This window comes from Wolffia australiana, chromosome 9 (assembly GCF_029677425.1).
Source record: "Wolffia australiana isolate 7733 chromosome 9, ASM2967742v1".
Lineage (NCBI taxonomy): Eukaryota > Viridiplantae > Streptophyta > Magnoliopsida > Alismatales > Araceae > Wolffia > Wolffia australiana.
Window position 1 is genome coordinate 3,352,067 of NC_135843.1, and position 70,434 is coordinate 3,422,500.

Genomic DNA, 70,434 nt, shown 5'->3' on the forward strand with positions numbered 1-70,434 from the left:
TGCAGACTTTATTTGATGATTCATAGAAATTAGATTTTTTTTCGGGTTGCCAGTCATTTGTGTAGAGCAAACTTTGTTAATTGGGGTAAATGGCGAAGTCAATATTGTTGTTCTGCAAGGATTTCTGTAGCTCACGAATACCCATTATTTCCCTTATTATTATTAAGAAGCAAACTTTTCAATGGTAAATTTTTTGTCTGAATAATCTCAAATACTTAACCCTGTGAAATCATAAAATGATAGGTATTCAGTAACCTTCGGCTGAGATATTTTTTAGAAGTTATTTTTTCAAAAGTTTATCTTCAAAAATATATATTTTTTAAAAGTTATTAGCTCTTTTGACAACTGGTTGAATACTCCTTATTTTTCTGTTTAGTATATTGCACATATTTCATCTCATGTGAAGCTTTAGGCCATCGTGCTGCATCATTTTAAAAGAAAACGATAAATTTTATCCGTCCAATATTTTATCATTTGGCAGTACACTACAGAGCATGGGCTGAGAGCAGTTCACACAAGTTTGAAGACACCTGGCAAGAGCAACGGCCTTTGGAGCTTGTCCTGGGAAGAGGTATTTATGATTCTGCCCCAGAATTCCCATTCCAAAGAAAAATTGACCTTCACCCGGTTGGGTATTATCCACGAGCAAGAATGTTAACTCCCACAAAAGTAAATACTCAGAGAAATAAGTTCTTTGGTTTTAAGTTGCATCGCACTTTGTAAGAACAGAGTGGAGACAGAGAAGGCAGGGCGACACGGGAAGCCCGCCACCCTGTGATCAAAGGAATATAACCTAGAACAGTTGACTTGCTCATCTTTTTTTTCACTTAAGTGCGTTAAGTTGGCAGATAGAGGTATACCCTTTTACATAAACCCAGATAACTAAGTAGGGAATGCCGTGTGTTTCTGTTAGGGAAAGAGAGGGAGAGGGAGGGATGGAGGGAGGGTGAGAGGGGGGCAGAGGTAGGGTGGGAGAGAGAGAGGGGGAGGGAGAAAGGGAGAGGGAGGGAGAGAGAGATATCATGGGAATTGAGTAGTAAGGAGAAAACTGAAACTCAGGAAGTCCCATGGCAAATTATTAAGAAATCATTTAGCAGTGCTTGATTTTCCCTTTTCGTCTACTGACGAGTGGATGATATTTTATTGATCTGCAGAGAAAAAAGAAATGGCAGGCTTGGCCATCGGAATCTCTAACATGAAAAGTGGCGAGCGGGCCTTATTGCACGTTGGCTGGGAACTTGGTTATGGCAAAGAAGGGAACTTCTCCTTTCCAAACGTGCCTCCAATGGCAAATCTCGTGTATGAGGTCGAGCTCATCGGGTTTGATGAAATAATAGAAGTATGTTCTTCCCATTTCTTCAAAGAAGGATACACAGCCTTTCGCCATGTCGTTCTATTGCCATGATGTCATGTCTTAACTTAGTTCACCATCCTTTGTTGTGCTAGTTATGATCTTTATGAATTATTTTACCCCTCTGATGATGAAAGTGACCATTGAAAGGGACCTTGGGTAGGCCTCCATTGGGGAATGATCTTGGAAGGGTAGAGATGGATAGATTGATTGGTAGATCTCTCTTTCTCTCTCTATATATGTCGAGAGAGAGAGAGAGATGTACAGAAGGTTACAGGCATAGAGCAGTGCCTGAAACCTCCTCTGGGAGGGTATCCCATCCAATTCAACGGGAACTTCCTGTCTGCCCTCTTAAGGAGATGGCCGCAAGTATTCAAAAGGAAACTACCATAAAACCAGAATGATTAAAATACCCCATAGGATGGTAATCCTAACAGATGCATGCCTCAATGGCGTTGGATCCAACAGTTTTGAACTGGAAATTACTTCCGTGAGTTTTATCGGAGTGAAAATTTGTCTATTTCTTGGAACCCATTTTCGTGTTATTTAAAAAATGAGAAACTTCTTGTTTCCGATGGACAGGAAGAAGAAGGTTCTTTCTCGATTATCTTGGTTGATCCGTTTTGTACATTTTGTAGGGAAAAGCGCGTATTGACATGACTGTGGAGGAGAGAATCGAAGCTGCTGATAGACGTAAACAAAAAGGAAACACACTCTTCAAGGAAGAAAAGTTTGAGGAAGCAATGCAACAATATGAAATGGTTATTATCTTTCAGTTGAATTTGATTTATGTTTTATTGTCGTCTCAGTTCATCGGTGTGCTTAAAAATTGCAATTTAATGGATATTTCATTTCTTAAGTGCTAATGTACTGTGTATTTCTTTTGTTTTAAACGTTGATTTTAGAGTTTCTGGTTCATACAACCATCCATAGTTAGAGCTCAAAAAGTTCATAAAATGACAAAGTGTGACAGCCTCTTCCTTTCGGCTGAATTGAATTTGTTTTCAATACTTAAAATTCTTAATGACCTAAAAATATGCAGTTCAATGAGAGGATAATATGATTTCTTTAAGGAAGAATTTTCTTATCACAAACCTTTGCAGTAGAAGTTTGTAGATTTTATGTTTACTTGAGAAACAAACTTTCAGAGACGGGCTCCACACAATAAGATGGTTACCACCTCTCAGCTGAATAATAATAATGATAATGATTAAATTCCCAGTTCTGTTAGTAGCTTTGAGCTTAAACCCAACACTTGTACGTAATCAATACAGATTTACGTAATGGCATTCAAAGTTTATGATTGAAGACTTGTATCTTTTGTTTCAGGCTGTAGCCTACATGGGAGATGATTTCATGTTCCAGCTATTCGGGAAGTACCGAGACATGGCTTTGGCTGTGAAGAACCCTTGCCATTTGAACACAGCCGCTTGCTTAATAAAGCTGAAGCGTTACGGGGATGCAATTGGGCAATGCAGTATTGTATGAAATCTTCATTATTTATCTATATTCATTATTACATTCCAATTTGCGATTTCTGGGGATAGATAAAAATAAGAATGGTTCAAAATGTTCTATAAAGAATCTTCATCTCAGCTCTCTTCATGTCGTTTTGTGTTCTCAACCTCATAATTTTAAAAATAGCGTTTTTATACCCTTTAATATATAGTTGATTCCAAGCTCTAGCAAAGGATGAAACCAACGTGAAATAAAAGGGTTTATGAACGCAATTTCTAAAGATTATGAGGTTGAGCGTACAGTGCAGTTGAAGCCTTTTTATACGTCGAATTACTTTTTATTAATGAAAAGGGTTCAGATGAAAAACATTTTATAAAGAAGCTTCAACTTTGTATACATATCTTTTTTGTTTTGTATACTCTCAATCTATCTTGCGTTAACATATCCTCTTTTTTTTGAAAAACAAGAGAAAAGGTCACCCAAGATGGGTGATCCTCCCCATATGATTAATGTGTATTGACACACCCTTTGATATCTCGTCGTTTCCAGGTTCTAGCGGAGGATGAAAACAACGTGAAAGCTCTGTTTAGGAGAGGAAAAGCAAGAGCAGAGCTAGGCCAAACGGATTCCGCCAAAGAAGATTTTCAGAAAGCCAAGAAACTATCTCCAGAAGACAAAACTATCATAAAGGAGTTGCGGCTTCTTGCTGAGCAGGAGAGGGCTCTTTACCAGAAGCAGAAAGAGATTTATAAGGGGATATTTGGGCCGAGGCCAGAGCCCAAAGCCCAAGAGAAAAACTGGGTGATGGTCTTCTGGCATTGGCTTGTTGCTCTCTTGACTGGGCTCTTCTTCAAGCTGAGGCGGCAGAAATCCGACTGAATTAATTCTCTAACAGTAAGTTGTTTGCTCCATTCTATTATTGGGTCATCACACTATGTTTTCATTTTGAAGTATCTTCTGGATTTTGGTCCTTTCGTTAATTCCCTTAATATCTTGCCCTTTAATGGCTTCCATGTCATTTTGTGTTTGGCATGACATGGGTTTTTTTTTCGGTGTTAATTTACCCTTTAGTGGCTTCCCTGGCACTGGACTCTTCTTTTTCCTTTTTTGTTGATGCTGACAATTGATAAGCATAGCTGTGGCACTGGACTCTTGTATTATTTAGTTCACCACTTTTAATTTCAATGTACTTGTCTATTCCTTGAGAATGATGCTGGTCTAATACCTTATCATGGTACTTAAACCAGATTTTACTGTCTAGTTTCTTTTTATCTATTATAATATTCAAAATACAACTTTGATTAAATGCTGATTTTGTTAGCTGATTTTCAGAATTATTTTCTTAGAATCTTATATCAATGGCATTGTATTTTATTCCAGGTTAAAGGAGCCACCCGCGCCGGCAGAATGTCGCAGAAAAAAATTACAAAATATCTGTTCTACGTGATCACTGCTAAGCCAGGAAAAGAAGCCGGCCACGGCCATATTTCACTAATTGGTACGATGACATCAACGTAGAAGAGACATTAATATCTGGATGCCGAAGAAACATTGATCCTCTATCAGTCTTGGAAAACTGTGTAATAATCTATTGTAGGGCGGTGTCCCATCGTTCTTTGGGAGTCTCAACTTGAAATCTTTTTAACATATGACGTCACATAAAGGTATTGCTTTGCCAGCATGGTGGGACCTAATTTTCAGTAAAAGAACCCATGTCCTTGCTCATTTTGAAGGCTAAAACTTTCTCCATACCATGAAGGCTAAATTCTCTGTTAATAAAAAATCTCACGGTTTTCCTTTCGCAGATTTTTACAAGAAAAAAACTTGCAGGGTCCAATTGAATATATGAATGATTACTGCTTAATAAAGTCAATTTCAGCCCCTGTTGAATTGCTATCTTTCCTTCTTTTTTTCATCCTAACCTTCCTTCTATTTGGATGCCTACATCAGTCTCCTTGTTTTTTCCCTCTCACTCTTATTCTTCTCCTTGGTTCATTATACTCCTTTCCATCACCACTTACCTTATGGAATTCAATTAGATAAGTCATAGAAGAGTCTAACTTTATTAAATAACTGTTTAGGAAGCGGAGTCCCCATAAAACCTCAGTATATCTTCGGTAGCTTGAAAATTCTCCCATCTCCTAGCATAATTATAATATTTTTCTTCCTAAGTTTGTAGCTTTTTCCTTTATCTGACATTAGAGGTATGGTTATCCATGAGGGTCACAGTCTAAGGTTCTCTCCATTAGCATCTTGTTCATTTTGTGCAACAGAAAGTAACTAGGGTTTACTAAAAACACCCGTCCAATCCTTGTGGCATTATTCTAATCAACATGAAAAAATCCTTGGGTCTGCGGAACCCAAAAATCTTGTGCCATTCTATTGATTATATATACCCCAAAATATGTTTGTTTTCTCCACCCCTTTCCTTGTTCTAGAAAGAAACATTTAGTGAAAACCGTATCTAACCCCCACATTTTGTGTCAAATTTTTTCTTACGTAAGTCGAGTGTAGTTTAAAATTTTAATTCAATATTTACAAGTGTCCATATAAAATAAATAATTTAAGCATGCTAGTGAATTATTGACTCTCACTTCTGTCCACCTTGGAATCCTTCATTTTACATTCCATTATTTAGGGTGGAGTTGAAAGCAGTCTAGCTCTCCTTTAAATTAAATGTGGCATCAATATTAAAAAATTAAGTTCCAAATGGTGCATTTGTTTTCCTTATTCATCCTTAGATATATACATAATAGCTTGTCAACTCACTTTTCAATATCTTGACAAAGGGAACAAGAAACATAGAATAGATAAAAGAAGGAGAAGATTACACGTGTTTATATAGAAAGGAGGAGAAGAGAGAGGGAGAGAAAAGAGTGGAGGTGGTGGAGTAAGAAAATGAATGTGGGGAAAGCAAGTCCACAATGAGCCAGATGGAGCCAGCAAGCCTACTTAAACACTCCCCCTTAAGCTAGTACATATTAATGGATATTATTTGGCCGTGAAGCCAAATTACACCACCATGTTTTATTTAAGTTCATTGAATAAAATATTATGTTCATTATTATTCCAGTGTAATGTTTATAATGAAGTCCATGAATTCGTGCAATGACATAGTGAATTATGATGAGGTCATTATACAATGATCAGTAGTCTTTAAACATGTATTCTAAATATTTATATTCAATGGATAATCGAGATGGACATCCAATTATCTGGATTATCTGGAAAGAATAACACTAAAAAATCCTTCTTATACGATAAGTATAGTTGATCCTACGGTTATTGTTGTAGCTACAGTAAGGACAAATAGTGGGTGCTCTTTGGAGAAAGAGTTCACCGAATTGATTCGACGAATCCCTGAATGGTATTATAGTTAAACATCAATCAGGTTGATTCACATCACAGTAGTACAAGTGATCCATTGACTTGAGACACCAAGGAAATCTTGTGTATGGATGACTTTATTTTGACTACAACTTATGAGCCTCTAATCATGGGATTCAAACAAGTCATAGTTCAGATGTAGTAAGAAGCTCACATAGATGATTGAGTAGTCAAGATGGGATCATCCACACTCGATATAAGAGGAGATTGACTCAACGGAGATGACGCAGCAAATCCCTCGCCAGGGTAGTGGGGATATTGTAGAATGTGTTCTCCAATAATCCCCGTTACACATTAGTACTAATCGAATGATGGATTAGGGTTTGATGATCAACCATACCCTAAGTTGTTTGAGAGTCTCGCGTGGATAATGGATTATACATATACGATAACCAATGATGGTAAAGGTTCCATGAGAGATCTCAAACACTACTCAATATCTTCTAGAGTGTCCAATCTTCTTAAGGAAGATCAGATGGCGATATCTTCCTATTCTTATTATTTCTTTCTTTCTTTTTCATTTCCAGCTTTCTGATTGGCTACGATCGATGATGAGGATAGTGGAGCCCTTCAATAAACCAATCATGAAGGAGAAAAGCACTAACAGGGCAGCTGACGAAGTGCTGCCAAGGCAAGGATAGGGATACACCGTAATAAGGGGTGCACGATTGTAATTTAATCACAGATGTCGGACAAATCATAGCGGACATTGAATGGCCAAGGGCAGATCTGTCCATCTTCACCCCTAGCCGTCAACTCCGTCATCTGACGGTGGTGTTCAGTCGGTAGAGGGGACCACCGAGGCCATCTGAGGGCCAGGAAGGACCCCCGAGGCCTGCCTAGTGCATTGACGACTATGGGAGATCCTTCCTACGCCATTAAAGGAACTCCATATCTCTAATTAACACCATCTTATGATCCATAAAAGAGACAGCAATGGAGGACCCTTTTAGAGGCGATAAGAGTAATAAGGAAAGAGTGATGCTGCTGTGATGACTCCGACCATTCAGAAAAGCACTATAGAGAGTTCAGAGACAAGGTTTCGTGCCAGCACGGAGGAGAAGAGCCAGGGAGACTAGACACCGAAGTATTGTGGCGACGACCAGCGCCACTATCCCTGCTAACCGAATCAAGGAAAATCAGGTCGGATCTCTGCTCACTTCTGGTAGAAAATCATTTTAATCATACTATTGAGTTGATTAATTTCAGTTTTAAGTGAACAAAAAATTTGATGTCATTGGTTTTTTGTGAATCGTTTTCGTGTTGGCATTTCATCGAGCACCGAGGGTGCATTCAAAGATAAAAATCCATTTATCTAAGTCCATTTTGAGTCTACCTTATATCAATATATATATATATATAAATATAATAGCAAACTTGTTCCTCATTCGCAGCCTCGTAGAGGCATTCTGTCAAACCCCTTAAGGTGTTGACAAAAATACCCGAGTTACTTCTGATTTCTTTTCATTAAAAATATTTAAAATATTTCTGAAAGATATTATCCTATCTAACCCTTATTACTTTCTAATTAAGATAATTATAGGCATAAAAATAATAAATACACCTTAAGATTTATCTATTTAGTATTCTCAACCCCTCTATCCTTTATTTTATTTTCTCTAGGCTTCAACTAATTCCTTAGTTCTCTTTTGAATTATAGATCGCATTTTCCCCTTAAAATCCAAAATATCTAGATCTATATAGATATAGATATACATCTGCATCAATCTCTCTCTTCTCTCATTGCTAACCCTTTCACTTAGGCGTTTCCAAACTAAAAACACAAAAAAATTCCTCTATCTATCTGGTTAGCTACACTACCTTAGAGATTCTTGTGACCTATTATTAGTTCTCTTACTAATTACGTAATCTCCATTCTTTCACTTATCTTCTCTACTCTTGAAATTTTTGCATACATACATATATTCTCATATATTCTAATCCATCATTCAACTCACAATACTCACTTCCCCCTATCCTCCACATACTTATTCTATTTCTTCTTCTTCCGTACTCTTACTAAACTAATACCTCTATAAAATAACTGCTTACCTCTTTAACTATAATATCTTATTAACTACGTAACTAAAATCTTAATATCATTATCCTTGTATCCATGTTCTAACTTCCATATAACTTACAACTAATGAAACAAGTATCCTCCTAGTTCATATTCCTAGAATTTTACTATTCTTTATATCTTATTAGTCTTCTCTACTTCTTTCACTCCTTACACTAACATTGTCCTTAACTATCACTCTATTAATTTCTTTCAGTTTCCAACTCTCTTATTATCTTTAATATCTATAAAAAGCTAAAAAAAATTCCTGTATTTTATCTCTCTGTCTTGTTCTCTTTCTTATCACTTACTATTCATTATTATTTAATAGTATCTTAACTTGTCTAATCCATTAGATACTAATCCCTAATCACTAACTAATTATCCCATCTTACATTCACTATCTTAAGTATCTTTATTACTACTTGGTAACTATAACTCGGTTATTAAACACACCTCTAAAGGCCAGTCCTCGTGGAGACGACCTTGCCCCTATTATACATTCGAGTGAGTTTCTATATTTTATGAAATTTATTTAGTTTAGCCAAATTAAAATTACAACGACATTAAAAATTAATACACAATTGGCCTACATCAGGAAGGGGCACTCATTTTATGCACCCAGGCCAATAAGAATTGAGTGACCCTTTTTCTCTACCCTGCTCTCTTCTCTACTCAACCAGGGTGAGGGTCTTCATGGTGAGAAGATCTTAAAGATTTTCAAGGAGGGTTGAAGAAGAAGAGGTGGAGATTCAAGAGCAACGTGATTGTATGGATACTTCTAGAGGTGGGGGACGTGAACAGCTTCAGAACAAACTCAAAGTGTGCAGGTCAATGGTGGAACAAGTTCCCGATAAGGTACATGTGATGTATGATTTCATAGATTGATTTTGAATCGATTATTGCTTCCACATCCATGGGAAAACTTCTTTTCCATGATTAAACAAGGCACAAAACCCAACACATACAAGTCAAATAGGCCCAACTTCTTGCCTGTTGCATCGTAGGATGTTTCTATCAGACTCTTAGTGAAGACAAACATGAGCTGATGAGATGAGACAACATGCGATGCAGAGATAACATATGACATTTCATAATCTCGGATGTAATAGTAGTGAATCTTTATGTGCTTCGTCCAAAATGTAACGTCGGATTTCGATAATTAAGATGATGGTTTGATTATATTTCCTAGGATTCATCACAAACATAGGATTGTAAACAGTGGAGTAAGCGATGAGACACCATCTTTTGTGTCGTATATGTCATAGTGTTATACTCAAACACAATACTGGAGCAAGCTACCACTTTATGTTTCCTATTGTGAAATGTGAAAAGTGACTTTCAATCCTATATGTTCAATGACTAGTGATTGAATTACGATCGCCCTTGCACCAACATATCATGCAACGGAGTAGGCTTCAATAAAAAAATACATGTTGTTGATGGATAAGCTCTCCCCTATATCTCTTTTGTTGTGTGATAGAGCTTATAAAACTCCCTCCTAGTGAACTTGTTGAGGTCCATGTATAGAGTAGGAAAGGACACTAACTGTGTACACAATGTCAGGGTGAGTAACACTAAGGTAGTTCAGCTTTCCCAGAAAGCATTTGTACCAATTAGCATCCTTTAAGAGAAGAAACAACGTATCACAGAAGTTAATACATGCCTCCATAGGTGATGACTTTGGCTTGCGCCCAAGTAGCCCAATCTGTGAAAGCATATCAAGAGTATACTTCCGGTTAGAGACAGTGAGCTTGCCATCTTGATAGTTGAACTCAATCCCAAGGAAGTATCAGGGAACCTCTAAATCTCATACACTGAAGTGTTGTTGTAGGAATGATTTAGTAGCTTGAATGCTTGCATAATAATATCATCCACACGAATAGCTTGGAAGAAAACAGCACATTTATTAGTCGTTGTAAGTAATATGAGATCTAAAAGGCATGGTAATTATCTGAATTACGCCAGAAGACTATTAAACTTGGTGAACCATGTACATAGACTTGTGTAATACTGTAAATGATACAGTACAAAAGACACAGCTTTGATCAATCCCCCTAATAAATATATCAAGGAGGTTCATCCATGAAGAACTCCCATCAACATTAGGAAATATGTTAGAAACATCTAACATATGTAGAGATGATACAAAATTCACTACTAGAGGTAGGATGACATGAATGGAGTTTAATGTGTCCACTAGAGAGAATGTCTCTGTGTGGTCGATGACATAGGCCTACGCGAACCCATGATCAACCAAGTAGGCCTGATGTTGTGCACAAGAACCAGCCGGTTTATACATGAGTGTGAAGACGGACTTGCTTGTGATGATCTTGGAATTACATGGACGCGATACAAGTTCCTAAGTTTTCCAAGACATCATGGCATCCACCTCCAAGTCCATAGCCATATTCTGCTCAGGTACATGTGTAGATCCAACATATGATTGTGGAATATATTCAAAGGTCATGGGAATAGAAAATATACAAAAGGAAGGAGAAAGGTGGTAAAAGGAAACAATGTGAGAAATGAGATGTTTGGTGCACACATACATTCCTTTTTGAACGGTAAGAAGAATATGAAGATCATCCACTTGAGTATCAAAAGTGGCAACTATAGGAAACTTGTGAACATATAATGAAGACAAATCTGATCCTGGGGTAGAGGTGTTGGATGGAAACAAAGTCTGAGTTGTTTGTGAAGGAGAAGATGATGAGTAACTAGAGAAGTAAAAAAACTAGGAAAGGCTTCCATAATGAACACCAAAGGTGAAGTAACACAATGGACGCTGGGAACAAACGGCTCATGTTACACCACAGGGAGGGTGGGGCAGTCATCTCATTTAGCACAGATGAATAATGCAGGTGAAATGCAAGTGATAACACAATGATAAAAATCATTGAGAAGCATAAAACCTGATGTTGACGGACACCAACGACCATTAAATCATGATAAGGTGGACCTGAAAATGCCACTAGGCTCCCGATGACCCAGACAACGAGTTGAAGGCCGACAGTATGAGCATGGCTACTGCCGCTAGTGCGCCCACCTTCGACGAGCAAACAAAGGTCCTACCGATAGAAATCTATCCCACTATACATTACCCCTATCTATCACTACCCTAACCCCGCCGGTGGAAAATCTTTAGAGGCGGTGAAAGAAGTAATGTAATGATGAATGGGAGATTATGAGTGTACGTGTAGAGGCGACACGCAGTTGTCGTGTGACTAGGTGGTGGTAGTATTTGTGCGGCGCAGATACGCGCGACTTTAGCGGGAGTAGGGGCGGTGGCATTGGTAGGTGCGGTGACACGAGTAGGCATGGCAGAGCTGGTGGGCATGGTAGCGCGGGTTGGCACGACGGCATCCTGGTAGCGCTAACGAGCAATGGCAGCAGACACTGACGAGTGGCGTCGGCAGGTGCTGTCTAAGCGGCGGCATCGGGAGTTGATGAGGGGGCAAGCGCAGGTTGGTGGCTAGGTGGGTGGCCTAGTGGTTGGGTAACCGGACGGGCGGCCAGGCGGGTGGCCTACCAGGGTAGGTGGCTTGGCAGCCAAGAAAGCAGCCTGGCGGCCAGACTAGCTGCCAGCGAGCAGCCTGGAGGTCGAGCGAGGCAGCGTGGTGGTCGGGAAACGAAGCGACGACACGGTCAGGCGACGACACGCGCAGGTTGGCCGAGTGGCTGCCTCATGGCCAGGTGACGACATGGTTGGTGCACGCGATGGGCAAGCCCGAGCAGGCAGTCGTGATTGGCGGCCTTGAGTGGGCACCTGCGATCGGCGGCTGTGAGCAAGCACCCGCGATTGGCAGTTGCGAGTGGGTGGCCGCAGGCGCGCAGCTGTGATCGGCGGCTGTGAGCGAGCAGCCACGAGCGGGCAGCCGCGAGCGACGGTGCCCGCGGGCTGGACGACCGCGTTAGTGGTAGCTGCTGGTGGCATTGGGTGAGGTGGTGCCGGCGACGACGGGGATGAATGGCAGCGATGGCGGATTAGGGTTTCAGAGATTTTTTTTTCAAACTCAAAAATTGTAGTGGCATTTTCAGAAATATTCAGAAAACCTAAAAATAACTAAGAAAACCTAAATAATGAAAACACAAAAGGGGATCACATTTTTCTCTCAGTTTCTTTTCTCCCTTCTGATGGGTGGCCCTCCTCTTATAGGGGGTAAATATGGGCCTTCCTCCTTAGAAATAAAGGGGAAAAGACCCAAATAAAGGATTCTTGGGAACCCCTATTAGGAGAGAGGCCCACAAACATGCTAACAAACCGGTTCACACGTGCACAAACATGTAGGTCAGTACAATGGCCCAAGTACATGCAAACAAATGAACACAAACACATACACAGCCCACATACAAGGCCTACAAAGCAAGGAAAATAAGTCATAGATAATGTCAAACCTCCGGGGACCGTTGACGAGACTGAGTACTTTGAAGGTCAGATCTCGCACATCAGCCCTCGCTCGACGAACTGGTTCAAAGTGGGCCTTAGAAGCTGGATGGTCCCCCATCAAAAGGGGGAAAGAAAGGTAGTGATGATGCAACAGGTCAAGGAAGAGTCAATGTTGGAGAAAAAGAGACTCATCATGAAAAGTGATATCAGCTGATGTCACGCAGCAATGAGTATTTGGAAAACAAAGGCTAGTTTTAGGAGAGGGAGAGTGGTCTTGGATAATTAAAAAAAGAAGAATCAGGTGAAAGATGTGAGATTTATGTGGTTTTAAAAAAGAAATCAGCGCATAAATAATGAGGAACATTCACCTTAATGACTAGTGAGCAAGTAATGTCAAAAAGTTGGGGAAGTTTTTGTTTGGTAACACCATTTTGATAGGATGTATGGACATGTGGTTTGATGAAGAATGCCACAATAAGCACAAAGGGTGCAAGGCAAGTCTTAAACCAGATCAAAAGGGTGATCAAAAGCATTGTTAGTATGAAAAATCTTGGGTGTAGTAAAGTATTGAGTGACGATCTAACTAATAAAGTTAACTATGGTGTAAATTTAGGTACTATCTTTGAGATTATAGACCCAAATCACCTGAATGTAGTCGTCAACAAATGTAGTACTGATGGCCTGATACATACAAAGTACTAGAGGGGGCCTAAACATTATAGTAAATGAGTTCAAAATGGTGATAAAATGGATTCCTATCTCAACTCGAGTATGAAGAATGATGGTGTTTACCTGATTGATACAACTTAAACATAAAATTATTAAGAGAAAGATAAGGCGAGGCTTTCTAAAGAGTTTCAAAACAAAGATGTGCTAAAAAAATGTGCCACAACAAAAATGAAGAGGAAATATAGGGAACAAAAAGAGCCTGAAGACCAAAATAAGGTTCATAAAAAATTAGATGATAGATGCCTTGTCCATTCTCATGCCCCAAGCTAATAATCTGCTGGTATAGAGATCTTGGAAGATATAGTGAAAAGAGAAAACGTAACTCAAAAAAGGATGCTCGGATAATAATGTCAATAGATAGTAAGTTAGCAGGAACTTTGGGAACTGCAAGAACGTGGATGCAAGGAATACTCACGGTAACAACATTATTAACATGTCTTCTTAATAAGTTTGACCATCGACAACAGTAACATGACAATGATTAGGAGTAGGCTGGTATGGTGAAAAAAGGGTGGGTGTGCTGGCCATATAAGTGGAGGCCCCTAAGTCAATAATTCATGGTGAAGATGAAGATGCAATGAGAGTGTGTGTACCTAACATGGAAGAAGTTGGAAGTAAGGCAATATTTTCCGATGAAGGAGCCGTGGCACCACATGGCTGGCGTTGTGCTTCATATTCAACGCAGGTCAACAGGATGAGGAGAGTCATACAAGACACTGGAGGGCTGTGAAGAAGTTGGTGAAGGCGGTAGGAAAGCTGGTTGTGTAATGTTGGGCTTACTGAACTGTTTCCAATAATTGCTAAACGAATGATTTTTATTGTGACAATAGATGTATGGAGAAAATGATTTGTGACTCTTCCCTAGCAGTGAATGAGCACAATTAGATCTTGAAGCAGGAGGGTCATGTGACACTCGATGAGTGGATACAGCCATTGTAGAAGGAATGGATGTATTTCCTTAGGTAGGATGGCATGAGCTAGCATGTGGGTGCATGTAGTTGAAGAGAAACTGAAAAAGTGATGCAGGACAACTATGGGAGATGGGAATGAGGATGACGGGTTGAAGATGCAGGACGACTAGGGGAGAGACGACTAGGGAGACGGGTATGACAATGATGGTGGAGAATGCAGGACGGGTTTGGGTAGAGGGATAAAACAGACCGCAAAATTCACACGATCGGATTCGAAAACCTAAAACCGATAAAATAATGGTGGTGCAGCCCCGTTCCTCATCGAGGGCGGGAGTACTGTCTTCAACCACCGCGACGATGCCAAGCACCGAATCCAATACTCGAATTCACCTTTGCGGGAAATCTCACGTAAGGAAGAATTTTGATGAAGGAAAGAGATATTCAAATCAAATCTGACGGCGGTGGAAGAATTCCTCGTGGAACACTAGATGAAGAACACACGACACTAAAGGAGTTCAAGCATACCTCAGCACTGTAGTGCATGATGAGGCTGCGGGAAATTCAAATCGTGACGCGATTGGGTGATCCGGGCGTTGTATGGCCGACTGGCGAAATATTTGGGTGTTCCGCGCGTTGATCGGCCCTGGTAATGAGTCGAATGAGCAGGCCGGGTAGCTTGGCGTGTGTGGGCACTTGGACGAAGAGACGAGCAGGCAGATGCAGTCGTGCGTGGGTGTTGGCGAACACAGACGTGCACGGGAGCCTGCGTGGGTGGTTGGCGCGGGGTGGCCGGCTCTGGGCGTCGGACGCGGGCGACCCTGAGAGGGGCAGCCTGCGCTGGGGCTTTCGGTATGGTCAGCCCTGAGCGGGGCGGCCTGCGCTAGGCGTCGGGCGTGGGCAGCCCTTAGCAGGGTGGCCGGAGCCGGCGTCTGGCGCGGGCGATCTGCGCAGGGCATTCGGCCCGGGCGGCCCTTGGCAGGGGCGGCCGGCGCTAGGCGTTCGGCGCGGGCGGCCCTGAGAGGGGGCGGCCTACGCTGGGCGTTCGGCGCGGGCAGCCTTGAGAGGGGCAGCCTGCGCTGGGCCTTAGGCGTGGGCAGCCTAGAGAGGGGCGGCCTGTGCAGGGCGTTCGACGCGGGCGGCCCTGAGAGGGGCGTTCTGCGTTGGGCGTTTGGCGCGGGCAGCCCTGGGAGGGGCGGCCTGCGTTGGGCGTTCGGCACAGGCAGCCCTGAGGGCGGCCGGCCTACGCAGGGCGTTTGGCGTGGGCGGCCCTAAGCGGGGAAGCCTGCGCAGGGCGTTTGGCGCGAGCGGCCCTGAGCGGGGCGGCCTGTGCTGGGCGTCGGGTGCGGGCGGCCTGCGCTGGAGGTCCTGGTGCAGGTGGTGAGAGGGAGAAGGAAAGAAAGAGAGAAGGGAAAGGAGAGGGAGAGGAAAGAAAGAAGAAAGGGAGGGGGGAGAGAGGAACGGAGACGGTTGCGGGCGAGACATGGCGGTGTCGACGGCGACGGTGGTGGCGAACTAGAAGAGGGAGGGAGAGGGAGGCTAGGGCAAGTCCTCCAAGAAGAGTTAAAAGAAAACTCAATTCTTGAATTATGACTTGCCTAACTGTTTCTTGGAACATTGACCTATACATATAGGCCTAGGAGGAAAGAGAAAATTCAGTTAATAAAAATAAAAATAAAGACGAGCGACGTGGTTTTGTGTCACGTCAGGGGGAAGTTCTGGATCTGCCTTTGGCGACGTGTTAGGACGTGTGAAGGGTCGTACGTGGGTGGAGACGTGTCTGATGCTGGCGTGTGGACTTGGTTCGGTGACGATGGCGGCGCGTCCTTAGCAGTGGCGTTGACTTCGGTTGACGGTGGTGGCGCTTCTGGTGTCGATGCGTTGACGTTGTTGCCACCAAAAAGGGTGAAATATATTAGGAGTGTATTCACTAGAGAGAAATGTGTTGTGAATCTAAGAGACTACTGATGGATGGCGTCCACTATGATAGATTTTGTAAAAGAACTCTTTGCGATAGCACTTGCATATGCAAAGATCGATGGTTGGTGGTTGATGTATGGCCCAAACATAAATCGTGGCCCAAAGACATCTAAAATGGGTTGGATGTGATGAATCCTCCTGATTGCATGCAATGAAGGATGCAAATATCTCCACAAATATTTGTCTGATTAGCGTATGTGTTCACTAGTGTTGTCTATGGTTGTTGGAAATGACAAATACTAGCGAGAGGCTTAGCGATGGGCTGCATGATGTGTTAAAGCATGTGAGTGATGGTAATCGAGTTGAGCTGAGACTAGGAGGAAAATGTGGGCATATTTAGTAATAAATAATGGAGTATATCATGGGATGTCAAGAAGTGCTCGAATCTAGATGTGCACAACGCATAAGTATATTCCCTAAATACATATGGTGGTCAAGAGAATTGTGTCATGATGGAGTGTCATGCAGTAGTCTACCTAATTGGAGGAAGAGTGACACTCTACTAAAGAGCTAGGGGAGGAGACACTTGAGACATTGAGGATTTTCCCATCAGATCCATAGATTGGGATTAGTGGGAGATGATACCACTTTGGGAGGGGGGAGTGTTCGTGGGCATTGTGTAGGGCGCACGAGAGAGCATGGGGCCAGGAAGGGCCACACAAGGCGCTGGAAGGTGACTCGCGGTGCTCTGTGAGGGTGCAAGAGTGTCAGCACATGGGGATGGTTGGGGGGACCTTTGTGCTGGGGCACATAAGAAGCATGCACACATTGGCGAGTGGAGGTGACAGCATGTGGAGGCACGTGCTGGTGGTTACGCACGATGAGGGGGTGGCCGCAACAAGTGGAGACATCAGAGAAGGTGTTGAAGGTGACACTATAGACGAGATATATGTTGCGTTATGGGGCTATGGTTTAGTGCATGAAAAGCAAATTCAATATAGTGGAAGCTAAAGATCAATTCACGTTTGATCTCTTAAACATATCACAAATAGAGCACTTTGTGGGGTATTTTTTACACCCTTGACCTACTTTGTGGGAGAGTTTCTTCAAGTTTTTGACTTGCCCTACATCTAGAAGTATCCACATACCTAGAAGATTGTTAGATCTCCCTCACCAACTATTCTTATAGACCTCATAAAACTTCTCACCATCAAGGAGTTCTTGAGTAATGATTGGATAAAATAGAGAAATAAAAAGGGAGGATGCCCATATTTGACTGGCATGGGCACCGGAATGAGTTCCCTTTATTTATACGTATTAATATTGTTTTACAAAAATCCTTATTATAAGTATAAGCATATCTTTATTTAGTCTTATGTGTGTGAACCTCTACGCCCATTTATCAATCAAATAAATAAATTCAAAGGCCTAATAATATTTATTGACCAAACTTATTATTTAACTATATCATAATATAGATTAATTAATCAAAGATTAGTTTAACCCAATAAATAGGTTAAGTTTCAAACCCGTGTGGTGCCAAACAAGACCTTGTGCTCTATAGAGTATTATTTGAAGTATCTTATGGAACCTGGTCCGTCATTGGTTACTGTATATGAATTGGTGCATTATTCATGAAACATAGGATATGGTTAATCATGAAACTCTAATTCATCATTTAGTTAGTATTGATGCGTAACAGAGATCTTGGAGAACACCTTCTCCAAGATCCTCAATAACTCGGCCACAGATTCCTCGAGTTTTCCTAGAGTCAATCTCTCCTATATTGTGGACGGACCACTCAATCATCTTCTTGTAGTTCTGATTATATCAGAGCTAATAATTTTTTGAATCCCATGGTTAGAGACTTACACTCTATATCAAAACATAGTCCTCTATCGATGAGATGTCATTGGTGTCTTAGGTCAACATATCCCTTATACAACAACGACATGAATTGAGTTAATTGACATTTAGGTAAAATATCATTGAAGGTTCATATGGATCAATTCAGTGAAGTCTTTTTTGAAAGAGCACCCACTATCTGTCCTTGATGTTTCTACACTACACACGATCACCCATACTTATCATGTAAGTATGATCATTAGTGTTGTTATATCCGTAACTTCAATCTCCATCTCAACTATCCATCAAATAGGAATATTTAAAATATGTGTATAAAGACTCGTGATTATTATGTTATAATCTCATCAAAATCTAGTAGGTCATCACATGTATTTATGAATTTCATTATAAAAATCACACGAGAACAATAATGATTAAATATTTCATTCAATATACTTAAATAAAATATGGAAGTTTGATTGGCTTGATGGCCACATAATATCCATCAATTACAAATGAAGGAAAAGAAAGCAAGCTGCCGTCGAACAGGGGATTGGCCAACGATGAAGGAGGCGGTACACAAGAGGAGAAAACATAATTCTTAGATGCCATGTTGAAAAAGGGAACATATGTTTATATAAAATGGAAGGGAAGATATTGAGGGAGAATAATGTGGAAATAGTGGAACAAGAATTGGGATTTGGGTAGAAAAAGTCCACAATGGGCTGGATGGGCCTAGCGAGCATACTCTAACATAATATGATTCCCTATCTACCAAATATCTAGGTATCATGACCACAAACTGTATTCCCTAATATTATTATGTATAAAGCTTAGATCCTATTTGACCATAATTAATTGGAAATGATCATTGAAAGATAGAAGGAAAAATGAGTATTCAAAAGTTTTTATCTCCCACGGTCATGGAAAAATGAGTATTCATAAGTTTTTATCAAAAGATAGAAGGAATTGTTTTACAATGATTGCATACACATTAATTTGATGTAGTAATTGTAGTTTGTGATATTTTGGTCAAAAGTGAGAACTGATGAAGTATGACCACTGGACACAATCTGATTTCACAGGTTGATATGCAAGGTTGGATGAATATGTTATCCAAACAAATTGACAAATCACATGAGAACTTAAGGTATCTCAAGTAATATGGATAATGGTGAAACAAGCTCAATGTATTTCCAAGAAAGTAGTGTGGCCCAGGAGGCTGTGAAATCATACCTTTGTGCATTCTCTCCAAAAGTCAGCCAGAAGCAAGGAAGCATTCCTCTTGGACTGGATAACATACACTCCAAACTAGAATAACTCCACTGTGACATTCATTATCTTTGACCTCCCTCAGGTATAGTCAGTGTCCTTAGAACCTTACCTAATTGTAATTTATCTTGCTTTACAGGTTTTCTGATCACTTCTAAATATGAGTTCTTCATAGGACCAAACTTATGCAATCCCTTTAAGGTAAGTTGACCACCCCACATACTTACAGCCAATGCATTTTAATTCAATTAAGTCTCTAGTCTCTGAGTCCTGGTAAAATGTAAAGAAAACAATTTCCAGCAATAGACAAACATATCAGCTTGACTCAACATACTGCATGCTCAGAAATGTATTAATTAATGGTAACATCATTAAACATACATTCTCTATCCAGGCTAAGTCAATGAAGGGTGAAATATTAGAGTCAATGAGTAAAATTAAATCACATGAGGTAAATTTTGTTTTTTCTTCCATACACCTTGCATTCTACTGATAGACACTGTCTACATAAAAAAAAAGATGAATTTAGCGCAACTCAAGTTGCACAAGTTCAACTGATATACCACCTCTGGTAGACACTGTAAGTAAACATGTTTTTCTACATGTTCGGGCTCTAATGTAATAAATATTTTAAATGAATTATATGACAGCCGACATAAAATCAAAATTTATTACAAAATTATGTGCATTATTAGCAGGAGATCATTATCTAATAAATAGGATATCCCCTTGGTGCTTAATCATTGTTTCTCATCCAGGAAGCCCACTAAGCATTTCTCTAGCATGAACTCTGCATTCACCCAAGCATGATACTTATCTTTAACATGGTTAAGGTTTCTAATTTGATTCTGGAGGAAAAAATTTGATCTGTTAAAGCAGTTTACGGAGTTTGGTAAATGCAGTTTAAGTATTTCAAGGATACTAAACAGGGCAGTGCAATCTCTTCCAGCAGCCTTCATAAGCAAATCAACCCCTGTCCACAGAAAAATTAAGTAAGAGTCATGGGCTTCTTCTTCTTTGTTAAAAGAACAATCTATCCATAAAAAATCTTAAGCTGGACATGGTTATGCCAGAAGGGGGACACCAATTATTCTTGAAGAGTATCTAGGGAAAAATTGTTCGACGAAGAGCAACTGGTAAGGGATTGGCACAATTCTGATAGATAAGTTATATATTCAATCAATTTTGATCCATCCACCCTCGAACGATTTGATTGATGCAAATTAAAAATAAAATGATGTGGAAAAAAGTCATCTTAATCCCCTGCCTTGATCAAATTTAAGATATTGTCATCTTAATCTATCTAGGATCAATTATGATCAATTACATTAATCTAAGATATGATCAAAAGATAGATATGTCGAATTGGTCTGATTTCTTCTAAGAGAGAAGAAAAAATAGACGATAATTCTACTCAGTCCAGTCGAGATATTTGAATATACAAGTCATTTAGGGGGGAAACTAAGAAGCCTTGAAAATTCCCCAATCTTCCTTCAATCACTATACGAGCCACCTTATATAAAGTATAAAAATCAAGAAAAAAAAGATATCAACTCCATTAAATAAATAAAAGGGTATACCTCCAGGATGGAATTTCATGTAGGGAGAGATATTATAGACTCGGCCTTTTAGAACAGTCCAAATAGAGCTCCCCGACTTGTGCTGCTTAACTTCATCCATAGAGATGAGTCGTCTGTTTGTTCTTCCCTTCAGTCCTAAATTAAATAGAATATGATTTAAAGTCAATCACAAAAAATAACAATCCATTTTCAGACAGCCTAAATAAGAATACTGCAGAAAGAAAACAATGTTGGGAAGAACCATAATTTTGATCCAGTTTGACGAAGACTGCAAGGATTGAAGTGCTTGTTCCAGTATATTCTCACACTAATTATTAACAATTATTCCTTAAACTATTTTAACTATTGTTTACTTCTACTTATTTATTTTTTTCATAGAGATCTTAGACTTATTCTTATTCCGATAACTACATTACCCTCTCATTATTATTATACCTTTTCATTGTTACTACCCTAGTACATATCTCATATCTTACCGTTTCATTTTCTACTTCAAATTAATTATTTTTCTATTTACATGATTACGTAGATTATCTGGAAATTGCATCTGACGTTATAGATTTTCTTAATACTAACCTAGAAAATATTCATTCCGGAAAGTACTCAATCCTGATCATCAGCAGCACATATGGATTGCCATCACAGCAGGTGAAGATGAGACAATGATGCGTCATAATCGTCCTCTTCATTACTCTTTGTCGAGATGATGACGAGTTCACCACCATCCTTTGCCAGAAAATTGTTGATGATGACGATCACGACTCCTCATCGTCCTCATCACTTTCTCTCGTTTTACTCTTTCAGATGACGATGATGAGTGACAAGTCGTCGTCATCATCATCCTCATCGTTTATCGCTGCCTACGATGATGATGACGATGATGATTTCATCCCGGTCGTTCTGGCCACAGCCGAGGATGATGACAAGGGAGACTAGTCATCGTCCCTCATAGATGACGAACTCGTCATCGTCAGCAAAAACTAATAGTATGGTCATAGATAAAGACATAGTGAAGAGATAGAATAATACCTGCCAGATCAGGATGTGTGCGTGTGAGCTTTAACCAGTCCATCTGGCTGTATCCTTTCTCAAATGGGACTTTAGATCTCTTGATTGGCTGTCTAGCAGCTGTAATCGGATCTTCGGTTGCCGGTTTTTCGAGAGGGGTAGTTGAGCCAGCATTATCTAATTTATCCTTATCAGATAAATCATCTGGGTAATTGATCTTGATACTACTTCTGCCCTCCGAATCATCCGTTCCAGAAAGGGTCACATTTGATGCGTCACCAACCTAGAACGCAAGATAATAAAGAATTAGTTTATACTGAAATTAATGAAATTCTAGTCATCATAGCATTGTTGGCAGCATAAAATGAGATAGTTTATTCGTGAAGGCAAATTACGTTACAGGGAGAGTTAATTTGAAACAACACCCCCTAGCTATTGGATAAAATTAAACAAAAATGATTTCAATCGCAGAGAATTGTAAGGGATTTCGTTTTCATTCCGAGAGGGACGTTTTTGGTGAGAGAAGAACCCATTACCCTAATAATTTGAAATTTCCGAGGGAGGGAAAACACATTTGCAAGAATTTTTGGATGTAACGATAAAAGATCAGGTGAAAAGCACGGATGATAATGTATATTAAAAGCTTGCCTGGTAAAATGTGAAGTCGATTGAATCTCCCATTTTCCACCGCAGAAAAAGATGAACTCGAGTTGATTTTAAAGCCTGCAGATATGAAGATCCCAAATATTCATAACTAATATAATCATAAAAAAGCCATATTTAACTCGCCGGCTAATTCATCGGAACGCGCTAAAAACGATCAAATCATCAGTTATATTGCAAAATCAAGGAAACGCGCTGCGTCGAAAGCTTCCGTCGTTCTCTATAATGAAAGATTACCCAGAGCAGCGTTCTATCAACCTAGGGGAGAACCAAATAAAGAGGGAAAGAACGCGAAATTTTTTAAACAATCACGCAAACCTGTATCACCGACGACGTATTAAGCTCAATATCGTCGAAAATCGGTTAGCAACACTTCAGATATGAGAATCGATCGACGAACTCGCCTTGTTCCCTTCGCTCCCGCGCTCAACCTCGCTTCCCCAAATTTTACTTGCACCTCACGGAAAACGATACAAATAAGAAAAAAAAGAAGATTATTGGCTATTAAAGGCCCATTAGAAAGCCTATCTCTATTAATTTTTTTATATATAATTAATTTCATGAAGCTCCATGAGTAGAATAAACAGGAAATTTTCATATTTTACCAGTTGAGATGAACTGTGAAACTACTTTTCGATAATCTATCTAACAAATAATAAATAAAAATATTTACGGGGATTTCTATAATTGATTGGGTGGAACCAACAAGGCTTTGTTTTTTTTTCATTTGAATGACCTAATATAATATGTAATAAGGCATATATTAACATAATATTAGAGAAATTAGCCTACCAATAAATATTCAGATGTAAGTTTGTAATCAATGACAAGGGGTAATTACATCATGTGCTAAATAGCTATGGTGGCATAGCATTAGCACATCCCGGAGGATGATATCTGACAATGATATTGGTTACTAAAGTACCAATATCTGATATTGATATCTGTCTCAAATATTTGTTCGCACAGTACTAATATCCGGTATCAAATTCTGTCTGAATATTTGTTCCTACACAGATATCAGATATCGATATACATCTCAAATATTGGTTCATACAGCACCAATATTCAATTTTGATATTAGTCCCAAATTTCTGTTCCAATAGAATCAATATCCACTAACGATGTCCTTCTCGATATGGGACATATTTTGGAATTCAGCCCAAAATTGGATACCGGGATAATTATCACAGGGTCTGGGACATGACAGAAAATAGTCGTAGATATCGGAATCTGATATCTGGATATCGGATATCAAAATCTATTAATCGGGTATTCCAACATATATATCGGATACCAATATAAAATCTAAAGACCCATTGTCCCAATTTTAAAATTATAAGATAACAGTATAAATTATTTCTAAATGGGTCTGAAGATCACAGAATCAAACCCATTTTTTGGCTGGGACACAATAATAAACATCCGGCACGAATTCTGATATTCCTCTTACAATTTCAACCTGTTTACCTCATTAATATTACTAACACAGAGAAGATGAATACAAGTCCTCGGACTTGATTACACATATCTATTAGTATGCGGAAGAATTATCAAAATAATATAAATTTTATACATCTGACATGAAAAACCAATAACAGAAACCAAATATTCAATATCATCATCCAACTCCTGAGACGAAGACATCTGATGTCAAATATCAGACATCAGTATTTTAGCAATAGATATAGGATTTTCTATTTCTGGTATGTGATACAATATTTGCCCCTTGGACCACCGGTTTCCGGGTGGTCTGCCGCACTTTATTAAAAAAAAATAAAATATTTGCACCTATCTCGTCATCCCATATCAGGGTTGGGTCGGGCAAACACTAACTGTAATTCGCTACCGCCTTGAGGTTTGGATGCCGATTTCGGATGTCAGACACGAGCATCAGATTATTTTTAAATATTAATTACACGATTAAAAAGAAGTTACATAATTATCATTTTGTTATCATTTGAAGGAATGTAAAGTAGATTTCATGAGAAACTATACTAAAAAAATACTGAAAACTTGGGAAATTAAGAGATTTCTGGTTGCGATAGATACGAGAAATAATTAATGTGCGAGCGGAGCTGAGGTGGCGGGAAGACAACCGAGAGATTCAGGTTTGATGACGTGGCGGGCTCTGAGCCGGTCGATCAAGAGGCGGGAAAAATACACTATAAATACCAGATATTCCACTCCTTTTAACTTTTTTCCAGAGATCGCCCGATTTCGGAGAGGGGGACGATCGCGAGATCGTCGATCGGAGGAAAAAAGAGCGGAAACTTCGTTGCAAGATCGTCGATGGCGTTTTTCATCGAGTAATTACTACGATCCTTGCAATTTGATTCGATTGTTCGTTGAATTGTTCGGATTAGCGGTTCTGCGATGAGGAAGAGGGAGAGGGAGAATCCGTGCGGCGTCTGCGGGCATTATCACGACGAAGCGGAGGTTTGCGGTATCTGCGGCCACCGGCCGACGGTTTCTGCGGAGAGGACGGCGGTCACGGCGGTGAGCAGCGCGTTTCCCAGCGAGATCTGGAAAGACTTTCTTTATCTTGGGAGCTACGACAACGCTTGTAGAGGAGAGCTGCTGAGAACTCAGGGCATCTCTCGCGTTCTCAATGTGAGTTAATTTCTTTGGAAGTTTGAATTTTCCTTCATTTATATCCTCATTTTAGCTCCTTGTGAAAATTTCATCTTTTATTAGAAAGAAGCTGAAGGTTTCAAAAAAAATTTAGAAAGAAGCTCAAGCAGGCATTTGGTTATGGTTTTTTCGATTTGATCGGCATCGTTTTCGTCTCTGAACACAGAGCGTACTTCATGCGAGTTAGGTTATCTTGCAACTTGAATTTCCCTTCATTTTTATCCGCATTTTAGCTCGATTGGTGAACCGAAACGTTTTAATTAGACAGTTTCGATTACTTCTTTTTTTTATTGGCTTGATCGATACGCTATCCTTTTTGACTTCAAACTCGGGGCATCTCCCGCGTACTCAATGCGTCAATTTCCCTGGAAATTTGTTTTATCCTTTATTTTAATCAGCATTTTTTTCCCGTCAGGAGGATTTTCTGCATTTTTCCTTGATTGGTGAATCGAAACATGGTTATTAGACTTTGGATTATTCTTTATTTTTTCGATCGATTCGGTGTCATTTTTAAATGATGAATCTAGACAGAAAGCCTTGGTTTAATCTCTGAATGAACAGATCTTTGCAAAGCTCTGTGAGTTCTCGCAGATACGAAGAACAGTTCACGGATCCAACATTGTCCAATGAAGGAATCATTTAGTATCTACCTTTCGTGGTCACAAAATTTTGTCAACTTTTGGTATTAAGATTACTTATACTTTTGTGTTTAAAGTATGATTAAGATTCATGATCAGGGATGAATTGTATCACTTTATTGAATCCGCAATGAAATGGTATCTTGAATCATGAAAAATAAGATCCAATAAAGGAGACTTATTGTTTCTGACTAAGAATCAGTATTCGGAATGGAATATGAGAATGAGTCTAAGAAAGAGAAGTGATGAAGGTTTCTTGAATAATGAAAAATAGGATAAAAGGGGAGGTTTCTTGATTTCTTACTAAGATTCAGGCTTCGGAATGAAATATCAGGGTAAATCTAATAACGGAAACTAGTGATGATTTCCATCGTTGTAGCTAACTTTAAACTAAATCCACTATCCTCTGCCTTCTGGCATAAACGCAGAAAGAAAGAATCAGAGCATTTTTTTTGGAATTTGGTTTAGCACAAAATAAGCCGTATCAGCTGGGGCTATCAAATTTTTTGTCTATAATTCTCGAAAATCGTCACTAAAATGTCCAGTTGAAGTTTTCTAAAAGAAAAAAGACAAAAAAATGTCCTGTTGAATATTTTGAGGTTATTAGATGACATTTGTTGTGCTCTTGGATCTTGTCCAGCTTTTACTCGAGATCATCTTGATGCCCTTTCAGACGTACTTTTAACGACTTTATTCTTCCACTTTATCTTAAAAGTTAATAGTATCTAGAGAACGAGGGAAAATGGTATTACCGCACATTGAAAGTAAATTAATTTCGCATCTCTGATGTTATATCTTCAGCTGAACACCTTCCATATCATTCTTCAAAATAAAACCTTCCATATCATTTCAATTTCATCATTCAATTATTTGGCACACTATCAATGGTAGATGGATCCAAAAATTTAAAACCTTAAATTTTTAGTACAAACAATTAGAAGTAGTGAATAATATCAGACTTTGGATTCTATGCATTTCACTTTCCCGCTATTATTTTTTGTTGTCAAGTTTCTTATTATGTTCAGTTAAATCCATGCAGACAGTCCCTGCATGCCAGAACTTATACAAGAACTCCTTCACATACCACTGCCTCCAAGATGACAAGGTCTTGCCATTTGATGATGCCTTCCTTTTTCTTGGTATCGATCCTTCTTATAACTAACTTTTTTCATTACCATACATTTTGTACTCATTATTATCCCATTAGTAGTCATTAATTCGTTATTAAATTATCATTCATTAATTTCCTGCAGAGCAATGTGAGAGGGACAAGGCCCGCGTTCTTGTTCACTGTATGTCCGGAAGAAGCAGGTGAATCTTTATCTGATTAAACACGAATTTAGAATAGTTTACTGCTAGAATGTTGTCGTTTGATGATTCTGAAATGTGCAAAAACTCTATTTGCCTCTTCCATATTACAAGCCTCTTCCTTTTTACGTATAGCGTCTTTATGAACAAGAGAAAATAAAATCTCAATCGTAAAGAAGGGAGACTACAAGTGTTTATATAGGAAGCCCTAATGGGCTAATTAGAGAAAGGATAGAATAAAGAGAGGGGCCATAATGTCAACAGTCTTCACTCCCTTTTGCAGCATCTACTCGTTCGCCATCAGTGCCTTTCTTATGAACTAACCTAATCTACGATAAATACAGGTCGCCTGCTATTGTAATCGCATACTTGATGAGGAGCAAGGGATGGAGACTTGACTACAGTCTAAATTGGGTGAAGGAGAGGAGACCTTCCGTTGACTTGTTTCCAGGTATGTTATTTTTTTTTCAAAATCAAACTATGCTGCTTGAATCATCAACAATCTTAAAAAAAAGCATTAGTCCACACCATTTTTCTGTGATCGTAAACCCCCTAAGTTATAAATCTTAACTTGAATCCCGCAGCTATAAATTTCTCATCGATTCATTTCCTTTTTCTGTGACCCGCCGCCAACCCTAATCCAGTCGCATTGTCTGACTTTCCTTGATGTTAAACCCTAAACCGTAAACCCTAACAAGAAAACTAGACTTAAATGCACCGGAGAGGTTCTTGAAACTCTGCATGGTAACCAAATCCAAGTTGACCTTCTGCAGCTGTTTATCAGCAATTGCTGGACTATGAGCAGAAGTTGTTCAGTCCACACCAGACCTTCGGCTTCGGAGTCCCTAGACTAATAAATCCCGCTTCCGCTGTTGTCGCCTCCGTCACCGTGCCACCGTCCCCGTCCTTCCAGACACAGTCAACGTCCATCTTTGACCGTGCTTCTGCTAAGGGAAACCCTGGGGAGTTTGTCTTCAGGGCTGGCCTGATAGGCCAGCAGAGGGTCAACGCCACAGGTGGAGCTGAAGCCCCAATGGACAGTTGCTAGCTTGCAGCTTTGTTCTTCCCGACAGTATCAGGTGGCTGTTTTTCTCTCCTCCCTTTGCCTTTCTTTTTTCCTAGGGATGAAAACTGCCCATTTTGATGTTTGTGTTAAATATTTACGTAATCTATGATTTTTTCCTGGTAATGATATCTTATTTCTTTTTGAATACCTCCCAGGGTGAAAGAATAAGCTCCAGTCCTTATTTCCTTTATCCCCATTTATTAGTGGGTCCACCTTGGCTGTTGGCTCAAGGTTTGTCTTTCTTTGTACTGCTGTTGATCATCTTATGCTGCTGATCGTCATCAGCTGAGTCAGCTGTCAAATCCCGTCAAATCCCGCCGTCAATTTCCACGGTGGAGCAAAATACTACCCTCCAAGTTTTGGATTAACTTAAGATGGACAGGATTATGAGGATTTTACATCTTTTGCCCCTGGTAAGAGTATCTATCAATGGCTGCTTGTGTGTCTTGTTGACGCTCAAGGCTACGTGCTCGAGTAGAACATCTCGTGAACTGGAATGAGACGCCGAGGAAGCCTTCCTTCCTCTACTTGGGTACTACGAAGCAAATGTGGGATAAGATTCACACAAATTGTTTCGAGAAGGACGACGTCTGGAGAGTTTATACTCTCATTGACAGAGGTCAGAAAATGGCTCAAGGAAATCGTGCTATTATGGAACGTGTGTGTGAGTCCGATGCTCCCTCGTGGGAATCGGACCACTACTGGCCAGTCCCGAATCCAGATGGTCTGGATAGACGATAAACGGCTCGTGTTTATGGTGGGGTTGAACCCACCAGAATGCCAGCTTTTATTAAGAATCTTTCGAATCTTGAAGAAAGAAAAGAGAGATAGAAGAAGGAAAGAAGGAGAAAGAAAGAAGAAAGTAGAGGAACAAGAAGAATGGTTGAGAGATCTTTGTGTTCCCACAAATTTAAATCTTACATTGGTTGTGTATTTATAATAACATATAGATAGTTATAAATAGAAACTTTATGTTTTATTTATATATCCATTGTAACGGTTTACAACGGGTATATACATTTGAAATTATGATTTAATCTTGACCGTTATAACGGTGGGAGTGCACCGATCTCAGCCGTTGATATGCTCAGTAGACCCATCTGTTATAATGTATATATCTAAGTTAATCTCAGCCGTTCCTATCTAATATTTAATCCTGACCCAATATCTTTAATCCTATTCTATCTTTGAACCCATATTGAATCCTATTTGCTAAATCTCTTACGAGTATATAATATTTATTGTTTATTTCTAACTAATCTTGATTAAGTTCCAAACGAGAGACCGAGTTGGCTGACTCCTCAATGTTACCAAGGTCCTATTGAAAAATGCATATGTGTTGGGGTCAGTTGGATTTTTTTTCAAACTTGACAGATATTTTTCAAGCTTCTGCTAAAAAGAAGAGAACGTTTTACTAAATACCCCAACCTGGGGGGAAAATTAGATATTTACTTTTGTTGGGCACTTAAACGAGGTGCAAGTGAAAAATACGTCATATGCATTTTTTCAAATAATTATGTATTTTGGGTCAGTTGGATATTTTTTTCAAACTTGATTGATATTGCAATTTTTAATTAAAACTCATGTTATGTATAATAGGCAGCCATAGGGTTTGGAAAATACACACCGCTTATTATTTTAACTCTTATAAAGTTAAATTGTTGGGGTCAGTTAAAGTAAAAAATACATATATGTTGGGGTCAGTTGGATTTTTTTTCAAACTTGACAGATATTTTTCAAGCTTTTGCTATGAAAAAGACAACGTTTAAGTAAACACCCCAAACGATGTACAAGTTTTTAATTTTTTTTCAAACTTGACTGGTATTTTGCAAGCTTATGCTAAGAAAAAGAGAACGTTTAAATAAATACCCCAAACTGGTGGACGAATTAACTATTTACTTTTGTTAGGCACTTTCACAAGGTGAGAGTGAAAAATACATATATGTTGGGGTCAGTTGGATTTTTTTCATACTTGAATGATATTGCAGTTTTCAATTAACAGCTCATACTATGTACAATAAGCAGCAATAGGTTTTGCCATAAAGTCCCTCTATTGATTATTTTAACTTCACTAAATTAAATTGAAGAGCCTTTTAGATGGAGAAGTTATAGTGTTCATTAGTTTCGTTCTTATACTGGGGGAATAATCTAATTATAGATTGCTTCTTTAAGTTTTTACTCTGTAAATAAAGCATAAAATGATAGAATATCTATGTAGCATGAGCTGGAAAGTAAAGAGAAAAATCGTTTGACTTTAACATAAAAATAAATGTTACTTGTTTTTTTGGCCAAAAGTTATCATGTGGTATAAAACATTAAATTCCTCCATCTTTTACCATCATAAAAAGTTTACGGCACATTTTTCGCAATAAACATCATAAAAATGTTCTTAACAGCATAATTCCAAGTCATTTTGTGAAATTTTTTCCACTACAATATTTAATTATTATCAGTTGAAGTAAAAATTATTATTTTCCTTTAATTTTAACTCAAACTTTACTCCTAACATTTGTATACATTATACGAAACGGTAGGCACAAGTATGACAGGACATTGATAGCCTGTACGTTAATTATTGTAAAATTTATATCTCATGACAAATAAGATTAATAATGGGTTTAAATGGGTAGGTAAACGTGTCTCCCAATTTTAATGTAATGAAAAAGTTCTACCACTCAAACCAACATAAAATTTTTATAGATGTTATTTGATACCCACAATTGCTTTCCATCTCATTTTAATGCACAATTATCCGATGTTATTATATAAGCAATTAATGAATTTAAATGGACTAGTGCCCAACGAGTGCATGAATGGATCCAAGCAAAAAAAAACATAAACACAATTGGAAGGAAATTCAGAAAACTGAAAAAATAACTTAACCCTATTTTTGAACCTAAAATTTCAACAAAATTTCCATAAAGAGTAGGTAGGGCATTACACAACATAGCTGTCTTTTGGCCTGACATATAATTTTGTTGAAAATATTTGAAAGCTTGGCAATAAAGTAAGAAATCTTAAAATTATTAGTTCAACCATGACAGCCAACCCCAGCAGAGTCAAAGTCCAAGGAAAAAGTAAACAGAAGTCAATGATCAACGGTCAACGATTAACTGCGGGGAATTATCCCTGTTGTGGTCAAATGCTCCACAAATTCGTCGATCAGGTACGGCCACGCCCCTTCAGGATCGTAGTTTGTCAACGTTGGGTCAACTGTCTGTAAAAGAGGAAAACACGGCGGCAAAGTCAGCTTTAAGTTTCTCTTTCTGGGTTTTCTCTAATTCTCTCTCTGAGGTTTCTTTCCCTCTCAGGGTTTTCTCTTTCTCTCTCTAGTCTATCTATGCCCCTGGGTTTATCTGTCTCTTTCTAAGTCATCTTTCTCCATCTGAGCTCTCTCTTCTCTCAGAGTTCTCTCTTTTTCTCTCTGGGTCATCTTTCTCCATCTGAGATCTCTGTGTTCTCTCTTTCTCTCTCTAGGTCATCTTTTTCCATCTCAATTGTCTCCATCTCTCTCTGAATTCTCCCTATCTCCCTCTCTGGGTTATCTTGCTCTCTACAAAAGGAAAAAAAACATACCACTAAGCTTTCTGCTTCTCTCTCTGGGTTCCCTCGGAGAAGATACCAAAAGGAAAAAGATCCCAGGGAACAGAGGAAGGCCATAGAGAGAGAGAAAAAGAGGAAACCTCAGAGCGAAGAGTTCTCCAAATCATTCTCTACGTCTCTCTCTCTCTGGGTTCTATCCTTCTCTCTCTAAAAGGATTTCTCTTCTCTCTATCTGATCTCTTCATACCTTGGAGAACTCCAGGAGCTGAGACCAAGTATCCCTTGAGATGGCCTTATTGTGCCGGACCTGATTCACAAGCATTAAAAAACAAAACCATAGGAAATGAGAGAAATAATGAGAGTTTGATAAAATTAAAAATATATGATTCTTATACCTGCAAGAACTGACACCATTCGTCGACCAAAGGCCAGTTTTTCTCTGCAAAGAGCAGCTGCCACATGCCGATAGCGGTGTCCAATGCCAAGGACTTTTGGCCCTGAAGTATTTAGAGAGAGAAATAATATTTGGTTTAAGTTAGACAGATATAGACAGGCAGACAGACAGAGACAGACAGAGAGAGAGAGAAACACTTGTGAATGTGAAAGAGATGGTAATTATCGCGCTCTTTAATGGCAGTTTCTGGGAGAAAGTTGAATTTAGAAAAAGCCTAAATTTAGAAACTTGGACCAAAATTTTCTTTTCTGCATGAAATGATTCTGGGATAAAAAAGTAATATCACCTTAAGAATCCAGTCCATAAATTAATTCTCCGGTTTCTTATTTTTGCCATCAAATGAAACTCCAGGAGCTCATCAGGAGAAAAAAGGCTGAAACTAGAGATGAATAGCATACCTTCTCCTTTGCCCACGCGAAGGCAAAATTGTAAATTTCACGAAATTTATCTGAAAAGTAGGAATAGAAACGTGATGAGTCAGAAAAATGTTACAGTAAAAAGATGAGTTAATCAGAAAATTCAGCTTCTTTGATCATCGTTATTTGATGAATACGCACTCTCATCCTTCAGCTCCATTCTAAGAGCCGGAATTTTCTCGCGCAACTTCTCAATTGAGTCAATACTGCCACAAAAAATTTCGCAAGTTAGAAAATATTTAAACCTTTATTTTTCATTGGTGAGCCGTCCTTGTAGAGAGAGAAATTAAAAACGCAATGAAATTGGAATCATCACCCAAGGGACTGGAGACCGCTGATGAACTCCTCCCGGGAGTATTCACACATGGTGGCAGCCTTCATGTGCCAAGACAGAACGAGCTGTTTCAATTGAATTGAATTCAATAGCTCAGAGAGTGAGAGAGGGAAACATTAATGGACAGAAAGACAGATTCCGATTGAAAAGAATCATTTAAAATTATTTTTCTCTGGGTTCCTTTGGCCTGTTCCATTTATGGTTTGACATCAACAATGAAAATGATAAGTAGATGACGATGATAAGTTGATGATGAGACAGAGATTGTTATCAGCGCTTCATTGTCATCCATAGGTTGATGATAAATCATCATCGTGATGTGTGATGTTGATGTTGACAGAGGTTGACGGTTCACTGATAACATTGTATCTTACCGGTTGTTTACGTCGTCATAATCGTCTGCCGTCTATAGTGTAGAAAAATGTCATCATCATCAATAGGGATGGAGGACAGATGAACAAAGAATGTTATTGATGGATGGGGCTGAACGGCCGTCCATTCAGTCATCTGTTCATCTTTCTACATTTTGACTCAGCATCATCAGTCTGCATTTCCTAATTGTCGCCACTCCATCATTCCCATTCACTCCTTTGCCCATGATGAATGAAACAGATGATGGAAATGACTCCCTCCCTCTTTCTAGCTTTCTCCCTCACACTCCCAGTCAGTGACTTGTCTGTTGCTGCTATCTCCACTGCCACACCTCCTCAAGTATCCATCAGATCGCCTGACCAACTCACTCTCTCCCCTTCTCTAAATCTATCACTCACCCTCTCCCTCTCTTGACCTCTCTCTTTCCCTCTCCCAGTTCTCTCCCTCTCTTTCCATCTCACTCTTCCCCTCTTCCGATACTCTCGCTCTCTCCACTTCCCTCTCAATCGTTCGTCCATCATTTCTGTCATCGGCCATCCGTCTTCTCGGATGGATGACTGATGACTAATGGTCGGAATGTCTTTAGCCAGTGGTGTGGAAAATGATGGTTGATGGATTGGATAAATGGATGACGATCTGTCATCTGTCCTCCAATCCTAATCATCAAGAACTAGGCTCGTTAAACTTGACAGCAACGTTGACTAGAATTTCACCAAGTTGACTAACGGTGAAAGGCAGTGCCAGCATTTTGTGCCACCCCACCATCTTCTACGTCAACCATCAATGGTAAACTCGTCAGCATTATCGCCATCCTCAAATTTGTCAATTTCAATGGCTTTCATCAATGTTGATGGGCGTTCATGAAGTTGGTGATGCGGTTAATGTTGATGTTGACATGTGGTAAACCCTTCTTGTTATACAACGTTGGTTAGTTATATGAAATGTGTTTAATATCCACATACCGTGACGATATCCTGAGGATCCACCTGCAAAAAAAATTGAAAGTAAATCATACCGCTTCGAGTGATATTAAAATATAAAATGAGCTTTAATGCTGATAAGAAAATCATTAGGAAGCTTAAAATATAATAAACAAATAAATGGTGTTTTTTCTCAGAAACCCCAAACATTATCATGAAGGAAGATTTAATTTGATACACCTTTTTTTTCCTGACCACGAGTATTTACCTGCATATCAGTGCACAGCTGCGTGATGCCATCAACCATGATCATGTCACCATAAGGGTCTGCACATACATACCTCATCATATCGTTATTAAATTTAAGATGTATATAGGATTAAGTTTCTACTCTACCAATGAAACATAGAAAATGAAATGAAAATAATGGAATTTGGAAAGAGACATACCAGTAATTACAGAAAAAATACTACCTAAGGATACGAAAAACAAAATAATAATTTTTATTTTTGTAAAAAATGTATATGATTGTAAGAAAATCGTCCCTAGAAGCCATGATTATTGAATACCAATATATATATTTATCCTGAGCATGTGTAAAACAGGAAAATCGTTTTATTAAAAATAGGAATATGAGAAGATCAATTAACAACCGGGAAACACTTACCTATATGTCTCTGATAAAGCTCTTCAAGGAGCATAGAAGTACATATACTAAATAAGTATTGAACGTAAAACCATTAAAGATAAACACAAAAATATAAAGATTTATTCACGCAAAACGGTAAAACAAGACAGTAAGAAAATCGTCCAAGAAGCGATCAATACTTTATCATAAGAGAATAAAAAGGAGAAAACTGAATAACGCTTGAATCAAATCCCAATACAACAACTGATCTTGAGAATATATAAAAGTGGAATAACTGTTTATATTACGAAATGAATAAGAAAATATCAATCAAATACCATCGAAAATACTTGCCTTTGTACCTCTGATAAAGCTCTTCAAGGCGCCTGGAGTCAGTCTGCCCCCTAATTTGTGGGTGGCTATAAAAAATATCCAAAGCACCATCCAGATGCCAATCACTAGCCTTCAACGCTTGAAGAGCTATTTTATCACTGCACCCATTATCAACATGATTTACACCCATCTTACACTTTTTTAAAACAAAAACAAATAGATGATGGAAAATGAAAAAAAACTACAATCAGGAAATTACCTGGCCCCGGTTACAAGCATGAACTGTTGGATTTTGTCGCGGTGGCCCCTGGCCAACTTGTGCTGCCACTAGAGAATCATCGTTCCGATCAGTATAGATCGCTCGAGAGGAAATCAGAAAAAAAATTGTAGAACAAAATGGAAATTAGACGGCCTAACGATCGATGAAAAAAGGGGAGAAGATTACGATCGTAATCACATCGGATCGAAAACAGTATAAATGAAGGATTTTTACAGCGTCGAAGAATGTTTCATGATTTAAGACTCACCATGTTTCACCTGAAGGAAAGAACTTCGAATTCGTAAAGAGTACGAGACGTGGATGGAAGAGGGAGATCAGCCCTCTTCGTTCCCCGCCCGATTCCTGACTGAGCGAGTTACCGACCGCTAAAAAGCAATGATCTGAGAAGAACCCATTAATTATTGTTCACAATCTCCTCGACCCATTTGCTCACTGAAGAGAGAGAGAGCGAGAGAGAGAGAGACAGAAAATAGGGAGAGTAGAGAGAGAGAGAGAGAGAGAGAGAGAGAGACAGAAAATAGGGAGAGTAGAGAGAGACAATAGAGAGAGAAATTAGAGAAAGTAGAGAGAGAAAATAGAGAAAGTAGAGAGAGAAAATAGAGAAATTAGAGAGAGAAAATAGAGAAAATAGAGAGAATAAAGAGAGTAGAGAGAATGGAGAGAGAATCTAGTAATGAGAGAATAGACATGTGTATTCTGTTCTTTTTGTGCGCGAAGTGTGCATTCTATTCGATTATCCGAACAGAACAAAAATGAATTCGCAGATAAAATCTCACAGACCCGTGTGCAGTTCGGGTTGTAGGAATTGTGCAATTTTTTTTGAAGTTTTTAAAAAACTCCACTCGATTTCCTCCCTCTCTCTCAGTCTCTCGTCGCTATCCCAGCCCCTGTCTCTGTCTCTCTAGCCTCTACTCTCTAGTCTCTACGGTGTCCGTCGCCAGTCTCGCTGCTCCGGCGCCAGATTCAGATGAGGAGCATGGTGGATGTAGAAATAGGAAGGGAAGTTTTTTGGATTTCTAAGGTTGTTGGTACGTTTTGTTTTATTTTTTTATTTCAGTTCGTGTTAGAATATTATTTGATGTGTGATGTTTTTCTTTCTTATCATTTTTCGTGACTTTAATCATTAATTTTTTTATCTCGAATTCTATGGGACTTCTCGCGTTTTCAATTTTTTGATTCGCTTCGGTCTTCGATAATAAACCTCACATATTTATATCTATTCGGACGTTAACTTCTTGGTGGTATTAATAGAAAAGAATTATTTGGGTACAGTTATATGTATATTTCCAAATTCTATTGTCTACGGTTTGATTATCTTCCCAATCAAACCCTATGTTACAGTATTGTATTCCATCTCCATGATCATGGTTTTGATTTCAGGCCGACAAGCCAAGGCTGAACTTCAAAGATGAGTACTCAAAATCTTATAGAAGCTTACACCCATCTGCGCCTGTGGTTGTCCCATGGATCTCCGGTGTCTTGGCTAAGGATTCTGTCTTCCAAGCTTATTGGCTGTGAGTAGCTTCAATTGTCAGAGATATTACTTGATTATTATTTTATCCTTATAATTTTGCGTCCAAATTTATTCCTCTGGGTTTTTGTTTTATTACCTCGCCGCCATCATTGGGGTGTCCCAGCCTAGCTACTGTTGGATTTGTTATCATTTTATATAATACGGAGATAGAAAGAAATGAAAAATTGCCTTCTTTTTATTTTACATTGTCATATACATTATCAAAGTGGGTGCTTCCTTTTATCTACTCGCCTCGTAAAATCACAGTATACTTCAAACAGGGATGGAATCACATCTTTGTGTGTTTAGCACTTACTTTAGAGGCATCGTAACCTAATCGTCAATTTTATTTTTTGTATGTTCTATATGTACCTTTGTGGGTTGTTCTTACCACTGGTTACAGATACTGAATCACGTGGCATCTACGGTTGGTGGACGATGATGAATACATTAATGTCATCGTTAAATTTCTTGTTATCCTCTCCAAATTCAAGACGAACGATAAGTCGATGATGAGTTGAGGACAATGCGATGACCGAGAAGATGACATGGCAATAGCAAATTTGTCATTGTATGATGATGTCAACTCATCATTCTCCTCATCAGCTCTAACCACCAATCTAGGAGTTTCACCCTAACTGACTTAACTATAACTTGGAAATACTTTGGGCATCTCTCATCTATGATTAGTCAAACCTAAACAACAGATTTCATAGGCATTGTTCGTACTGTCATTTTTAATGTTTATAAAACCATTTTGCTTTTCCAAAGATCAAGACTACCTCTAAATCTCGTCTTAGAAAATAACAGTACAGAAATACAGTAAATTCTATATATTTGACCTTTTGTGGCTTTTATATCTGATTGACCTGATTCATTAAATACTAAAATAAACCAAATTGTGGTCTGAACTTTTCACTATCTCGTTTTGCGATTCAAGATGATAATTATACATTTGTCTCACTGATTTTTTTCCCTCTGAAGGCTAGCTTCCACAAAGAAATATAATTTCATGTGTGATGTTTTTCTTTCTTGGCATCCTACTCGACTCCAAACGAGGTTTACTGTCATTTTTTGTGACTTCATTCATTTTTTTTAAAAATATATATTATGAATATCATATGTGTGTTAGAATGACTTTGAATGTTTAAATTCATCTGATTTTGTGGAGTGATATTCTGAATTTTACAAATATATATATATGCATTATGATTTTCATATAAGCGCGTTAGAATGACTTTGAATGCTTAAATTCATCTGATATTCTGCATTATGATTATCACGTCTTAGAGTGATATCCTGATTTTTCTAGAGTTTATGGGATTTTCTCATGCTCCAGCTGTTTTTCGAGTCACTGCATCTCGACCTATGTTGCATTCCTCCTTTCTAACCTTAATCCTTTGGTTCTCCTAATACTGGGAGCTGTTATTGTTACTTATCATTATGTTGTTGTCATTCTGTTTTTGCAGCATCCGGACTCACCACTTGGTGTATTTATTGAAAAAGCTCTCCACTTGTCGTCACCATAACGATAAGAGCAATTGGTGGCGACGACGTCGACACACCTTCTGAGGACACGCCGCCACCTTCTCTCGAGACGTCCCGCATCATGACTCATTTCTAGAATCAGCTACAGGACCTGCCTGACAACGCCCAAGTCAACGCACTGGCATCAGTCACGTCTCCACCAACACACACCCCGTCACGCATCATGACACGTCGTCAATGCCAGATCCAGAACTACCCTTTGACGTGACACGATAACACGTTGTGCACTTTTATTTTATGTCATTTCTCATATTTTCTATTTCCTCCGAGGCCTATATGTAGGCCAATGTTGCAAAAGAACAATGGGCAAATTTATTTCAAGAATTGAAGTTTCTTTCTTCTTGGAGGATTCGCCCTAGCCCTCTCTCCCTCTCGTATTGCCGTAGCCGTTGCTGTCACCGCCACCGCCGTCGGTCGTCCGCCTAGCAAGCCCGCGAAAGCCCTGCCTGCGCAAGCCTTGCCCGCGCAGGCTGCCTGCGCAGGCCGCCCACACAGGCCGCCCTCGTCGGCCACCCAAGCGGGCTGCCCATGCCGGCCGCCCGCGCAAGCCCTGTCGCACAGGCCGCCCACACAGGTCACCCGCGCCGGCCACCCTAACAGGCTGCTCGCGCAGGCAGCCCACGCAGGCCGCCCACACATGCCACCCGTGCCAGCCACCCTAGCGAGCTGCCCACGCCGGTCGCCCGTGCAGGTCTCCTGCGCTGGCCACCCTAGCGAGCTGCCCACGCTGGTCGCCCACGCAGGCCGCCCACGCAGGCCGCCCGCGCCCGCCACCGCGCGTCCGTCCGCCTGTGCCTATAGAGTCCCCGACCGCCAGCACGCGCCTGCCGTGCGCCCAGACGCCCTCGTGGCCACTGGTCGCCGTGCATATCGTTTAGGTGTCGGGGCGCAGCCCCGCACCTCGCGAGGGGGCGACTCCCCCCTTGACCCTCCGGCAACTGACCGCGCAGTTGGATCCACGACACCCTATCAAAGCGCACATCAATCGTCCCGCCAACGACGCTTTGAGAATTCCCCGCAACCTCGCCTCACACTATCTAGTGCTGAGGTACTCCTAAACTCTCTAGTGTCCCGTGTTCTTCGTCCAGTATTCCTCGAGAGTTCATCAATCGCCTTCGAGTTTGCTTTGGATTTAAGATTTCCAAGCAATTAGTTGAATCTGTTTTTGAATCTTCAAACGGACGATCATTCAAATTTATTGATTTTGGTGCTTAGCATCATCGCGGTGGTTGAAAACAGTACTCCTGCCCTCGACGAGGAAAGGGGCTGCACCACCACTATTTCTGGTGGCGTGGACACCAATGCTTCGACACCGGATGCGCTGCCGCCATCAACCAAGGTCAACATCTCCGCTACGGACAAAACGACAAAGTCAACCGAAGTCAACATCTCTGCCACGAACACGCCGCAACCGTCATCACACACGTATCCACCCGCGCACGTCCCTACGCGCTTCATGACACGTCGCCAGAGGCAGATCAACAACTGCCCTTTGGCGTGACAAGAAGCACGTCTTTAATTTATCGTCTCTAATTTCTCGTCATTTTCTCTTTCCTCCAAGGCCTGTATATAAAGGCCATTGTTTTCAAGAAACACTTAGGCAGTCATAATTTCAAGAATTGAGTTTTGTTTAACTCTTCTTGGAGGACTGCCTAGCCTCCCCTATCCCTCTTAACCCTAGCCGTCGCTGCCGTCGCCGCCCGCGTGTCGCCGGCCTATCACCTCTCTTCCATCCTCTTCGCTTCTCTCTCTCTCTCTCTCTCTCGCCTTCACAGGGTAGCAACCCCAGGCCGCCCAGGGCATCCCGCCTTAGGCCGCCCAAGGCTGCACCCCAGGCCGCCCAAGGCAGCCCGCCCCGGGCCACCCAAGGCGCTACCCCATGCCGCCCAGGGCCCCCGTGCACGCCGCATTTCTGTCACCCGCACTTCCGGACGCCCTCCAAGCCTCTTACGGCGGTGCATACCGTTTAGGTTTCGGGGAGCTGCCCCGAACCCTGCAAGGGGGCGACTCCCCCCTTAACCCCCCGCTAACTGACCGCGCAGTTGGATCCGCAACACCCTGTTGTAGCGCACTTCAGTCGTCCCGCCAACGACGTCCACGCCCAAGCACTCCAACCTTTGAGCAACCAGGCCGAGTCTCAACCAGGGTCATTCAATGCCCGGAACCTCCAGATCCCATCGTCCAGTGGGCCTCTCAATGCCCGGATTCGTCCAGCTTCGTCACGATCAGAATTTCCCGCATCATCTTCATGCACTACGGTGCCGAGGTATGCCTGAACTCTTTGGTGTCGAAGTGTTCTCTGTTCAGTATTTTCCCGAGAAGTTTCCACCGCCGTCAGAATTAGATTTGGTTTGGATTTTCTGCTTCTTCTCTCTCTTTCTCGAGTGTATCCTCGCGACGCGAATTCGGATATTGATTTCGGTGCTTAGGCATCGTCGCGGTGGGGGAAGATAGTACTCCCGCCCTCGATAAGGGTCGGAGCTGCACCATCAGATTTTCATCGGTTTTAAATTCCGAATCCGATCGTGTGATTTCTGTGGCTGTTTTATCCCTCATCGTTCCTCTACCCATAGTTTGCCCCGTCAACCCAATCATCCATTCATTCATCGTCCACTCCCTAGTCGATCACTCCGTAGTCGTCCTACGTCAATTTCATCGGATTTAATTCTCGAAAGTGATCGTGTGATTTTGTGGTCTGGTTTTATCCTACCCTTTCCTTAGTCGCCCAACATCCTATATCCGTCGTTATCCCATCCCGTTTCCTCTAGTCATCCTGCATCATTTATCCTACCATTTCCTTAGTCGCCCAACATCCTATATCCGTCGTTATCCCATCCCGTTTCCTCTAGTCATCCTGCATCATCAATTCTTGAATTTGCCTCGGAGGTATTTTATAAGGTTCATAGATATGTGAAAAATGAGACGTATGGGAGAATCGTGTTGTTACTTACTGTCATATATTTTATTTATTTTGCTTCTATATCTACCTAAGGGTGGAAAAATTTATATTCTACATTATAGTAGTCATATATTTCAATTTAAGACTCTGCTTTAACATTTCTACATTATAGTTGCACTTCTAACTTTGTCTCAAATTAGTTTGATATTGGATGAATTATCAGATAAATTTATGTTTTAATTCTTAGGATGCCTAGAGAACCTCTCTCTCATACTTCTAGTGCCTATGAAAGCTTGTCATTGTCCAAAGTGAAAAGAAGAAAAAGAGAGGATGAATGCGTTGCATGGATACACTTCACAGAGGTTGCACCAAAGGTGTTCACATGCGATCTTTGTGAGATCCGTAATAATTTTCGTGCTGTGATAGTAGAGAAAAATAAGTATAGTTGCAACACAGTCCTATGGGGTCATTTGCAAAATGTGCACCGTAAAGAGTATAATGAGTTGAAGGCACAAGAAGGCAGCTCTTCTAACCAACCATGGGCGGTGAACATCTTTGACCAAAAAGTGAATGAAAAAATGCACTTCACTGGTCGCACATCGGAGACAACAAAAGAAGAGCTTGTACGTTTCATTTGTTAGTCGGCCTCACGGTGGAACATTGTATGTAAGAAATACTTCATATGATTGCTTTGATACATCGCACAAGAGGAGATATCCATTCCATCGACAAGGGCTGTGAAGGAAAAAGCTTTCAAGCTCTATATTGTGTTGAAGAGCGGCATCTGTAACCGATTTGAGAGTGTTGATAGAGTGGCCATCACTCTAGATTGTTCGACTTATGTGAATCGAATCTCATCCATAGGTCTCACAATTCATTGGGTAGACACAGAATGGAAAATGTGTGAATGTGTCCTTGCTATACGCCAGTTGGACGGATCGTACACTGTGGAGTGCTTGAGCGAGGTTGTGTTAGAGGTTCTTATAGAATTTAAATTGAGCACAAAAATCTGCGCTATTACGACGGATAATGCATCAAACAACACAACAATGATGGCCATATTAGAATGGGAGTTGTGGCCATTGAACGCCAATTTCACTACAAAGAGATAGTTATTCAGATCGGATTCAAGGTGCTCGATGTCATCGAAGATGGGCCCAAGTCATCTTTAGTTGATGAAGTAGACCTCACAAACTTGGTGTGTGTTGGATGCATACGAGTCTGATCCTTCTTCTCCTATTTCCTTGGGGGATGTTGTTCTGCGCCTAAGAGAAGTGGTCAGCGCAATACGAGGATCTTTGAGGCAAGAGGTAAAGTATTTTTCATACTACAGACAGTTAAATATGATAAACACGAGGATCCCGTTAGATTGCCCTACTAGGTGGAGCTCTACTTCCAAAATGCTACATAGGTGCCTTGAGAAAAAAATAGTTATTGACATGATGATGTCATCTACTCTTAAAACACGTATTTTACTTGAGTGAGGTTGTGTTAGAGGTTCTTACAGAATTTAAATTGAGCACAAAATATGCGCTATTATGATCAATAATGCTTTGAACAATGCAACAATGATGGCAATATTAAAACGGGAGTTGTGGCCAGTGAACACCCATTTCACTACAAAGAGATATGTCTTGTGTATTACACATGTGATCAACTTAGTTATGTAGGCCGGATTGAAGGCGCTCCATGCCATCGAAGATGGACCTAGTAGAAAAATTTGTTGACCTACTCAAACCACTCCAGCATGGTACCTCTATTGCTATTTAGAGCAAGGCACCAACTTCAAATGTGGGTATAGTCATTTTTAAGGGATTGATGAGGTATCTTTAGCGAATTAGAGAGGGATATCAAACTCATACATGCTTCTAGTTGGACATGCTATCTCTGTTGGCAAAGGAATGGCTTAGCTAATGTATGTTCCACTATGCGGGCAAAATTGGAGAAATATATGTTCGTGCTAAAACGAAACGAGGCTTTCACTATAGGATCTCTACTTGATCCATCTATGAAGCTTCACTTGATTGATCCACAAGCTAAGAATGGTGCCCTAACTACCATCCGTACTATCATCGAGTCATATTCAGTATCCAGAAACCTGGGGAATCGGTCCACCGAACTATCTGCTCTATCAATGAGGAATGATTTCCTACAAATGGAGCTCCAAGTACTAGATCCGACCGAGCTAGCACAAAGAGTTGATCCAGTTGAAGAGCTCGATGTATACGCAACCACCAACCCCCAGTATTTGGTACAAAGGTGTTCTATTGGTTGAAGACGACGGGTATCATAGAAGGTGCATTGTTAGATTCACAATTTCTTACTTGAATTATTGAATTTCTGACTGCTTTTATCCACATAACAGGTCAGGTTTCTTACCCTGCATTAGCATTGGTGGCAAAGGAATTTCTAGCAGTTTAAGCGACGAATGCTGCGTGTGAGCATCTATTCTCAGAAGGGCATTGTGTAATCAACTACAAGCGATCGAGGCTCGCAGTAGAGAGCGTTGAAGTCCTGATGCAGTTGAATTCATGGTACACCAACGATGATTTGAGACCAGAAGAGGATGATGATGGTGATGATGATGACGAGCCATCTGCCATTCGTGTGGATGCACCCACCGGTTAGACTCTCGATTTTTTACCTTCATCTAACGACATTTACTCTGCTATTCTTCCTTTACTTGTGTATTAAACGTTATTACTTGCACATTGAGTTAAAGTATTATTACACATTGGTAAAATCTTTCATTTTTTCATGTCGTAGATTAGTTGGCGACGAAGATGGAAGAAAACTGCGGGCTAGATGCGATACTTATCTAGCATTATTGTGGAAGACTAATCGACCATTCTGTGTCAAGACTACTCTATAAATAGTGTGTCTTGGATGATTGTTCGCTCATCTTTCTCACATATTTGGATCTGTATTTTTGAAATTTAAATGAAGCGTGACCCTCATATCTCTTTTCCTTTTCTACTAGTGATTCTTGGTTAGCAATGGTGACAATCCGAACTCGATAGTTGGGGTAGTGGAAGAATAATATAATAAAAGGATGAATACGTGGAAGACCACGACGTTGATCATGAAGGTCAAACTTGATGGATATTATGTGGCCGTCAAGCCAATAAAACTCATGTTTATTTAATTTCATTGAATAAAATGTTTATAATGAAGTCCATGAGTACGTGTAATGACTTGGTGAATTATGATGAGATCATAATATAGTGATCACTAGTCTTTAAACATGTATTCTAAATATTCCTATTCGATGTATAGTCGAGACGGACATCGAATTATCCGGATAGAATGACACTAGCTGATCCTACTTATATCATAAGTATAGCTGATCCTGTAGCTATTAGTGTGATGACACTAAGGACAAATACTGGGTGCTCTTTGGAGAAAGATTTCACTGAATTGATCCGTACGAATCCCTGAATGGTATTATACCTAAACGTCAATTAGGTTGATTCAAGTCACGGTCATAAAAGTGATCCACTGACCTGAGACACCAAGGACATCTCGTAAGTGGACGACTACATTTTGACTATGACTTACGAGCCTCTAATCATGGGATTCAAATACTTTATAGATCGGATGTAGTAAGAAGCTTACAAAGATTGACTCAAGACAAGATCATCCAACCTCAGTATAAGAGGAGATTGACTCAAGGAAGACGATGCAGAAAAATCCCTAGCCAAGGTAGTGAGGATATTGGATAAGTGTTCTCCAATGATCCTCGTTACACATCAGTACTAATCGAATCATGGATTAGGGTTTGATAATAAGCCATACTCAAAGTTGTTCAAGAAACTCGCGTGGAGGATGAATTATACATATACAGTGATCGATGACGGTAAAGGTTCCATAAAAGAGTTTGAGACTACTTGGTTTATTCTAGAGCACGAAGTGTAGCTTAGCACCCCACCGGCTAGAAACTTAACCTATCGATTGGGTTAAATTAACCTATCGATTGGGTTAAATTAATCTATATGTGATCCTTATTTAATTAATCTATATGTTAATATAGTAAATTAATTTTTTATTGGCAAAATCGCGGTGCCAAGTATGTCCAACCCTACGGTTGTACTTGTAGACCAATCCATCTGTGCCCAGGACGCCACCTAGGGGGTGTTTATTGTTAAAATGTAGTGTTTTTCATCGTTTTTATGCTTGGAGTGAGTGTACATGTCCCAATTACACACGAACACTACTCACCCATGCCCATGTTGCAGGAAGGGAAAGGTACATAGGTGTTACCTAGTGAAGGCCGAGAGATGGTCACTGTGCCAGCTGGAGTTGGGGGAGCCCTCATCACGTGCAAAAGTGGAGTGCATAGTCCGCCCCGCCGTTCGCAAATTTTATGTGGAGGTGCATGACTTGATAAATTATTAGACGAGAGGGTGAGCTTTCTCGCCTCCAGCACTCCATGCTATCTGCCACTCCCGCGGGCCTTCCTTCGATAGTGTGCATCGCGTACGAAGGGCCGGCAAGCCGAGGCGTTCACACGATAACATCCACGAGCTGTCGGAGGGCGTTCCTAATAAGGAAAAGGGAAGAAGGGGTTTGTGTGTGTACTGCGCGGTTGGCAAGGGCATGTATTGTCTAATTTCCGTAGTGCAGTTGGTGACAAACATTAGTTGTGGGGGGGGCCGGGGGCGACACCTCATGATATCCTGCCATACGCATTTCAGTCGCCACTAGGAGCATTTTCCTGCATGAAGCATGTCAACTAATACTTGTGATTCTGATTCTACGATGTTATGATGAAGGTTTCATTCCTCGCATAGGAGTAAACCATCATGTATCACCATAGCCTCGGCTACTGCATTAGTTTGTATGTCATGAAAAGAGGATAAAGAAAAGATAATAATCCCTACATGATCTCGTAGGATACCACCTCCCCCTACTGGCCCTAGGTTCCCTTTGGCCGCACCATCCAAATTTAGCTACCGTAAACAACTGAAACATTTAGCTATTCTAAATAACTTTAATGTCCCATTCAATCTAGGGATTTCCCTTTAATCATGCTGCAGGAAAGGTTAACTTCATGTAGATTTCTTCCACGACTTTGCATTCATGAATTATCTAAATTATACCTTGTAATTAAAATTAAACTATTTGTTCTTGGCGCGTAATTCAGCAACAATACTCTAATTTCTCAAATGGTGGCTGGGGAACCACGATACTGAATGGTGTTGCCAAATCAAAGTTTTTGTTTCAGCTTAAATAACCATCTCTTGCGTAATCTTTCTTACTAACCATATGATTATCGAGTCGACCAAATTCAACTTTGATCCCCAAATTTATTTATTTTCCTTAATTATTTTTCTGGATAATGGCTGTCAGGCTTGGCCTCTTCTTTCTTCTTTTCCTCAGCATTAAGTATCAACGCCGATGTCGAAGGCATTGAAGAATGACTATCTCTGGTAAAATTTTGTCTCCCATCTATTTCTCACCAGAATTTCACAAGCAAGTTTCATCATTCGACGTCATATCATATTAATATTTACATTAAACAAATCTCAGTTTCTCCGGAAGGCAAAGAGGAAAACGATAATCTCTGCACACTATGCGAAGAGTTTGCATCTCAAGCATTGGACTATTTCAACTCCAACAAGACCCAAGAAGAGATCATTGAGAGGTTGTAGCGTGCTTGCTCTCAGTTGCATCATTGGAAAGAGCATGTTCTCCAATAATCTAATATTTCATGTGGTAAATCAAAACTTTGTTGATATAATTTTTTATTATTCTCTTTCAAAAGTGCATTTTACTGGTGGACTACTATGCCCTCTTCTTCATGGAAGTTGGCTCTGTCCAGCCAGAAGCATTCTGCAATATGGTAGATCTTTGTGGAGTCCAGATGGCTGTTATGGCAACTAAGGGAGAGGACACTTCTCCACTTGCCAGTGGACAGATATCATGCAAATAAGAGCTATAATATGCTAATTTTATCATATTTGTGGGCTTTTAATGTTTAGACACATCAAATTCTATTGAACTTTATCATGATTTAATGTTTAAACAACACTTTTCTTAATTTTCAAGAGAAACAATACTTTTGAGAAATAATTACGTCAATTAACTCATTTTAAATGTTTTAAAATTGAATTTTATAAGAAATTAAATGTCTTTAATTGACTTATCTCTGTAGATAAAAAGAAATCAATAATAAAACATATTTGAGAAATTGATAAAGCAATTTTTGCATTAGTAATTTTTTTTACAATCTATTGAAATTTTTAAAAAATAAAAATCATTTTTTATGAAGCTGGCCCTTATCGGGCTAGTGTAAGCTCTAGTTGGGTGTTAAGTGCGCAGGAAATACACCAAAAAGAGCGTGGGCCAATCAGGAGCGAGAAAAATACCTTTGGTGCGTGACACACACACATACACATCAGCGTACGTGTCACGCCCCACAAAGTGCATTGCGTGGACCAATCACGTGTGACTTAACTCGCTGCATGTGACTCAGCAAATTAAGCCCGTGCGCAGGAGTATATGGACCAATAAGCTGTCATATCTCATGCTGATTGTGAAGCTTTTTCTGTGCAAATCACACGTACACTGCACCATAAGAACAAAACTCGATGCGAACTAGCGCCACATGGTCCAATTGATCCGCTCCGTGTCACCTGCGTTCAAAGCAAAGAAGTCTGTGTAAGTAATAGAATCGGAAGAAATCTTCTGATTCTGCCACGATAAATTGGTTAAAATAAAAAATTAGGAGCTGTTCTTGATCTGGAAGTGAGGAGGAGAAGTCGCCTAGCTCCCTCTCTGACTCAAGAACACCCTAGAGCAAAGTAGAGCCTGTATTGGGTTGTAAGTTTGTCGATCTGATCTGAAGTTTGTTCCCATGTCAACGTGAAGATTATTGGAATACTATTGTGTTCGTTGCGCGGAATCTTCCCAATTTGACTCCAATTCCACTCCCAGTATTCCTAGGCATAGTTAGAATTCAATTTACACTCATTTTGCCTTTCAATTCAGTCAAATTTATAGATTTTTCTGACTTCTAATTTTCTTTTGAATGTCTCATTTTAATTCTTTTAATTTTTGAATTTCTCTGGATTAAATGATTGTCTTAGTCTCATCAATGGATGATTACGTGTTTCTCCGTGAGTTCAAACCCTTGTCAACCCGAATTCAGATCATGATGACCTTGATTAGCAAATATTAGTCAAGATTTGCTACGTAAGGTGCTTACCAACCATTTTTTTAAATAAATAACCAAGTTAAATTTGTGATAAACGAAATAGAGTAAATCACTGGAATGTAATCATCGTATAACTAACCATTCCAATTCATTTAGAAATCAAAAATAAAAAAAGTTATTCAATCCAAATAAATTATTTTTTTACTCAAATAAAATTCAAAATTGATTTCCTATTGCTACTGTAAATTTCATTTTTTTTAAACTGAGAATTTTTCTTTTAGAGATTATCCTCCCCAATTCGACTCAAATAAAACGGTGATTCTAGTGAATGATTAAAATTTTACAATCAGGTGATTTCAAGCGTATGTTGATAAATGACCTGGGGTAATTTGGTTGCATTTGAAATTGCAAGGGTTGACATTTCACTTGCAATTTACGAGAGTTTACTATCCCCCAAGTAGATAAAAATCTTACCATTTAATTTTTTTTGTCTCTAGCCTAGTCAATCAAAAATTGAAGTTCACGAATGCGTCCCTAGGGTTTGACACCTTACTCGAGTACTAAGGGATATAACAAATTAAATTGCTTAAGTTCAAAAACCCTTAAATTACGATACATAAAAACACGTACTTTTCAAACTTATGACGGACCATCGTAGAAGTTCTTACCAAATTAAAGGACTCTAAGACACAGGTCAGCTTTAGAATCAGAAATAATGAAGTTAAATGTTACCTAAACTTACTCAAGTCTTATTTAAATTTATTATGGGTTTAGCTGGATATAATCCAAGTGCTTTTGAAGGCATGCAAAAGGCAGAACAATACAAACAGCAGGTTTGCTTGTCTAAATTTAAGGACATTATTTATTCAGAATTTTGTTTGTTGTGAGGTTCTTATAGTTTTTTAATTATTTATTAGTGCAAGAAGCTTGTTTTCGAGTAGGGGCCGCTGATCTTGGTCAACGCTGAAAAGTTTCTGGAGACAACGGATCCCTGTGTAGCTATTCGCGCTTTCCGGTTGTCGAAGGCAGAGATTGCTTCTCAATGAGATTATGGCACGCTGATAATAAGACGCTCATGTTTATATAAATGTGTATGTCCTACTTTGGCTAGTCAGACGTGTATATGTCAAAACTGTGGCTTGATTTTTACCTTCAATCTTATCAAGATTTTTCCCCAGAGAATTTGTGTGAATTATGCAAATTCAGTGCGATGGTGTAATAGTTTATACGGATTTTATTCATTGTGCAAATTTTGACGCGTTGTGTGAATTATGTTCGCTTTGTGAGAATTTTATTCAGGTTGTGCGAATTTTTCTTATTGTGTGAATTTTTCTTATTGAGCGAATTGTTCTAATTCTGCAAATTTTGTTCGGATTGTGCGAATTTGTGTGAATTTTACACCATGTGCAATTTTTGTGCGAATTGTGTGAATTTTGTTTGGATTGTGCGAATTGTTCGAACATCTATTAAAATTTTCACACAAAAGAGAGCAGAACAACGAATAGGGCCCTGTGCGGTATTTGCGTGCAAATGTTTTGTTCATTTTAAATGAAGAGAACAGAACATCCATGTCTATGAGCGAATAGAGAGAGTAGAGAGAGAATAGAGAGTATTGAGTGAGGAGATAAAAAATAGAGAGAGTAGGGAGAGAAAATAGAGAAAGTAGAGAAAGAATAGGGAATATATAATATAATATATAGAAAGAGGATAGAGAATATAGAGAGTAGAGAGTGAGAGAGAATAGAGAATAGAGAATATAGAATATAATATATATATATATATATATATATAGAGGAGAGAGAATATAGAGAATAGAGAGAGGAGAGAGAATTGAGATTATAGAATATAATACACAGAGAGAGAAGAGAGAGAATATAGAGAGTAGAGAGCGGATAGAGAATAGAGAATATAGAGAGAGGAGAGAGAATATAAGATATAGAGAGTAGATATAGGAGAGAGAATATAGAATATATAGAGAGAGAGGACGATGGCGCACGCCATCTTGAACCGTCAACGACGTCTTCTGCGCCACCGCCACCATTGTCGATAGCGGTGTGAAGCATGCTCACTTATCGTATTTTAGTTTTCGTCTTCTTCTTTAGTCGTATTTTGTATTTTCGTACGCGTCAGTTTCATTGCACTGCGACACGTCCCGTGTCCATATTTTCGTCGTCATGGGGAGGGGTCCTTAGTCATTTGGACCCCCTCCCTTGTCTCGTTTCACCTATTTTATTTTAATTTTCCCCTTTATTTTGTAATGGGGGGCGCATTATATAAGGGCCCCTTCATGGACCCAATTTCCATCAATTGGCCCATTAGAGGCCCATTTGACCTTCCCTATATAACAGAAGCATGGGCACCTTAAAATGATCAGACTAAGAAGAAGAATCATTTGAGAGTTTATTGTTCTTTCTGGTCTCACCCCGTCCATTGAGAGAGAAGAAAGAGGGGGGAGGAGAGGTAGGAAAAGGCCTAGGGAGCGGGACAAGACACCAAGGGGAAAGGAGGGAAGCTCTCCCTCTCCATGTGTTGTCTGGGCAAGGGGGGGTGATTGCTCAATTTCAATCATCGTTTGGAAGTTCAATCACCCACTGTGAGTTATCGGAGCAGCCGTTCCCCCATCCCCCACCCCCTTTTTCCAATGATCGGTGAAGCCGAGCCCCTTCTGGCGAAAAAGAATATCTGGTGTCGTGAAATTGTTTGGAAAACAAATGGAAGCTCTCACTCGGGTGGAGATTCTACAGTCAACGAAGCCTCTGATGATCCCCGCGACATGCCATTTTCCTGCCCCGCGATAGTCAACGAAGCAAATTCCATCGCACCCTCTTCTTGTCGTGGTGCAGGAGGGCCTCGCCCTAGTCGTAGGGTTGGAGAATCAAAACTCTGGCCACCCATCTGGGATTTCTGGCTTGGTTGAGGGCGCCTGACGAGGGTGGTCATCCCTGAGATTCTTCTCGAACCCAAGAGAATCCTCACTCTGCCAGTGCCCATCCTTGCCCACGGGAATCGTGGACTGTATACTGCTGATCCTCAACAGCCCACCACTAGGACCATCCTGGATCTTGGTCTGTTGTCGAGGAGCACGCCGTCGTTGTTGCACCAAACTCGACTATGGGAATTGCTTCCCCATTTTGTCGATCGTTGACAGCATTCTGGGTCGATCTTCCCTGATCAATGCCAATTGAGTCTGGTTGCAGATCGAAAGCTCACCGGAACTGCCATCCCCGACGAGCAGCCACCTCGCGTACCACCGATCGCCAGTCGAGGTACGCAGTCAAACCAGCAGCTGATCGACCACTGCCGCTCGCCCTGCTGAGCAACCCCCCTGAGCCGACTATTGCATCGTCGCTCCACCAGTCCTAGCAGACTTGCTCAAGCCGTGCCGACTCCACTGGTCCCCTCTGCCGACTCCTCTCCTCTGCCCCTTTTCCAGTGCTCCAGCATCGCCATCGCCTGTTGAGCCGTTAGTAGCTCTCCAGAACCTTTCCGCCACACCCGCTCTGACCGCCGCCACCGTCGACGACCCCTGTGCACAACGAGCCACGCCAACGATGAGGTATACCATCCTCTCGCTCACTCGTTAATTATTCCTTGTAGTATGTTTTTCGTCTCGACTGCATTGCGCTCGGGCTAGGTGAGCGAGGCAATAGAGAAACTATGACAAATTTGAGCATCTCTACCGGTAAAGACGACTCCGTCTGTTACGTGTGAGCCCCACAGATAAATTCTGGTGGAGACGACATCAACGCATCGACACCGGACACGCCACCAACGTCATCCGACACGCCAAGCATGCAAACTCGTCATCGACATCAACCAAATAACCGCCAGACTTCAGACGTGCCACCACCGCCTCCCGAGACATCCCGCATCATGACACGTCGTCAACGACAGATCCAGAACTGCCCTTTGACGTGACATGATTACACGTCGCCCACATTTTATTTTTACGTCATTTCCCATATTTTTTCTTTCCTCCAAGGCCTATATGAAGGCCAATGTTGTAAGAAACACTTGGCAAAGTTATAATCAAGAATTGAGTTTTACTTCTTGAGGACTTGCCCTAGCCCTTCTTCCCCAGATCGCCGCCGCCACCTCCGTCGTCATTGTCACGCGTCGCTGGCTGCCCTCATCTCTCCCTCTCCCTTTCTTTCTTTCTCTCTCTCTCTCTCTTCTCTCAGCCTGTACGTCCAGCACTCTAGCACCAGGGCCGCCCGCGCCAGGCTTCTTAGCGCCGGCCGCCCCACTCAGGGCCGCCCGCGCCAGACATCCCAATGCCGGGCGCCCCACCAGGGCCGCCTGCGCAGGCATCCCAACGCCGACCGTCCGCCAGGGCTGCCCGCGCCAGGCGCCCTAAAGCCTGGCTGCCTGCCAAGGCCACCCAACGTCGGGCGCCTTAGTGCCGGCCGTCCCGCTCAGGGCCGCCAGCACCAGACATCTCGACGCCGGCCGCCCCGACCAGGGCCGTCCGCGCCAGGCCTCCCAGCGCCAAGCGCCCAACCAGGGCCGTCCGCGCCAGGCCTCCCAGCGCCAAGCGCCCAACCAGGGCCGCCCACGCCAGGCACCCTAGCACCCGGCTGCTCGCCACGGTCACCCATCACATCGGGCACCAACACCGGTCGTCGTCGACACCGTCCAAAGCTTCGAACCACGTGCACTCCGCACGCTCTATGTGCGCTGCACGCCCTCCGTGCGCTTCGTGCGCTTCGCGGACCCTACGCGCGCTCCACGCGTGTGGGAAATTGTCTATGCTTGAATCTCCGACAACGACTTCACTGCTCGTCTGCCACGCCTAAGCATCCCGGTCACCAAGCGACCAGGCTTTGTCCGGACATCCCCTTGCCAGGGCTGCTCAATGCCCGGAATCGCCAAGTTATACCACCCAAGCGGGGCCACGCAACGCCCGGATCGCCGAGCCAAGTTACGACCAGAATTCCCTGCAGCCTTAACACACACTCTGGTGCTGAGGTACGCCAGAACTCTTTGGTGTCGTGTGTTCTTCGTCCAGTATTCCACGAGAATTCTTCCACCACCGTCAAATTTGCTTTGAATTTCTTGGAATTTCAACGACTAGTGGATTAGGTCTTTTTGTGAGATTTCCCGCAAACATGAATTCGAAAGTATTGGATTTGGTAATTGAGCATCGTCGCGGTGGTTGAAGACAGTACTCCCGCCCTCGACGAGGAATGGGGCTGCACCACTATTATTTCATCAGATTTAGGTTTTCGAATTCGATCTTGTGGATTTGGTGTCTGTTTTATCCCTCCATTCCTAAACCATACCAGCATCCAACACCTATCGTCATCCTTCTCATCTCCTCAGTCGTCTGCTCCCGTTCCTCTAGTTGTCCTGCATTAAATTCCTTTCAACCGTAGACGTCCCCATCACTCCGACGAGGTTCAAGAGGCCACCGTCACCGTCACTGGGCGACCCAGAAATATTTTTCTGTTTTTCAAAAGTAAAAGCTAAGAGCTCCTTTTTATTTATGAAAAACCAAAAAATAACTTTGCATCAATAGATTGCTGATATTTCCTCAACCTCCATGTCAAAGAGGAAGAACAGAAGAAGAAGGAAAAACTCTTGCATGAAGAGGATGTGTGCGGATGAAAGGAAATATCGAGGGAACAATGGAATGCATGAAGAGAAAATGAGTTGGACTCCTTGGCGATCACCTCTTATGAGGCCTAAAGTCATAACAATCCCAAAGTCAGGGCGCCAAGTATGGATTCCCAAATCCATCTTAGAACCCATTAAGGTCTTATCACCTAAGGCGTTATGGACCCCTAAATTCATATTAGAACTATTTGTTTGAATCCCTTGATATTTCATTTTTTATATTTATTGTTATTCTTGTTAGTTTTAGTGTTTTGAGCATTTTACTTGCTTTGTTTTTTTTGTTTTGTTTCAGGAATGGGGTATTGTATCCAAAACTCTCATGGAGAGGATCCCCACATTCAACCGTAGCGTAGTCAGAATCTTTATACTTATTCTCTGAAAGGAGCCACATCATCCATCCCCTCTGTTTGCCATCCTCTTTATAACTTTCCTTTCTGTTATTTGTTCAAATATGCATCGAGGACCATGCTTTATCTAGTCGGGGATGGGTGGGAACTATCATGTTTTATATGTAAAACTATGTCGTATGTATTTTATTTTGAGGAATGTTTCATGATTTGAACCTATCCTTAACCATAATCAACATTCACAGAATTTTTCATCCATTGGTTTGGGAACGTGTAGAGAAGTTAAGCTCCTAGAGCAGATCAAGAGCATGTTGTAGGTGGAACAATGTATGATTTTGAGCAATGTGGGTTCAGTTCCAAATTGGGGAGAGTGTCTAGTAGGTGATTAGATGATGGAAGGTCAAAGGGTAGAAGCTCTATGCTCCAAAGGTAGAGTCCTGAGTGAATTTAGATCCCCCACTCCATCAGCTCAAATTAAATGATCCCCCTTATGTATCTTATCCCACCACTAGCCTACTCTTATTTCAAGATAGGAGTGAATCATTTATCTATCTCCTATCAGAAAATACGTCGTCTTCACCTACCTCATTGTTCCCACACACTTCACATCTTACCAATCATCAACTTACTTCCATTACAAAGGATATATCTATCTCCCAAGTACATCTGTCTTCCTTTCCACGACATCACTCCGACATCACCTATGCACATCTTTTTCTGTCTATGCTTCACTCTGCATTATCTAAATCTTATTCTTTTGACCCTTATCCCTTGACCAATGTGATTGTTATGAGATTCATTGCTTGTTGTGATAAGATGTTTAGAAACTATTTATAGGATGAAAGGTGTTTTTTTTTTAAAATAATAAAAATATATTAAGAAAAGAAAAAAATAAAATGGGATTTTGACATGTATGAATTTCTTATGATTAATATGTCCTTCAGGGTCATATTGATCTACTTTTATGTATCATCATATCGGTCACATCTGTTCTATCTTCCCCACTTCTTCTAAAATCTTGGAGTAGGTTATCTTAGGTAGCACCGCCTCCCTTTAACCATAAAGTCATCCAACGGTTAACACTTACCCTATCCCATTCATGAGATTTCCATATTTCCAATCAAAATCCCAAAAAATCTACCATATCTTGTCGTTATATGCCATATTCTATGCTCAAGAGGAGGAATCGATGTCTTCTTTTCTTGGGTAGGAGGAAAGCTAATGGAGAGACAAGTACTAAGTGGCCGCCACCCTGGGAGAGAGTGATCTTTCTAGCGAGAGAAGTGAGGCCAACATCAAATGAGTGAAGAGAGATTACACTAGGAGTAGCATCATACCTAGCGACAAATACACTACCTTTTCATCTACTTGGGCATTCAAACCAAGGAGAGGGGAATCCCACATTCCTGAAAAGGTCAACACTCAAATTTTCATTCACTGTTTTATCTCAACTTGTGATTGATATGTCTATGATAAGCTCAAATTTAGGTGTATTTTTACTGGTTATTTATCAGTTAAATCGTGTGAGGATTGAGCTTATGCAACAATATTTATAACCTCACAACCTTAGGGTAAGTGGGGTGTCGATCCACAGGGAGCAGCTCCATCTCCGCCCGCAATTTTTGATTTTGCTTCTCTATCATGTCTGCAATGACGGGGGTTAGTGCAGAAAAATCAGGTTGGGTTTGAGAGAGAACCTGGTACTGCTGCTAGGGTCTAGACTGAAACTGCTGTCTTTGCTGAAATTGGGGCTGAATTGCAGGCTTGTTCCCTTGGTGGAAGCTCTCTCCATTTTGGAAATTTGACTTCTTTTGCCCCCCCCATGGTTGCTGTGGTTGGTTGAAAGCCCTCACTTCCTCCTCCATAGTTTGGCAAGCACCATCTTCATGATCTCTGCTGAAACAGAGAGAGCAGATTTTTGCTTTAATAATAGGAGAATTGTTCAGAAAAAACATTCCTCAAGGTGGAGGTAAGCTCCTCCAATTTCTGATTGGTCTCCTTGAGGCCTGCTTGCAGCTCCACTTCTTTGGCATTGACTTGCAGCACTCCTGCCCTCTTGGGCTGCAGATTTCTCCCATTCTGATTGGCTCCAATTTCCTGCAAGTCAGTTTCTGCAACTCTCTCCAAAATGTCAAAAACTTCATCCTCATATGCAGTGTAAAATGTCCCACCGGTGGCTAGATTCACCTTATTCTTCATGAAATCCGAGAGAGATTCATAAAAAATTTGGGCTAATTGACAGTGTTCAATTCCATGATGAGGGCATTTCCTCAGCAGGTCATTGAATCTCTCCCATGCTTCACTAAAAGCTTCACCTTCATGGGGATGAAAATTATGGATTTCCCTTCTATAAAAATGTGTTTTAGAGAGAGGGTAAAATTTCTGCAGAAATTTCCCTGCATCTCTTCCCAAGAATTAAAAGTAATTCCTAAGTTGCGATACCAGGAGAATGCTTTATCTTTTAGCGTTAAAGGAAAATATTTCATTTTTAGCATTTCAGTAGATAGCCCTGGAACGTTTTGGGAAGAACATCTAATATGGAAGTCATCTAGGAATTCTAAAGGGTTTTGTGCAGGTAAGCCATTAAATTCAGGTAAGGAGTGGATTAATGCTTTGTCATACCTGAATAAGATCCCCTCACCTATGTTCAGATTTACATCCGTTTGTCGCAGGCTTCCGGAGGGTGTCGATCTGTCCAGCATGGTTCTCCTCCTCTCATGCTGTTGGCGTCCTTCTTCTGCCATAGTTTCCTGCTGATTTTCTGGTTCTATGACTGTAGATTCTGGAGTGGCGTCTCGTGCCACGTTCTCTGCAGACTTCTCACCAGCTCTTGATCTTGTTACTACCATAGAACTTCAGCAACAGGTTAGAAGGACAATAAGCTGAGGATTTTTAAGTCCTGCAGCTTTAGGAGAATGAATAGACAATAACTGAAAGATGAAATAGAAATTACTACTGTAATACCGTGCTCCCCGGCAACGGCGCCAGTTGATAAGCTCAAATTTAGGTGTATTTTTACTGGTTATTTATCAGTTAAATCGTGTGAGGATTGAGCTTATGCAACAATATTTATAACCTCACAACCTTAGGGTAAGTGGGGTGTCGATCCACAGGGAGCAGGTAAATCAAGAGTAATTTCCTTTTCGATTCAATGTATGTTTATACTCAGTCTTTCAAATTCAACAGTAATAATCAGTAAATTTATCCTCAGTAAAGTCCCACAGAGTATTCTTTTTAGACGAACCAACTAAGAAGAATCCTCAGTAAATAGTTTCTTTACTGAACTATTCACTTTTACCCTTTTGGGCAAGTACACAAACACTTAGCGGGCGCTCTTGTGGCTCCTTCTGCTCACGGCCTTAGCCGTCTATAGAAGGTTTTGCAGGAGCGTATGTAGGTTGCGCGCACGCGTGTAGATTACTGCACGTGGGTGCGCCTGCGCACGGCGCTTGCGGTGCGCGGGCGTAGGCTTGCGCGCAGCCTTGCTGTGCGCAGGCTTTGCTTGCGCGCGCGTGCCGTAATGCACGGGCTCTGCCTGCGCACAGCAGATGCTGTGCGCGGGCGTGCCTGCGCGTGGTGGCTGGCTGCGCATGGCTTGCTCGTGCGCCGTCGCCGCTGTGCACAGGCGTGGCGTGCTAGCAGCACTAGGTGCGCGCGGGCAAGACTCGTTTACGACGTGGGCTGTGCGCAGCATTGGCTACAGGCAGCCTTGGGCGTGCGCAGCCCTGCTGTGCACGTCCTTGGTTGCTGGCGGCTTGGCTGCTGCTACAGGGGAGAATCTTGAACTCTATTGATAGGAGAACAATGGACTTGTGGGGGAAACAAAAGGAAAAACGATTTGAATGAACAAAGAACGTGCAATTAACTAAAACAAGAACAATGTTAATTGGAAACGTTGGAAGATCAATGGTATGAATCTTCCAACCCAATCTTGATTGTCTGAATGGGAGAATTACACAGAACTGAAATTTGGGGAATCACTCTGACCTGGTGTCACGACCCTTGCGGCGAGGTGGAGATCGTCTTGCCCAAACTACTCCTCAGCTTGCTCCTTCTCTCCAGCTCCAATGCTCATCAGCTCTTGGAGGGTGCAGAACTCCTTCCCCAAGCCCTAGCCTCCTTGGACAGAATTTATGAACCCCTAGAATGAGCCCTTATGCGGCTATTTATAGGTTTCTCTTAATCAGGCTTCTTTGAGCTTTTAGGGCTTTTTTTTCTTCTTCTTGATTTTCGCCAGCTCCTCTTGATCAATTTCATTTTTCTTTGGATACTTAATCCATATCTGAACTCATTAATCAAATACGTGAGATCTAATCCACTTGATTCAAAGAATCAAGTGGGGTTAGTAAGTTGGGAAAATAATGCATATGAATGATAACCAATATGGATTAAATGAATGTAATTGAGACTTTAATGCTCAAGAACTCTTAATAATTGATGACATATTGAGAGTCATCAGTCTACCACTTCCAAACCTTCATTTCTTTGACCGACAGGATGAAAATAATAATTTGGCAAAATACCTAGATATTGCTATGGGACTATCAATGTCTAAGTAGGAGTGTATATGATAACACCCTAAATTTGGTATTTATTTTAAGTAACTAGCACAATTTTATGCATTTAATGAGTTTTAAAAAGGTTGTTATCCTATATTTACATGTTAATTAATTTTTCAAAGTAATTTATAAAATTCCCCTAATTTTCTGTTAATTTATGAATTTTATGGAATTTATTTAAGCTTGGAATAATTCTATTTAAATTTAAATGGCTGGTTTAAAAATAAATCTTAATGTTAGTTAGTGGGGAAAAATTATTGAATTTTCTATATTTTTCTAGAATATAATTTGATTTTTTGGGAATTTATTTGAGGAAGAAATTGAATTTTAAAGAAATTTATAAAGTCTGAGGGACTTTTCTGAAATTGTGTTTGTAAATATGCCCTTAAAACGACTCTTGACGTGTGTTGCAGGCGTAAAAATCCAATAAAATTATTTTGAGGTTTTATTGAATTAATCAGAATATTTCTATGATTTTTTTATAGTTTTTTGGAAAATATGGAGGAGAGAGAAAGCGGAGAAGCAAACACATAATTTTTTTTTGGGCAGTGTCAATTTACACGCTAGAAGAAAGGCAGAGGTTTCTGTGCAAAATCCAAGAGACTGATTTTGCGGGCCCACGTGGCCAGATCTCGACCGTCGGATGCAAATTTGACAACATAATTACAATATTCATTTATCTATTTTGAACGCCGTAGATGCACTGCACATGCGGCACACACGAAGCTCACACACTGGAGGAGACATGGCACCTTGTGATTGGGTGAAACTTAAAAGGCGCATAGGTACATGAAAATCACTATATATTATGGTTATTTTTTTATTTTTTCTTCTTTCAACTAGGCGGTACATGGCGCGCCAAGAAAGAACCCACCAAATAAAGTTGAAAATTTTCCAGCCAATCAGCTTTTGACATGTGATTGCGTGTCAAAAAAAATGAATTTTGATTTGACGGCTATGATTGGTCAAAATTCTTTTATGATTAAATTTTGAACCTAAAGTTCGATTGTGATGGGGCACGCTAGTCCACTCCATCGGAGATGCCTTCGGAGCGGCCACCATCATCATCAACGGCTTGCTGGTTCGCATCCAGCCCAACCGACATGCCAAGGCAAAGGTGAAGACACCCGGGTTCAAATACCCCGGGTGAAAGCACGTCCGTGCATTCTAATGTTTTAACACGTTCTATTTGTCATTTTACCATGTTCTTGTGTTCATTTTCATCGTGTCCTTGTACGTCATGTCATGTTTGTGTTCGTATCATCGCATGCCGTGTCATTTTGTATCGCCAAATACATGACAAATCTATGTTTTATTTTGTGTTAAAGGGGGGGGGGGTCCTATGTACAAGACACCCCCCGGTAAGGGCACTTGAGTCCTTACCAAGGGATCTTCTGCCCTTAGTAAGGGCCATCTTTCTCCTATATAAGGGGGCACGGTGGTGCCCTAGTTTACTTAAACCAGAATTTTTATTGAAGTTGTCTTTCGGTTTTTATTTTGTCTCACTGACGAGAGAGAAAGGCGAAGGTGAAGGAGGAGAAGTGATGTAGGACGACTAGGAATCGGATGACAGGAGGGACAGAGAAATGATAAGGATGGCTGGAAGGTAATGGATGGATTGGGTAAGGGAGGGATAAAACAAACCACAGAAATCCACACGGTCGAATTCAGAGTTTAAAGCCGATGAAATACTGGTGGTGCAGCTCCGATCCTCGTTGAGGGTGGGAGTACTATCTTCACCCACCGCGACGATGCCGAAGCACCAAAATCAATACCCGAATTCACGTCTCGATAGAAACTCTCGAAGAGAATGGTAGAAAAGTCCAAATCAAAACAAATCTGATGACGGTGGAGACTTCTCGTGGAATACTGGACGGAGAACACTTCGAGTTCACGCGTACCTCGGCACCGTAGTGCATGAAGAGGCTGCGGGGAATTCTGATCGTGACAAGTCTGGGCGAATCCGGGCGTTGAACGGCCCACTGGACGAAAGAGCCTGGGCGTTCTGGGCGTTGTACGACCCTGGTGGAAAGCAAGGCCGATGAATGCAGGCACGAACTAGACGGGCGCGTTCGAACTGGCTGGGGACGACCGACCAGGGTGGCCTTCGGGCAGTCCTGGATAGGTAGCTTGGGCGGCCCTGGACGGGGTGGCCTGGGGCGGCCTTGGGGCGGTCTGAGGCTGCCTTGGGTGGCCTTGGGAAGCCCTTGATGGGGCGGCCTGGGGCGACCTTGGGCAGCCTTGGACAGCCTTGGACGGGGCGACCTGGGGGCGGCCTTGGGCAGCCCGGATGGGGCGACCTGGGGGCAGCCTTGGGCAGCCCTTGATGGGGCAGCCTGGGGTGGTCTTGGGTCCCCTTGGACGGGGCGGCCTGGGGCGGCCTTGGGCAGCCCTAGAAGGGGTGACCTGAGGCTGCCTATGGGCGGCCTAGGGCAGCCCTTGATGGGGCGGCCTTGGGCAGCCCTTGATGGGGCGGCCTAGGGCGGCCTTGGGCAGTCCTGGATGGGGCGGGGGCTGCCTGGGGGCGGCCTTGGACAGCCTTTGATGGGGCGGCCTTGGGAGAGCCCTGGGAGGGGCAGCCCTGGGGTGGCCTGAGGCTGCCTATGGGCGGCCTTGGGCAGCCCTTGATGGGGCGGCCTGGGGTGGCCTTGGGCAGCCCTGGATGGGGCGACCTGGGCACCCTAGGGCACCCTAGGGAGGGCGAGAGAGAGAGAGAGAGAGAGAGAGAGAGAGAGAGAGAGAGAGAGAGAGAGAGAGAGAGAGAGAGAGAGAGAGAGAGAGAGAGAGAGAGAAATAATGGGGAAGAGAGGAGAGAGGGAGGAGGGACGAAGGGGTGGAAGGCCGGCGATGCGAGGCGGCGGCGACGGCGACGGCGGCGGTGGTGGTAAGGTGAGAGGGAGGATAGGGAAGGCTGGGCAGTCCTCCAAGAAGAGTTAAACAAAAACTCAATTCTTGAATACTGACTGCCTAATTGTTTCTTGAAACAATGGCCTATACTTATAGGCCTTGGAGGATAGAGAAAATACAACTTAAAGACAAGAAATTAAAGACGAGAAATTAAAGATGCAAGACGTGCTTCATGTCATGCCAAGGGGCAGTTGTGGATCTGCTGTTGGTGATCTGTCATGATGCGTGAAGGAGTGAGCGTGCGTGGAGACGTGCGTAACGCCGGTATGTTGAAGTTGTCTGATGGCGGTTGCGGCGTGTTCGTGGCGGAGGCGTTGACTTTGGTTGACTGTGGTGGTGTATCCGTAGCGGAGATGTAGACTTTGGTTGACGGTGGCGGCGCATCCGGTGTTGATGTGTTGGCGTCCACTACACCACGAAGTACGGGGAAGAAGGGATATCGCCTATCACCATCGGTCGTCATTGCGGGGGGGAGGGGGTGCGCATGCATCGCTGGCACATAGCCAAGGATTTCCTACGCCACACGCTACCACGAAAGATTTTTGCTAAAAATACGTGATGACAGATTGATGGTCGTGTGCCCCCATCTTGTGTTACAAGCACTTCGCGCACCCACCATGAGCGGTCTTGTGTTCACACGCCCTGCATCCCTCACGGTGCAATCTCGGGTCGCCGCACAGATTGTAACCTTCAGCAAACTTGTCTGTGTGCCAACGTCCTGACCCACAAACTTCAGTGATCATTGGTGACCAACGACCAGCGACTTCTAGAGCACGATCCTGACAAGACATAGATCAGCGATCAATGCTCTCTGTTTGTTGCCTTGAGTGAGGACAACCCCACATACTGCTACTACATCACCGGTCTCCTGTCAGAGTTGTCGACATTGTGACCCCTTGCCATTAGTAGTTGGTTGCCATTGGTCTCCACACCTCGTCGGACAGGGCGCCCGCTGAACACTGTGCTACAATGCGAACGTGACGACAGCCAGACCGCCCCTGCTGACTGAGTCGAGTCGGCTAATGTGCTATTGCCTCCGTTGCCACTTGAAGCTGTCACTACCGCTGCTTGAGGCCATCGCTGTCACCACTAGCGCCTTCGCGCCTGCTCCACCTCAACCTCAAGGCCGCTAATTTCATCCGCACTTACACGCCGCGCTCCACTCCCGTCGACCCCTGTCTAGGTCATGCCTCGGAGCTTCGACCCTCACTCGTGCCTCCATAGTCACCTCCATCTACCTCTCCTCTTCGTCCTCATGCATCTCCACAGCCTACTCCAGCACCGCATCCTGCCGCCTGTCGAGCAACGCAGTGTTTGTCCTCTACACGTCTCCCCAAAACTTGCCTGTGCCAGCCCCTGTGGCGACGAAGACACCGATGATGATCGACCCGCCAATGAGGTACGTCGTTTCTGTACTCGTTAGTTATATTAATGCCTTCAATATACTTTTTGGCTGCACTCCAGCGTACTCGAGTTAGAGTAGATGAGAGTTCATATCTTGAAAGCTATGAAAGGAGTGAATTCTTAGATATGGGTCAAGCCCGTCCATTGGGTGTGAGTGCCAACGGAATTATTCCGCTTGACGCCGTAGTCACCATCGTCACTCTAACGAGGGTCACGAGGTCATGGTCATCGTCATAGGTCATCAGCCCTGGAGCTCGGCTTTCGGCGAAACCTCCACGAGTTGGAGCCTGCATGTACATCCGCCTAGGATTACCCCATTCACATAGTTTCATTTCCCTTAGGGAATTTACCCGTCAGACGACGTCTTCAACGACATCCGTCATCATCTTGGTATCACAGCACAGTCTTTGTACTGATTGGACGACATCCCCAATGACGTCCAACATCAGATTGAGGTCAAATTTTTATGGATTTTCTCATCTTGACCTCCTCTTTTTATCTGTATGGTTGGCTCATTCACATCAAGCCAAAATTGATGGCTAAAAATTAATTACTAATTGGGGGTAAAATGGTAATATTACCATTTAACCTAAGTATATAATCAGAATTTGAGTTGAGGAGGTCACTCTAAAAGGGGCTCTTTCAGAGCTGCAAGACAGAGAGGAGCTACATCCTGGATCAACACTATTTGGTATTTTTTACTTCATTGTATTTGAAGTTTAGTATAATTTGGATTATGTGTTAGTGAATTTTTTGATTGTTCTTCTTGATCTTGGTCTGCATTTCTAAATACCTTGGCTTTAGCAGAATGTAAAAGCCCTTATTAGGATTGAGAGGATAAATTATGAAATTGATCTAGCTATTCCATTTGTACATGAAGAAAATAAGTTATGAAAACGTTAAATTTATAGGATATATAAGATTGAGTTTATGATGTAGTATTTAGTGAATTTGGATACCCAATTCCCCTACACAAACTAAAACCAAATATCCTTTGTAAACCCTCTACTTGACCCCTTTGATCCTTTTTATTGGATCAAAGAAGTCACTTTAGAGATCCCTAATTCTTCTATTCTTCCTATTGCTTCTACACTCCTTTCTAAATTCCTCATCTAATTAGAGTGAATTGATCTTCACTGAAGATTAAATTAACCCTAATTAGGGTCAAATTATTCAAGCAGATCACTAATTGAATTCTTACTAGCTTCCCTTGGACGATACCCATTATTGTCACTATACATCTTAAGTAATGGTTTCATAAATTTTATTGTATAAGCTAAAATACACAACGATAAGGGATAAAATTGCATAATTCACCATTTACGTTTTAATTTTTGATTTATTTTATACTATGCATTATAAACTTGTTTACATTGATTTTTTTTGTTTCATTTGGTATTTCAGGTTTTATAAAATTTATATATGACATATCGTAGAGAAGTGGCCCCTTTGTCCACTACTTTTTATAAGGTTTTGTATTCTGTTTTTTGCAATCTAAAAGTCAGGAATTATTATTTTTGGTAAAATAAAATGAAGTCAAAGAATTAAAAAATTAAAAGGGCTCCTGGTGGACTCGCAGGCGAGGGGTTGCTGTCCCTCTAATTCACATCCCAAATATGGAGTTAGGCCTTTTTTTACCCAATTTCCATATGATTTGTTGTTAAAGTGGAAAGGAAGTGAACTTTGACAAGGGTCATTTAATATTTTTCCATTTTAATCCAAAAACCTCCCAACCTTAGACTTTTGGTCAGAAATCTTTTTAAAGAAAGCTAAGCCAGCCTAAAGCTTGCCGAAGCCAAAACCTGCCATGCTATAAGCCTTATGCGAGTTAGACAGCCTAACTCCACTCATATCCAGTATGGAGCCATTGTCAAGTGATTGCATACCCCCTATTCAAAGGGGATGATCTCTTTCTGTCCCTAGCACAAACATGTGGATGAGTCCCTACCCCTATCTTTGGGTTTTTGACCTAGGGGTCCGATCAATTGAATGTTTACAATGGGGGAAACTTTCTAGATTCCAGCAATCCTTTGAGTTATTGGAGTACCTGCGTCTTCTCTGGATCCCTAACAAGAATCTTACAGTCTGTCAGAGCCTTCTAATCTTGACTTTTCTGTTAAATGCCAGAAGGAATTATCCTTATTACAGCAGGATCTGCTGTCATGATCACATGACAATTTCCCAAGGGCAAGAAAGTTCTGAGTCAAGTTTCTGTGATTAACTATGGTAATTTATTAAACAAAAGTGCTAGTCTTTTTATTAATAAAACCTGTGAATTAACGAGTCCATAGTTTCTTCTAGTTTTTTATTCTTGTCAGTGATAGCTTTGGTTTAAAACTTGGATGGTTTTGTGTTTGGTGTGAGGAAGCTGTTCTTTAGAAAACAGAGCTGTAAATATCTCAATTTTGAGCACGTGTACAAGATTAAGATTGATTAATGGTAGGTTTGTAAATGATCAAGCTTTGGGGTGGTGCGGCTTTTGACGATTGTGAACCTATGCGCGAGGCTTCATTGATTGAGAAAATATATTTCCTTTTATTTGAAAGAGCTGATTTTCTTGTTGGTGGCTTCAGGGTGGTTAATATGAAGGCGTGAAACCCAAGTTGATTAGGAGGAGGAGCCTTTGGGCTCGCATATAGCCCTTTTAATTAATCTCTTAGATCTTAATCATGCATTCATTACTATTTCTACATACCGTATCTTAAATATAATTCAAATAAATAATAACGCTATAAAAAACATCTTCTACTAAGAATAGTTCAATATTAATCTCTCTAGCTTATTACTCCTACCTTGTGCTTAAAATCTAAAGATAATGCTGCTACTACCTCTTATTACTTCCTTATTATGTCTAATATATATATAAATTAAAATATTGTATTTATATTATCTCTCTCTACTCTCTGTTCTCCCTAACACTATCCTAAAATTCGTGAATGGTTTGGTCACATCGTCGCTACTTCGCTCCGTTCTCGCTCATTTGTGCCTTTTAATTTTTTAACTGGATTGATAAGCCGAAAATAGGGGTCAATTTAACAAATTTAATCCCTTGTCATTGTCAATTTTGGCTTTTACAATAAAATTTGTAAAACCTTACTTAAGATGTATAATAATAAGTAGAGGTATCGTCCAAGGGAAGCTCGTAAGGAATCCAATTTGATGATCTGCTTGAGTAATTTTTGACCCTAATTAGAGTTAATTTGATGAAGATCAAATCAACCTAATCAGACAAGGAAGTTAGAAAGGGGGGGAGGAGAGATGAGAGGAATAGAAGAATATGGGGCTTTGAATTGAATTAATTGATCCAATTGAAAGGATCAAAGAATTCAATTAGAGAGATTAAGAAGAAAACTTTGATTTGTTTTGGTTGGTTTTGTAGGTTTGATAATTCAGGAATAATTACTCTATTGGATAATAAAATGGAAATTTAATCTCCTAGAAAGTTAACCCTTTTTTATAGTTTTCTTGATATGCACTTTGAATGGCTAGGTGCATCTCTCAATTTCTCCTCTCAATCCTAGTCAGGGCTTGTACATACCGCTCAATCCAAGCGATTTAGAAGTTCAGGCAAAGATCAAGAGGAAGGATTAAGAAATTCAACTAACAACATCAAAAAATACACAAAAAAGTTCAAATACAAAGAAGGAAAAAGTACCAAACAAGTGGATCCAAGCTGGAGCTCCTCTCTGTCTTGCAGCTGTGATAGAGCACCATCCAGAATGACCCCATCCTCTCAAAATTTGGCTTTTATGCTTAGGTCAAATGGTAAAAATTACCATTTTACCCTTTATTAGTAATTAATTTTTATCCATCAATGTAGGCCTGATATGAATGATCCAACTGTAAAGATAGAAAGAGGGGATGAAGATGAGCAAATCCATAAAAAAATCATCTCTATCGGACTTCAGGATCGAAAGTTATTATTAATAAATGAATTCAAACCAATATGAGCCATTCGATTTAAATTCATTTATTTATAAATTTTTTTTAACACGCCATGATGTGTCATCTTCTCATTGGTGGGTACATTTTGAATTGGTTTTTTCGGGTTTGATCTCTGAGCACCACGTACCCCTCCCAAAAAATAAAAAACAAACGAAAAGATTAAAAAAATGCAAGCGGTACATATGCTACGGATCTAAACGTGCATTCTTCAGTGCATGAATGATTCAAAACATGCCACATTACTGCCTGTGCATGCGCGCTGTATGCGCCGCGCGGGCGGTGAACTTACCTTCCGGTGGCCTCCCTCATCAAGCGCCGTCGGATTTGCATCCGACGGCCGAGATGAGGCCACGTCGATCGCCCGAAAGTCTCTCCGCTAGTTTTGCTATAAAGTCCTTTTTAAAAAGGAAAATTACCGCTTGACGCCATCCAAAAGTAACTGTGTATATGTCCCTTGCGCATTCTCTCTCCTCTGGGTTTTCCTGAAATCACAAAAATACCATGCATATTTTAAATTGTCCCTGCCAAATTTATATAATTGTGTCTATGCCACTACCGAGAGCTGTTTTAGGGATATAATTGCCATGCGACTTTACAAAAAGCCCCTCAAAGTTGTAAAATGGCTTTAACACTCATTTTTGCCTTATAAATATATCCTTTTCCTCTTTTAAAAGTCAATTCTTCCTCAAATAAAACCCGAAAAATCCAATAAAATCCTAAAAAATGTAGAAATTCCATAAAATTCTAGAAAATTCAGTAATTCATCCCCACACTAATTAAATGCAAACTTAAATTTTAAACCTGCCATTTTCATTTTAAAATAATGATTTCAGTCTTAAATAAATCCCAGAAAATTCAAAAATTAACATACAATTAGGGAAAAATCAGAAATTACTTGGAAGCATTAATTACATAAAAATATATGGTAATAACCCCATTTTAAACTCTATAAATGCATAAAAAATTGTTAATAGTATGAAATAATGGATCTCGCACGCATCTTCATTTCAACTCCTACCTATAGGTATTTCTTAATACTAAGTTGATAAAAAGGAAAGGAAAAACCTTTTTTTGATTGGGAACATCATTTTTAATAATAATAATTATTTCTACAGACTTTTTTATGTTTTATTTTAATTTTTTTTTACTGATATTGAGATTTTATTACCTTTAACTTCCAGTGCAATTTACTAGTGATGGATATTAGGTATACAAGACAATACACATGCACTAACTACCTGGTCAAATATAAATAACAAAGAAAAGACAAATGTTTTTGAGGGTTTTTTATAGTCTTTCAATTCTTTGATTCAACACATTAAAGGGACATTCTTTTTTATTTTGCCTAATTGAAGAATAATTTAATGCTTGTTTTCTCCTGTGCATAAAAGATAAATGAATTTTTTTTCATTTCCCAATCAGATTAGAAATTTTAAATTAATAATAATTAATGAAAAAACAAAGAGAGGGTGGACGTTTTTTATTGTTTGAAGTGAAAAAAAACAAGTGTATCATACATACAATGAATTCATTACATTTAAAAGTTAAAAAATGGAAAATCAATGTTAAAAGATAATAGAGTAAAAATAGAGAAGGGAGCAACTCTCAATTCTCATTAAAGAATTCAATTCTTATAAAAAGATATAATCCAAATCAAAGGAATCCCATTTAAAAGTATTAAAATAAAACATGAGAACCAATCAATTTTTTAAGGATATTTTATTTACAAGTAAAAATATTAGTGATTGTGTTGAATAAATAAGTTTCCTGCAGTCTTTTAGCTTATGTAATGAATCAAAGGTTAGCTGTACTCTAAAAAGAAGTCATATAATAATAACATATGCTTTATTGCAAAAAAGAAATGCCTTTTCTAATAATGTTAAAAAAATACTCAATCAGTATGAGGCTATTTATTCACTAGCTGCAATTTTTATGTTCGTATCCATTTTGATATATTATATGTATGAAATCCCATAGGTTTTCTAGTGGATTTAAGATGAGACTTACACTATCTATACTAAAAAATACTGTGCCTTAGGCCCTTGGTTTTCTCTCCTCCCATCGTCAAGCTTTAAGGAGGAGATATCATGGGGTCTCTTCACATCCTATATACTCTCCGTTATCTCTGTTCTTATTCTATCCATATTCTCGGCCATATTTTGCTTCATATTATGCAAGTTAGAAGGACATTGGTTTTTTTGTTCAAGTATACATCAGAGATTCAGAGTTATTTCAGAACTCTCAGTTCTCATTCTAGGGGAGCCAATATTTTCTTTGGCACTTATCATCTGCCATCAATCTGCTGCTACTCTCTCTCCCAAACGCGCACACATAAACACTCTCTTTCTCTCAGTATGCAACATGTTTCTGTTAAATCACATAATGAGAAATCATGGAGCATGCTTATGTAATATCAGTGTTTTATTTTATTTCTTGTACCACTCGATAAGTTAAGTACCACATCTTAGGTTATTATTACTTAACTGGCCTAAAAGGAGCAGCATAATTATAAGTTAAAGTTTAAGAATCTGGCCAACCTCTGATCGTTTATTCAATTATTTTCTGGCAATTTCAAGGAGGGAAGATTATGCCATTTGGACAAGATAATCTAGCTCTCCTCCATATATTTCCTGCACCCATCTCTCAATCAATGCTCAATCAAGCAGCGTAATCAAGAACTTCAAACCATCTTCAAATAGTTCGTCAACTCTTCGAACGGTACACTCCGACGTCTTCCTTGTCTCTCGCTGGTGGGTACGGCGGCGGCGGGGACTTGAACTTGCAGATAGGATAATTTCAAAAAGAAAAGACAATGCCATTTGTAGAAGATACTCTAGCTCTCCTTCATATATTTCCTGCACCCATCTCTCAATCAATGCTCAATCAAGCAACGTAATCAAAAACTACAAACCATCTTCAATGAGTTCGTCAACTCTTCGAACGTTACACTCCGTCGTCTTCCTTGTCTCTCCCCGGTGGGTACGGCGGCGGCGGCGACTTGAACTTGTAGATAGGATGCCGCGGCGGAAACTGGTAACGTGGCG

General features: G+C 40.7%; 5 protein-coding genes, 1 long non-coding RNA gene and 1 other non-coding gene across 7 annotated transcripts in view; 4 read left to right on the plus strand and 3 right to left on the minus strand.

Moving 5' to 3' along the window:
• TWD1 (FKBP-type peptidyl-prolyl cis-trans isomerase family protein) overlaps window positions 1–4,490 on the plus strand; it is a 6,943-nt gene extending 2,453 nt beyond the window's left edge. The window contains exons 3-8 of the mRNA XM_078581161.1: window positions 482–571; window positions 1,155–1,339; window positions 1,990–2,112; window positions 2,681–2,833; window positions 3,359–3,703; window positions 4,190–4,490. Coding sequence (XP_078437287.1) covers window positions 482–571; window positions 1,155–1,339; window positions 1,990–2,112; window positions 2,681–2,833; window positions 3,359–3,688 — 881 coding nt within the window. The 3' untranslated portion in view covers window positions 3,689–3,703; window positions 4,190–4,490. The remainder of the gene's footprint in view (window positions 1–481; window positions 572–1,154; window positions 1,340–1,989; window positions 2,113–2,680; window positions 2,834–3,358; window positions 3,704–4,189) is intronic.
• A 15,485-nt stretch (window positions 4,491–19,975) lies between these two features.
• On the minus strand, window positions 19,976–23,034 carry RLF (reduced lateral root formation). Its single transcript, XM_078581282.1, has 6 exons — window positions 22,889–23,034; window positions 22,556–22,630; window positions 21,929–22,190; window positions 20,900–21,034; window positions 20,242–20,292; window positions 19,976–20,136 (listed from the first exon to the last, which is right to left on the minus strand). Exons 2-6 carry the CDS (start codon window positions 22,586–22,588, stop codon window positions 20,060–20,062), a joined length of 558 nt encoding a protein of 185 aa, XP_078437408.1. The 5' UTR covers window positions 22,589–22,630; window positions 22,889–23,034; the 3' UTR covers window positions 19,976–20,059.
• A 1,725-nt stretch (window positions 23,035–24,759) lies between these two features.
• IBR5 (indole-3-butyric acid response 5) lies at window positions 24,760–29,199 on the plus strand. The gene is made up of 6 exons (XM_078581068.1): window positions 24,760–25,183; window positions 26,882–26,981; window positions 27,096–27,153; window positions 27,495–27,601; window positions 27,924–28,229; window positions 28,372–29,199. The coding sequence occupies exons 1-5, from the start codon at window positions 24,947–24,949 to the stop codon at window positions 28,196–28,198; spliced, it is 777 nt and encodes a 258-aa protein (XP_078437194.1). The 5' UTR covers window positions 24,760–24,946; the 3' UTR covers window positions 28,199–28,229; window positions 28,372–29,199.
• Window positions 29,200–31,219: 2,020 nt separating this feature from the next.
• Window positions 31,220–35,948, minus strand: LOC144707805 (defective in cullin neddylation protein). Its single transcript, XM_078581051.1, has 11 exons — window positions 35,744–35,948; window positions 35,476–35,543; window positions 35,238–35,374; window positions 34,524–34,582; window positions 34,298–34,321; window positions 32,946–33,028; window positions 32,771–32,835; window positions 32,612–32,661; window positions 32,155–32,256; window positions 32,007–32,066; window positions 31,220–31,433 (listed from the first exon to the last, which is right to left on the minus strand). The coding sequence occupies exons 1-11, from the start codon at window positions 35,744–35,746 to the stop codon at window positions 31,326–31,328; spliced, it is 759 nt and encodes a 252-aa protein (XP_078437177.1). The 5' UTR covers window positions 35,747–35,948; the 3' UTR covers window positions 31,220–31,325.
• A 15,042-nt stretch (window positions 35,949–50,990) lies between these two features.
• Window positions 50,991–52,660, plus strand: LOC144708025 (uncharacterized). Its single transcript, XR_013582620.1, has 2 exons — window positions 50,991–52,168; window positions 52,333–52,660. It is a non-coding gene; the product is annotated as an uncharacterized LOC144708025 (long non-coding RNA).
• Window positions 52,661–56,823: 4,163 nt separating this feature from the next.
• On the plus strand, window positions 56,824–56,932 carry LOC144708090 (small nucleolar RNA R71). The gene has a single exon (XR_013582638.1). It is a non-coding gene; the product is annotated as a small nucleolar RNA R71 (small nucleolar RNA).
• Window positions 56,933–69,926: 12,994 nt separating this feature from the next.
• The window catches only part of LOC144707647 (uncharacterized), a 1,415-nt gene continuing 907 nt past the window's right edge, over window positions 69,927–70,434 (minus strand). Inside the window, exons 1-2 of the mRNA XM_078580871.1 lie at window positions 70,302–70,434; window positions 69,927–70,245 (exon numbers count right to left, since the gene is read on the minus strand). The exon at window positions 70,302–70,434 is cut by the window's right edge and continues 907 nt beyond it. Coding sequence (XP_078436997.1) covers window positions 70,334–70,434 — 101 coding nt within the window. The 3' untranslated portion in view covers window positions 69,927–70,245; window positions 70,302–70,333. The remainder of the gene's footprint in view (window positions 70,246–70,301) is intronic.

What these genes read in the sequence shown, in the direction of transcription:
- IBR5 (XM_078581068.1), top strand. Translation starts at nt 24,947, where the DNA reads ATGAGGAAGAGGGAGAGGGAGAATCCGTGCGGCGTCTGCGGGCATTAT. An exon ending in GCATCTCTCGCGTTCTCAAT is followed by an intron (nt 25,184 to 26,881) that starts GTGAGTTAATTT and finishes AAATCCATGCAG; the next exon opens with ACAGTCCCTGCATGCCAGAA. An exon ending in TGTATGTCCGGAAGAAGCAG is followed by an intron (nt 27,154 to 27,494) that starts GTGAATCTTTAT and finishes CGATAAATACAG; the next exon opens with GTCGCCTGCTATTGTAATCG.
- LOC144707805 (XM_078581051.1), bottom strand. An exon ending in AATGGAGCTGAAGGATGAGA is followed by an intron (nt 32,662 to 32,770) that starts GTGCGTATTCAT and finishes CCTACTTTTCAG; the next exon opens with ATAAATTTCGTGAAATTTAC. An exon ending in AATGGTGTCAGTTCTTGCAG is followed by an intron (nt 32,067 to 32,154) that starts GTATAAGAATCA and finishes CTTGTGAATCAG; the next exon opens with GTCCGGCACAATAAGGCCAT.
- RLF (XM_078581282.1), bottom strand. Translation starts at nt 22,588, where the DNA reads ATGGGAGATTCAATCGACTTCACATTTTACCAG. An exon ending in CATGAAATTCCATCCTGGAG is followed by an intron (nt 20,293 to 20,899) that starts GTATACCCTTTT and finishes TTCTGTGGACAG; the next exon opens with GGGTTGATTTGCTTATGAAG. An exon ending in AGATTGCACTGCCCTGTTTA is followed by an intron (nt 20,137 to 20,241) that starts GTATCCTTGAAA and finishes ACCATGTTAAAG; the next exon opens with ATAAGTATCATGCTTGGGTG.